Raw genomic sequence first — 72,089 nt, 5'->3', positions numbered from 1 at the left:
TTCTTTTTATTAGACAAGATGTCTTTGAGGAATTTGGCGTATGTAGGCATCTGTGCCAACGCTTCTATGAAAGGAATGTTGATGTGCAACTTCCTTAAGGTGTCCAATACTTTAGAATTCTGTTCTTCCAGCTTTTTGTTGATCAATCGCGTTGGATATGGCACAGGTGGAATATACGGCGATGGTGGCTTATACATCTTTTCTCTTTCCCCTTGATCCTGCTTACTGGTACAAGTTGTCTTCCTGGTTTCTTTTTCACTGGGAACAGCCTGTTCCTGCTCCCCTTCAGCTTCTTTGGACGTTCCTGTGCATTCAGCATTTTCATCAGTCGAATTAATGGGTTGAGTTTGCTTACCTGACCTCAGGGTAATTGCCATGACATCGCCCTTTGGATTTGGCTCTGTGTTGCTCGGCATTATTCCCTTTCCTTTTGACGTAGATGCAGCTAACTGGTGAACCTGTGTTTCCAGATTTTTTATTGATGCTTGTGTCTGTTTCATGAACTGCATCATCATTGTTTTCATATCTGGTTCTACATCTTCCTTTGGTGGCATAGGTTGTTTGTAATGCTGCTGAGGTTGCCTTTGGTAGTGTCCACCTTGCTGTTGTTGATACCTTGGTTGTTCCTGTTGGTTCGGTTGGCCTGTCCATCCAAAATTCGGATGGTTTCTTATGGCAGGATTATACGTGTTAGAGTACGGGTTAGGTGGATTCCTCTGATTATATCATGTGTAATCACATTCTGCCTGTGCGCCCTTTCCCTGCTTAACTCCAGGACAGTTGATGCTGAAATGAAGGCCTCCACAAAAATTGCAAATGTCATTGAATGGTGGTTCGTTGTGAATTGAAGACACATTTATCTTGCCCAGCTGTCTAGCAAGCTGTTCTACCTGACTTGTCAATTTTGACACAACATCTTCATTTCCCATCTTTTTTCCTTCACTTCTGGCGGAGTGCCAGTTGTAACTTGTGCTTACTACCTTCTCAATAAGGTCATACAAAGCATGTGGCTCAAGATCTTCTGGGTTACCGTTGGCAATGGATTCAATCTGGATTTTATAGATGTTTGTTACACCATTATAGAAATTCTGCACTTGCATCCACATAGGGATACCACGATTTGGTACCCTTCTCAACAGCTCTTTGTATCTTTCCCAGGCTTCTGCTAGCGACTCATCCTCTTCTTGCACAAACCGAGACACTTCGTTTCTCAGTTTTATGGCTTGTCGAGGTGGGCAATATTTCATCAGAAAAGCTCGTGCCATTTCTTCCCAACTTGTGATTGTCCCTGGCTGTAAATTTCTTAGCCAGTTTTTTGCTTTATCCCTTAGGGAAAAAGGAAACAGCTTTAGTCTAATTACGTCATCAGAAACGCCTCTATTAGATCTGAATGTGTTGCACAACGTGATGAATTCTTGAATATGCCCATTTGGATCTTCAGATTGAAACCCATTGAATTGTACCGAGGCCTGGATCATCTGTATCATGGACCCCTTCACCTCGAACATGTTGTTCCCCTCGTTGGGCAACACGATACATGATGAATGTCCCTCTGTGGTTGGTCTTGAATAATCTTTGATTCGCATAACAGGAGGGTTGTTATTCTCTCCTTCTTCTTCTTGGTTTGGTGGAACTGGTTGTTTGGGTGGTACCCTTCCAGCCATTCTTCTCTCTCTTTGTCGTGCACGTCGAGCTCCCGCTCTATTTCGTCTACACGTTCTCTCTACTTCGAGATCGATAGGAAAAACAGGAGGTCCAGCTCTGCGCATAAACTGGTAAAAACTTCTTTTTCCTGCACGCCTTAGCAAACAGATTAAAAACACCCTATTTCACAGAAATTTCAGATAAATTTTGTTGCTTTCAATCCCCGGCAACGACGCCAAAAACTTGTTGTCCTGGTATGTGACTCTAGCAAGTGTACTAGATACAAGTAATAAAGTGATAAGTCAAGTATCGTATCCACATGGATTGAGATCCAAATCTATCTAGAAAATCGTTGCTGAACAGTGTGTGTGTGTAAAAGTATCTTCTTAGTGGGGTTGATTGTTTGAGTTTGGTCAGTTAAGACAAAAGAGTGCTACTTCTATGAAAGATATGACAAATAAATGGCAGTTTAAAAAGGTAGAACAGGCTAAGCACTGCCGAACAGGTAGTGCAAGGTCATACAACCATCCAACGAATTAGTGACAATACCAATGAAGTCAAAGTATCAGCTTTAATGCCTACTTAAGTCAACTTTCGTGTGTTCTTAAGTTTCTAAGATTTACTAGAACCAATAGTGTCCTAAAGGAACTTTCTTTCTTGCATTAAGATCAAAGCTGCATTTCTGTTAAGAAAACCTTAGACACAACCATCTAACATGTCTGCTTCGAGGTTGCGAGATTGATAGAGATATCAGTGAAGATGTAAGCAGTGTCCTAACATTCATCTATCACATGCATAAATGCCGAAGCACAGAAATATAAACCCTCATCAACACATCATTGGTAAAATACTACACATTCATTGAAAAAGTTATAAGACTTACATCACCGGTCCGGGCTGGCCGTGCCCATTCAAAATGGATTACTCACTCATATCAAGCAGTGAGTAATCAGAAGTTCTTGTTACATTCAGAAACTCCATCGGAGCTCTCTTCTAACGCCTAAACAGTGACTTTTCTATTCTAAATAATAATCTCCCCCCTCTTCCTTTAGTCTTCCCTTCGTTACCCCTATTTAAAGGAGAAAGACCGGGGACAAAATTGGTACCCGAAAGTATCCTTACAAAAATAATACAGAAATAAGTCAACTCCAACTAAAACTAAACAATCAGAAATGATTATGGATCCTTTTGACCCTTGAACACTCAAGGGTCAAAACTTCTTGTCATCATGCTACTTTAGGTAATGCCACTGAAACACCTTTTCACCTGCTGCCTCTGCCACGCCCACCTCTGTTCTGTCGATGTCCGTCATCAGATTATCCGGCGTTTGACCGCTGGATCATAGAAAGGCTCCACTCCTTTTTGGCAGTTGCGAAACAAGCTGTTTCCAGCATGTTTGGCTTAATCTTTACTTATGTGCAAAAAAAAACATTAATCAGCCCTTCATTCTCGCAATATAATAGAAAAACACCCCAATTCTTGTATAATTATTGTGCTAAACTTAGTCAATTTTATGCCTAACAACTCCCCAAACTACTAAAATCATCAATCAAGCCCTTAATCTATTTAAAAATCAACAATTATCATCCTCTTATCTCATTGTATTAAGAAGGCCTAATACACAAATAACCCCCTAAACTTGTCCAAATATTGCAACTGCCCCCCCCCCCTCCCCGAACTCTCAATTGTAACAACTTATTGTCTCGGTGAGACAAGAGTTGTCTCGCCGAGACAGCATGTGGCCAGGTCACAACTCTCTGAATTCAGCTCCCCATTCGCACGATGGATGCCCGAATGTTCTCTGATGCCCCAAACTGCTCCAAGGAGGTCCAAAAAGTCCCGAAAAACAACTAATCATGCCATAAGGTAAAGAAAACATGAAACTAACCTAAAGCACGAAAATCATAATCGAAAACAGCTAAAAACAACTAAGAACTTAAAAGAAAATACCCCTAAACATCTATAAAATATGGAAATATCAACTTGCAAGAGTTCAGAAATGCGACCTAACCACCAATAATCCCACTACCACAGCAGATATTTGGCATCTCAGGCTGGGTCATGCCTCATTTGATGCTCTCAGCCATATAGAGCCTATTGACATTGTTTGTAGCTCAGCAGATTGTGAAACCTGCCCCAGTGCCAAGATGCACCGATTCTCCTTTCACCATAGTGAGATTAAGACTATAGGCATCTTCCAATTGTTACATGTAGATGTCTGGGGTCCTTATCAGGTGCCTACTCATACTGGTGCTTGTTTTTTTTTCTCATTTTGGTAGACAATTACAGCATGGTTACTTGGATTGTTTTGTTGAAATCCAAAACTGAGGTGTTCAAAGCCCTTGAGACTTTCTTCAAAATTGCAGCTACACAATTTAAAACACCAGTGCAGAAGTTGAGGAGTGACAATGGTGGTGAATTTGTTAATAAGACTGGTGCAGAACTTTTCAGGGCCAATGGCATTTTGCACCAAACCACATGTTCCTATACCCCACAGCAAAATGTCATAGTGGAGAGAAAATATAGGCACTTATTGGAAATCACTCGGGCTCTTATGTTTCATGTTGTATTACCTGTTACTTTTTGGGGAGAGGCTGTTTTGCTAGCTGCTTCTATTATTAATGTCTTACCAAGCCGCATTCCACACTGGGAAACACCACATCACAAATTCTATGGTACGAATTTTGATTACAGTATCTATCACGTTTTTGGTTGCTTGTGTTATTATAAAGTTTTGCCTATGATAGATAAGTTAGCACCAAAAACTTTCAAAGTAATTTTCCTTTGTTTTACCCTAGGCAAGAAGGGCTATAAGATCTATGATCTTGATTCAAAATAGATTATTACCTCTCGAGATGTCATTTTTCATGAACATCTTTTTCCTTTCAAACAAACTTCATCTGCACAATCCCTTGAATCTATATACCCTATCATTTCTCCTCCTTATTCAGACTCAGACCCTGTCATTCTTCTTGATGACCAGCTCGCTACACCCATACTTCCTGACATAGTTTCTACTTCTCTTACTCCAGTTTAGGAACCAGCTCGCAGATCCACTAGAGTGAGCAAAGCTCCCTCTTGGTTCAAAGATTTTGCACTTCATAGTGCTTCACCTTTTCCTATAACCACTTTCTCTCCATCATATAAGGCTTTTGTTTTGCAACTTACAAAACAGAAAGAACCAAAAAATTATCAGGAAGCTGCCTCTAATCCTGCTTGGGTACGGGCTATGAATGAAGAACTAGACGCCCTTGAACAAAATAACATATGGCTCTTAACCTCTTTACCACCGGGAAAGAAGCCATTACCCTCTAAGTGGGTTTTCAGGATCAAATACAAGCAAAATGGTGATGTCGATAGATACAAGGCCAGGCTTGTGGCTAAAGGATTTACTCAGATATACGGAATTGACTTTCATGAATCTTTTAGTCCTGTTGCCCGAACTATGACTGTTCGATTGTATTTGTATATTGCAGCTTGCAGGAATTGGGAGATACATTAAATAGATGTTAACAACGCCTACCTTCACGACACAATTGATGAAGAAATCTATTTGTTGCCTCCTCAAGTACATACAAAAGCTTCTCCTGGCATGGTTTGTAAACTTGTCAAGAGCCTTTATGGCCTTAAACAGGCTGGCAGAGCTTGGCACAAAGAAATTTCTTCAAAATTGCTGTTGTATGGTTTCCATAGATCTGCCAATGACCATTGGCTTTTTTTTTATCAAAGCTAGCGAAGTTGTTTTCCTGGCTCTTATCATCTATATTGATGATATTCTAATTACTGGCAATCATCCTTCTAGCATTACAGCAGTAAAAGAATATCTGCACGATCTCTTCACCATAAAAGATCTTGGTCAAGTCAAGTATTTTTTAGGCATCGAAATAGCCAGATCTTCTGAAGGTCTCCTTTTATCTCAGGTTAAATACATTGTTGATATGCTCAAAGACACAGGCCTCAATGAAGCCCACCCCGCATCTAGCCCTTTTCCATCCGGTGTCGTTCTTACTGATCCAAGCACTTTGCTTCTTGAACCTGACAAATACAGAAAACTGGTTGGCAAACTTCTCTACTTGGGATTCTCCAGGCCTGATGTCGCCTATTCGGTTCAACAATTAAGTCAATTCATGACTTCTTATTGTGAGCATGATTTCAATGCAGGCTTACATGTTTTGCGATACTTGAAGGGAACTTTAAACTATGGTCTACTCTATTCATCCAATGCTTTCAATAAAATTTTAGCCTTTTGTGACTCTGACTGGGGCGGTTGTCGGAAAACTCGTAGATCATTTACTGGCTACTGCATTTTCTATGGCTCATCCATGATTTCCTAGAAGACTAAAAAGCAATTTGTTGCAAGCAAATCTTCAGTAGAGGCTGAATATCGCAGCATTTCCGCCACATATTGTGAATTAAAATGGCTCTCAAATCTTCTAAAGGACTTTCTGGTTGATTTGCAGTTTCCTATCACACTCTCATGGGATAGTCAGTCAGCTATCGCCATTGCTCGCAACCCTATCTTCCATGACAAAGTGAAGCATGTGGAGATTGATTGCCACTTTGCTAGACAATGTGTAGAGGAAGGTTTTATTGATCTTACTCATGTCTCTACTCATGAACAACTCGCAGACATTTTTACAAAACCACTCAGTCACAATCACATGCTTCCTGTTCTTTCCAAGATGGGTCTTGTGCAACTCCCCCAAGCTCCACCTTGGGGGGGGGGGGCTATTAGCAACTATGCCACATCATATACAACCTAGCTCACACCAGATTATTTCCTTTTTCTGTTATGATGTAACAACTTTAGTTTCCTCGTTTTTCTGTATAAATAGCTCCCCAATGAGTCATTCTCTGTAATCTTTTCTGTTATACTAGTTGAAATTAATAAGATTCATTCCACATTTCTACAGGAGAATCGTCCCTTCATGCTTCAAAACATCAACAATTTTTGTATTAGGCAGTTTCTTACATCCAAATCCACTCACTTTGAGTCCATGAAGGATACACTTACAGCCATATGGAGACCTATTAAGGGTGTGACAATTACAGAATCGGACAAGGAAGGCAGGTATCTCTTTCAGTTTTACCATGAGTTGGATATGGCTCGGGTTCTAAACGATGGTCCATGGACCTTCAACCAAAATCTCCTCATCAGAAGGAATTTTTCGTAACAATAGGTGATAACTCTGTTTTTAGATCTAGAAAGTTCTTTCAAAGGCGACGGCTCCCTTCATACTGACAGCACAGCTACGTGCTAGCACTTAATTAGTAGCACTGGCACATAATCGGCTCCTCTGCTCACTTCAATTACAAAGACTTCATCCTTAGGCGCATGTCTCAACAACACAAAACGTTGAAAGGTTCTATACATCTGCCCTTTTTCAACACATTTCTTTAGACAAAATACAATATTTCTTAGAATATGAAGTGTGAATCAATTCCACATTTGAATTGAAGTGCGTCAATTATAGAATATAGAATAAGCATCCAGGGTTGAGGTTAGTGGCGGAGCAAGAAATTTAGATTTGGAGGGGTTAAAGTTGAGGGTAAATTTTCAAGTCCTGGGCAAAATTACCTCTCAAATAGGAGCATGAATCATTAACCATCTCATCTACCTTTAAACATTTAAATAATACTATATAGAGTCAATATATACTAATTTTAGGGTGGGCTACAAGGGACAACTCGACCAGTACACAATGGCGGAGCTGGTGGCCGGGGGGGCTCCAGCCCCCCAAGCCTTGGGTTGGCTCCGCCTTTGGTTGAGGTTAATGATCTTATATTCTGGGTGCAAAGTTTTTTATCTCCCCATTGGCTTCCATACTGAAGTAACATGCCAAGCAATTGGAAATCGCATTGGCCAATTCATCGAATCTGACCTGAAAAACTTTTCAAGGATACATCACAGTTTCTTGCAGATAAAGGTTACAATTGATGTCCGGCTGCCATTACAGAGGGGACAGAAATTGAAAAGGAGTGGTTGGGGTTGGATTTGGGTTTCTTTTCGCAATGAAAGACTACCTTAATTTTGTTTTTATTGTGGGATCATTGGCCATGCAGATAAGTTTGAATAATAAAGATGGCGTTATTTTTAAAAAAATTGAAATTATTTTAACATATATAAGTAAATAAAATTTTATTGAAGATATGAATAGTGTTTTTTATAGGTATTTGGTGTTGAAGATTAGAGATAAACAAAGATAATTAGGTTTAATAATTTGACTCAATTAGGATTTGCATTAAGGTATGTATATATAATGAATTACAAAGATATAGAGTTTAACTAGGATATTTACAAGTATTATAAACAAAGATAAATCCTAGTTATTATTATAATAGGTATGATAAATATCTCTAACTATGTGCAATAATTATCTATTTAGTATTTGAGGATTATTAAGAGATAATTAGTAGTAATTATCTCTAACATCCCCCTCAAACTGATGATGAGACAAAATCAAAAGATGAGAGCGTATAGCGAACCGAGCACTTGCAAGCGGTTTGGTTAAGATATCTGCAACTTGGTCATTTGTTGGAATGAAGCGGACACTAAGAAAATCACACTGAACTTGTTCATGAACAAAATGATAATCAAACTCAATATGCTTTGTTCAAGCATGGAACACCGGATTGGAAGTGAGGTAAATAATCCCAATATTATCACACCAAAGTTGTACAGGTAGAATTGGGAACCCCAAATCTGAAAGTAAAGACTGAAGCCAGAGTAGTTCATCTGTAGTATTAGCAACGACCTTGTACTCAAGGGCGGCTTCAGGGGGAGTTCCCCTATGTGTCTAGGGCTTCATATTCTATGAGGCCTCAAAATTTACTTATCTATCCGTTTTCATGTTATTAAAAAAAAAACTCTTTCCAAATTAACAGCAACCAATGCATCATCTTTCTTTCTTTACAAAATTAAATATGCGCTTCTTGCTTCAATTGAGTAGAATTATTTCCATTCCAGAAATAATTTCAAATGGGTAAGTCTTCAATTCAAGATTAATTAATTTCCATTCAATTATTTAGTACTTTGTGTGGTTCTTGAATTTGTTTCTTCGGAGTGTTTGAAATTTTACTCAATTGAAAAAAAAATTATTCTAAAAAATCGTTAAACTTTATTAATTATTAATATTTTCTCTATGCCAAAGTTAATAAAACTTTATCTTCGAGCAAAGCAACTATGCCACACAAAGGATTGAACGGTTTGACTATATTATTTATTGAAAAGAAAATGCTAGTTGAACTAGATTATGATGATTTAATTAGAAATTTTGAACATACAAAAGAGAAAAGAATATTGTCAACTTTAGGTTTTTATTATTTGATTTTTATTGTTATTGTTGGAAGTAAATGGACTAAAATTGATATTTGGAAGGACTATTTTTTAAAATTTCGGAATATATTATTATTTCATACTCTTATTTTTGATGCATCACTTGCCTTCATTTTTTCTGATATAAAATTAAAATATATAAACCCGTTTCCAGAGGTTACATCACAAATAAAACAAAAGAAATTCAAACCAACCCATATATATCATTTAATTTCTTATCTCTTATCCTTATCTTATTTTTTGACTTTTGAATTTGTTTGCTTCAAATCACATTCACGTGATTGACTTTATTTTTTATTGATTTATTTATTTTTATTATTATTATAACAAATTAAGTTTAATTTTTAACATACCCTCTTAAATTTAATTTTTCGTAACTCCCAATAAAGCTTTCAATTGTCTGAACATATCGTATTTTAACGGTTTCGTAAAAATATCTGCAATCTGATCTTCCGTCTTCACGTACTTCAGTGTCACCTCCTTTTGTTGAACGCATTCTCTAATAAAAATGATACCTCGTATCAATGTGTGTTGCTCTGATCATGAAACACTTGATTTTTTGCTAATGCCAGAGCAGACTTATTATCAAGAAAAATCTTCGTTGGATCTCGTTCTTTCATCTGAAATTCATTTAACAATCTTCGGAGCCATATTGCATGACAGACACATGATGTTGTAGCGACATACTGAGCTTCGCAGGTAGATAACGTCACGATCGGTTGCTTTTTTGAACTCCATATGAATGCCGTGTCATCAAGAAAAAAATACAAAACATGTTGTACTTTTTCGATCATCTTGGTTACCGGCCCAATCGCTATCATTGTACCCAACTAATTTGAAATGATCAGATTTTGAATAAAATAAATCCAAATTAGTTGTACCTTTCATGTAACGAAATATTCGCTTTGATGCGTTCCAGTGTGACACTGTTTGAGCTTCCATATGTCGACTAACCAAACCGACTGCATAAAGGATGTCTGGTCATGTGCATGTCAAATATCTTAGACTTCCGATCAAGCTTCGGAATATCGTTGGATTCACCTTTTCTCCATCTTCATCTTTGGTCAACTTGATTCCCCACTCAGATGGCATATTCACGGAATTGCAATTTTCCATATTGAACATCTCCAAAATTTCCTTTGCGAAGCCAGTTTGACAAATGAAAATTCCATCATCATTTTGATTCACCTCAATGCCAAGATAATAGGACATCACACCAATGACAGTCATCTCAAATTCACGAGTCATTGTCTTCTTGAATTCTTCAAACATTTTAAGACTGTTCCCTGTAAAAATAAGATCATCCACATACAAACAAACAAGTAACACATCTTTATTTTTCACTTTTGCATACAGGGCATATTCATGCGGGCATTTGACAAAACCATTTTCTTGAAAATATTTGTCAATGCAGCTCTTCCAGGCTCATGGTGTTTGCTTGACCTTTCATAAAATACCCAGGTGGTTATTGGATATAAATTTCCTCTTCCAGATATCCATTGAGAAATGCGGATTTCATGTTCATTTGATGGATTCTCCATACGTGTTGTGCAACTACAGAAATTACGAGTCTGGTACTCTCCGTTCTTGTAACAGGAGCAAAAACTGCATTGTAGTCAATTCCAGGTCGTTGGTTGAACCCTTTTGCCACCAATCTTGCTTTATGTTGGAAAATTTCACCGTTTGCATCTTTCTTTGCTTTGAACACCCATTTAACTCCAATGGGTATTTGACCGACCAGAAGTGATGTCAGCTCCCATGTTTTATTTTTCTCGATCGAATGAATCTCCTCTTCCACGACTTTTCTCCATTTTTCATCTTTCATTGCTTCTTCTGGATCTGTTGGTTCATCATTAACAAAATGACAATAAAGAGTTAATTCATCATTGAGATTTCTTATTACATCATAGAGATTTTTAATAGGCATGAGTTTTTTAGGCTTTCCGGGAGGATGTTCATTGGAGCTATCTTCATCACTCGAGGATGAACTCAAAGTCGATCTGGATGAGCTTGCTGATGTCAAACTGGTTGCTGGTGTTGTGGCTGGTTCTTCCTGATCATTGTCTTCATCCATGAAAGGATAAAAACTGTAGTGGTTTTCTTTTTCACCGGTCCAGTCCCAAACTGCTTCTTTGTCAATGGTGACATCTCTGCTGATGATGTTTTAAATAGCCCACAAATAAGTATTTCTTGCTTTTATCATCTAACTTCTTGTGTTCATCATCTGGTACATGGACATGAGCAACACTGCTAAAAACACGCAAATGAGAAATACTGGGCTTTATTTCGCTCCATGCTTCTTATGGAGTTTGATCCCAAACACTAACAGTTGGCGATCTATTCAATAGGTAAACAACACAGTCTACTGCTTCGGTAAATTTTTGCTTTTTAACATGCTCCTCACCATGTTGAGCACCGTTCTGTTCTTTCTTTCGACTATACCATTTTGCTGAGGTGATCTGGGAACTGAAAGGAAATGACAGATTCCATTCTCTTCACAAAATTACTTGAAAGAGATGGATATGTATTCACCGCCTCTATCTGATCTGAATGTCTTAATAAAATAGCCACTTTCAATCTCCACTTCGGCTTTGAATTTTTTAAATGTCTCAAAAACTTCTGATTTTTCCTTCAAAATATACACCCAATTTTTTCTACTATAATCATCAATGAAAAGTAGAAAATATTTATTATTACCTAGGGACTATAGAGTGATCGGTCCATACACATCTGTGTGAACCAGCTCAAGTGGCGCCTTTGCTTTTAACATGGACTCCTTTGGAAAACTAGTTCTGAATTATTTTCCAACAAGACATCCTTCACATAGTTGATGAGGCTGCTCAATGTGAGTCAATCTGTGTACCATCTTCTTCTTTCCAAATAGCTTCAGTCCTCCAAAATTGAGATGCCCGTACCGTAGATGCCAAAGCCAGGGGGACTTTGCACACAAGCTTTTAAACATTTGGTCACGTCTGTATGAATGGTAATTGTGAACATTCCTTTTTTGCTATGGGTACTCGTGCAATCAACTTTTTTTTTCTCATTCAACATGAGTAGTTTCCGGTCCACCATGTGAACTTCATAATTTTTCTCCAGTAACTGTCCCCAAACTCAAAATATTGCTTTTCATGTTAGGAACATAATAAACATTATCAATAAACTGGTGAGCGCCATTTTTTAGCTGAATAAGAATGCTTGTAATAGGAACCTTGGAGGAATCTCCAAACACAACATTACCGCGAACGGATTCATATAGCTCCATAAACATCTTATTGTCACCACACGTATGGTTACTTTTCGCATTGTCAAGATACCATATATTATTCTCGCAATTTTCTTCACCTTTGTAAGTTACTTACGCATCTTAAATATTATTGGTAGTCTCCTCTACCTCCTTAGCATGACTCCAACATTCTACCGCGTAGTGACCATACTTGGATATAACACTGAATATTGGACTTGTCGTGTCCTTCATTTGTCTCTAGTTTCATCTTCCTTGACCGCGTCATCGACCTCTTCCTTTGCCTCTGGTGAATTGAGTGCTTCTATCATAGTTGTTGTTATCGTTTTCATTTCTGCCTTGACTTCTGCCACACCCTCATCCTCTACCATTTTCTCCTCGACCTCTTCCGCGTCCTCTGTCGGGCTGACTACTTTCACCATTTTTAAACACAGTCTTCGTTGCTAAGACTTGTTCTGCGAGATCTTCTCTTCGTTTCTCAAACCGCTCATCGCGTGCTTGTAATGACCCTACAACTTCGTCAACTGACATTTCGCTGATGTCTCTAGACTTCTCCATACTCACCACTACGTAATCAAATTTTGGTAATATTGATCACATAATTTTTTCAACAATTCTAGACTCTTCAATTTTTTCTCCATACTGTCGCATCTGATTTACAACAGATTTTACACGGGATGAGTAATCACTAATGGCCTCCGTCTCTTTCATCTTCATCGTCTCAAATTCTCCTCTTAGCATCTGCAAACGAACTTTTTTAACTTTCACCTCCCCTTGAAGAGAAACTCATATGAGTTCCCATGCTTGTTTGGCGGTGGTAGCTTCGGCTACTTTCTAGAACATTAATTCATCCAAACATTGATGGATGAGAGTAAAAGTCTTTTGATCGCTTTTGCGATTTTTCTGCAGAGTATCTTTTTATGCCAGTGGCAACGTTGTCTCGTTGGCTGGGACTAAGTAGCCTTTTCAACAATGTCCTAAACATCTTGACATCCGAGTAACGCCTTCATTCGAATACACCAACTTGAATAATTGGTTTTGGTGAGTTGAGGGTATTGATAAGGAAGTTTGAGACCGTTTGACATTTTTGTAGGGTCTTTGGAACACAGGGTTTTGAGACAATATAATTATTTTTTACGGAAGACTGACTCCGGTAACGTGGCTCTGATACCACTTTGTTGGAAGTAAAGGGACTAGAATTGATATTTGAAAGGACTACTTTTGAAAATTTCAGAATATCCGTACTCTTATTTCTAATGCATCACTTGCCTTCACTTTTTCTTTTCTGATATAAAATTACAATACATAAACCCTCTTATAGAGATTATAGCACAAATAAAACAAAAGAAATACATAAACCCTCTTATAGAGGTTACAACATAAATTACAATACTTTTTCTTATCTCTTATCCTTATCTTATTTTTCGACTTTTGAATTTGTTTTCTTCAAATCACATTCACGTGATTGACTTCATTTTTTTTATTTTTTTATTATTATAACAAATTAAGTTTAATTTTTAACAGTTATATCAAGACTAATATATGATTTGAATTGGTAGTTAATTTTTTTTTGGTAGGAATAGGAAAGAAAAGACAGAAAACCAAAAAGATTAACCTGGGATTAGCCTAGGGAAGCTAACCCCCACAACATCTTCCAAAAGAAGAGAAGATAAATAATCAGGAGGAGAAGATAAGGTTGTGACGCCCAACATCCGCTCATGCCCATCAGCCGCCAAACGATCCGCTACACGGTTTTGCTCTCTGAAGATATGGCTGAAGCTGATGAAGTCAAAGGAAGAACAAAGCCTTCTAATACCTTTGATTAAGTTTTGGCTATTTAAACAAATAGCTTTTTGATCGGAGATCATATTGATGGCCTCGAGGTTGTCATATTCTACAAGGTGCAAAAATACTCCTAATGTTGACACTTAGGAGCAATTTTACCTTAACATCTAAAATGATATAATTTTACCCCTAATGTTAGCAGTCAAGAGCAATTTTACCCCTAACGTTGGCAAATTTGATCAATTTAAATAATTCATCAAATTGTCTTCTTAATCACAAATTTTATCATCTATATAAGCTTTATATGTGCGTCATTTTATTACATATCAGTATCACAATGATATGAATAGACGTGAAAAAATAAAATAAAAAAATAAAAAAGTATACTGTATTTTGTATGAGTTGGACATAAAAATTTAAATATTTTGTCGAATTTAAAAATATTAATCTTCAATTCTATTAATAAATCACAAAAAAATATGAAAACTTTTTTTAGAACTAACCGATATGTAACTGGTGCAGAATAAGTAGCAAAACATATGTATTTTATAATTATATATGAAATTGATTCAACTTAGCAACATTAGGTGTAAAATTACTCTTAGCTGTCAACATTGGGAGTAAAATTGCACTATTTTAGACGTTAGGGGTAAAATTGCTCATTCTTGTAGTAATTTTCTTATCCATTTTTAAAATAATATTAAATTTGGATATGAGAAAAGGACAAAAAAAAAATTGACTAGGGCCTCTAAAATTCTGAAGATGCACCTCCTTATATTCACTTTCAATACATGATCGAGCAATTATAGGTTGTTTGCGCATCTTCCATAAGGCAATACGTCATTTTTTCTTTCACATGACACAAGATATATGACAAACATTTTTTTTCTTGTGATCACATTATTTTTCGAGATTGTATTTCGATCTCGATAGACAGTTTAACCTTTCATCCAGCTCGAATACTCCCTTTCTCTCTCTCTTTATTTTTTATTCTTCTCTCTCTAAAACAATTTCTTTCCATATCATAACAACACCCCACCACGACAATATTTTCTTATGAAAAAATGAGGGGTATAAAAGTGTGAAAGAATGTAAAGTTTAGGTATCATAGTTATAATTTACCTATATATTTTTTATGGTTAACCAGTTGTAGCAGGTGTAGCAGGTGTAGGTACTATGTTGTGAAAAATGCAGTCTATGTACAGAAGTGTAAAAAAGAGAAAGTTCAGATACTATGGTTGTAATTTCCGGTTGGTTTTGTCAAGTAATATAGTTAAGGTCCATATGTTTGTAATTCTACCAATTAATTGCCAGGATTTGAACCTTCGGTCATTTAGTCTAAGTGGCTCTGATACCATGTCTTGGAACTAATTGAACTAAAAGATTAAGCTGATAGTTAAGGTTTAAGAATAGTTATTATTATTATTATATCTGAGCACACCCCTCACGCAAATGTCGTGTGGGCTTGAAATGTGTACAACACAAGCCCATCTTCCACGTATTGAAATTTAATCATCAAATGAGGTTATCAAGTTCTGAACCTTTGACCACTTAGTCTAAGAGACTCTCGTACCATTCAAGTTCCTTTTTTTTTCAGAGTCTTGATGATACTAACTCTTGCAAGATTCATTTTTTAGCATTATATTTCAACCACCAAACAACAAACACACAATCCATATTAAAATATATTATTTATTGCCACATAAAATAAACATTCAATCTTATTCTATATCACTCGGAATTTTATTCATATTATTCTAGAAATGGTTTATGTGTTTTCCTCTTCACATATATCATCATATGATATTTTAACTAAGGATGTCTCTTTACGTCCAAATTTCAAATTCTGAGCTTCTTCCTTGTTAATGCTGAATGTATTTGTAAGAACCTCCAACGGCAAGCAATTAATGACTGAGTTTCGACCAGAAAGATCAGAGGTGATTGGGTTGGCGGTGGTCTTGAAGGTAACATATTCAAACATCTCACACTTTGCTTGTTCCGCAAACACGTAGTACTTCGGCACTAGGAGGAGTTGTCCTTCCTTTATAATATCGTCGAATACATTGTTTCCATTGTCATCCACTACTTGAATCTGACCTTCACCTTTTATCACGTAAATTATGCTAGAACTATTTTCCCAATGGGGTAATCTCATAACATCCTACAAATCAATATATACAAGTTCATAATCCATTCATCTCTAATAATTAAAGGAAAGAAACATTATAAATCTATGGTCTTTTAATTTTTTTTATTAAGCTATTTATTTTCCACTTTTACGTGTAAAATTCTTGATTAATTTTAGTTGCAAACTATTAGAGATAATAATAAAAACTATTCTTTGATTTTATTTTTCAACTTAAGCATTTATGTCAAATGATTCATTAATATGGTATCAGAACTTCTTACACCAAAAGGTCGAGGATTCAAATCCTCCAAACTCCATTTATTATTTGAGTTTAAACACATAATAATATGTGCATATGTTGTACACACTTCAAGACTAGATGCATTCACGTATTAGCCACACATAGTAATAAAAGACATTCGTAGACTTTACTTACCAACATAAGCTTTTGTGTCAAATTAGTATTTTTTTATATACACATTAAGATAATTACTTCTTGGTAAAATAATGTGACTCATTTTATCCATGAAATTCATTTTTTACTATTTTGAAATGAAATTTTACAATTCTCTTGCATCATAAATATGAAAAAATTATTTTTAAACTGTTAAATATGTAAGTTTAAATATATCGATATTCGATGTTAATTATAGTTAACTCTTTTTTTTTAATATATAGAGACTTAATTTATGCAATCATAATTAATTGATAACTAATCGTATAGAAATAAAAAAAATCATAATATTGATAAATAACTAAAAAACACAAATTTTCAAGTGTTGTATTTTTCACCAACTGGTCCTAAATTATGTACTCAAGTGTCATGCATGAATATTCCTGGACTAGTTTTGACCAAAACGATAGTAGAAATTTTCTTACCTCTAACAGAAGGTTGTAAGAAGCGCTGAGTTGGCTCGACTTAAGAATAGGGAGTTGGTGGACGTCGACGGTTGTGAGATGTCCAACTTGGGGGATGAAAAGGTCCGCGCTTGAAGGATCAGACAGTTTCGCTATCCTCATGTTAATGTTGCATAAAAACTCATCCTTGACATTGTAAGGATAGTTTCGCTCTTGTTGGTCTTGTTTTTGACATGGTTGGGTAGTTGGTGAACTGGACAAATAAAATCCACCATCAATTCTACCCCTATGATCCATATTGTTTCGAAGTTTTGTAGCCAGCTCATTATTGATGTTGAAAGCTTTAGTGATAAACTCCGAAGAAAATCCGCTCAATATATTTTCAGACCCCCCTAATTGGAAGCCCTGTGACACATTAAATACACACAAAAAACACAAAAAAACATATGCATAGTTAGACAAAAATAAAATAAAACATGTTTAAGATTTTTATACATTATTGAACAGAAAAAAAAGTCTATTCTTTTCTGCTTTTAAGAAATATCATATATTTAGATATAATAATTTTTATTTGTAAAGTATAAGATTCTTAAATACATTTGTTAGGATTTAGTAATACTTAGTTAATACTCCTCAACTTTCCATAAAGATGTATTTAATAAGAAATTTGACCAAATTTATTTTTTTTTTAAGCTCAGACTGTTCATTGCTATCTATTCGGATTTTATATCGATAAATTTCATTACCAATTACAACAAACGTTTTTTAGTAGAAAAAATAATTCAAAAAAAAATATAAAGTTATATAACACGATGAGATTCTTTATTTGTATATATTTGTTTTTTTTTTAAATTATTTATCTTAATTATAAATTGTAAATTTTATATATTCTTACACGGCGGGGTTCAGGGCTAGGGAGGCGAGTGATAACAATGGAAATATAAGTCTCATTTCCATCATTATAGAACCAATTAACTTCTCCGGCGCGGAGAACAAACACGTCACCACTCTGAATACGAAGAATCTTTTGACATTCATTTGTCTCACCATCTAATTCTTGAGAGCATCCAGGAATGATCAAACCAAGTATAGCCTTTCCTGTATATATCAAGGTATGTGAAATAATACCAATTTAGTGTTAAGGTTAAGATAGCCATAGCGTTAAATTGAAACTTTTCCAGGAAAAACTTGGAACTATTTTATTAATTTAAGTTACCTTGAAGGACGTAACCCATTTCATCGGCATTGAGGTAGAATGGATTTCCAAGGCGATTGGGTAGAATGGTGTACCGAGTAACCTGTACACCAGCACATTGAAAGTAGTCCGTGTTTGGATCCCAGACTTCGGCATAACCAGTTTGTGTAGGAATAAAGATATCAGGTTCCCTCGCAATGAGACCATCAATCTCTTGGCACTCAGTTTTAGAGCTAATAGCTACGCAGCTGCAGCTATGGAGGAGAAGAAGAACACAGCAGAGAGAAATAGAAAAATAAGCCATGCTTTTCTACATTTATTAACTATATGTTATTGCTATTTATACAAATAAAAACTAGCTTATCTTCTGCATATACTAGTCGTGTCAGTAAAACATTTGTTGACTTTGTAATTACCCCAAACCTTCAGTTGCATAAAGACAATATTATACTCTCAATTTTTATATTTATCATACAATAAGACTTTCCAAATTCAGCTTGACTTGTTTTCTTCCTTTTAAATATCTAGTTACGTACTTAGATATTTTGTAGATATAATATATCAGTTTTAACCTCACCTCACGAAACAATTAAGTGGTTTGAGTGGTTAAAATTCTCAAATTATTTAAGTTAGAGATTTCGAGTTTAACTAAACTAGCATGTGTTGTCTAAAATGCCAACACGAACAAGTGAAATAGTTATAAATAATATAAAGATGAGTCAAATTCTTCATTTTTATTTGTTTTTTCCATTGTACGCCATTTTTGTGTGAAAGGTGAAACAAATTAATTGGGTGATGTGGCATGAAAGTTAGAATAGTTGAGGGAAGTTAGGAAGAAGTTAATAGTGGTTAGTGGAAGTTAAAGAAGTTAATGAGGTATTAGTTTGTGGTGAAAATCTAAGAGACAAATAAAGGGTGGTCGATGAATTATTTACCTCAAATGTCACCACAAAATGATATAAATAGTCCTTCAATCCTTCATTAGTACGGACTCATTCAACATATTAAAACCTCCTGCTTAAAGGTGTCTTCCAATTCTCTCTCCTTGAGTTCTTAGTTCTCTAAGTTCATAGCTTTCTTCTTTTTAAATTCTTAGTTTTAATTCCTTTTTCTAGCTTGTTTTAGCTTCAATTCAAGTTTTTAAGAGTTCATTTTTCAAGTTCTTTCCATTTAATTTAGCATTTCTAAACCTAAAGTTCCCAATTCTTTAGTTAGAATCATTTTCCAAATTAATTTTTCCAGCTTTTGTTACAATTCGTCAAGTTATTTTCCAAATCCGATTTTGGCCGTTTAAAGTCTGTTTTTTCTTTCGATTCCTTCTAAACATTTGTTCCTGACTTCATGAAGTTAAATTTATCTTTTTAATTTGCCCAATTCCGTGTTCACAAACTCCATTTACAAGCAAATCTTTTCTCCTCAAATCTTTTTAGACATTCTGTTTCCAGATTTTAGTATAATATGCCAAATAATTTTCTAAGCTCGTTTTAGACCACTTAAAGTCCATTTTAGCTTTCGATCCCTTCTAAACATTTGTTCTTGACTTACTGAAGTTAAATTTAGCTTTTTTACTTTGCACGACTCTGTGTTCGTAAGCACTCATACGGTCCCTCTGAAGTTCAAGCTCAAATCTGCCTTATACTTGCCTACTACAAATCAAAAATTTGCTAGATCAATTTCGCTCTTGCCAACCGAACGTGGTGCTCCGAGGACCACACCAAGTTCAATGTATAGCCGAAATAGCTATTGCGGCTCCGAGTTTCTCGTAGAACTTTCAATTTATTGTTATTGCATTTCAGCTCATTGTATTGATTTGTTTTTTCCGATTCAATTGATTTATCTATATGTTTAGTATAAAAATATTTCAATTTGTAATCAATTTCATTTTTTACTTTGAACACATGTATTTAAATCTACATTTATATTAATGAATACCCATTTTTCACCAAATCTCGTGTCAATTTCGCACTTTTAATTACTTTTATTTAGCCATCTTATATTTGCTCACATTAGCTTAAATAAAAATAATTTATCTAACAAAGTTTCTATAATAGCACTAGAGATCCAAGAGGGACTTTTTCAATCCTTGCGTCCCTCGTCAATCGCTTCGTTAGATTTCAAGTTTTGGTACACAATTTCATAAACTTAACCGTCCATTTTAATTGAGAAATAATTTCTCTGACACGCTCGTACCCTAAATACACATGACAAGATTGAAAATTAACATATTCGTGAAATATTGCTAACAGAACCAAATAGTGAAAAATAAACCATTATTTTGTACATTTATTAAGTATATACTATTGGTATTTATTAGAAAAAAACAAAAACTTGTTTATCTTCCACATATACTATACGCATCATAAAGCTGTTGATGTGAGTTCTGAACTAGGGTTAAAACATTTGTTGACTTTAAAACTCCTCAAATTTCAAAAGTTTCTAACAGCTGCTATTCTTATTCGAATTTAACAATCACATATTTTTCAATATAATTTATGGGTCGTAGAAAATGGGAGATACGTTCTCCCACTGAACTTTATCCATGAAACACATTCTAGCCATTGAACTTCATTTCTTCTCAGTATAGCTACTGAACTTTACACTTTTTTAACATTGATGGCCACTCAATTTTAACTAACTTCTCAAAATGACCGTCAACGATCGTTAACAACCTCAAAATGAAAATATTCAAGAATTAAAGTTGTTCAGAATGATATTTACCGTGAAACCCACATTTTTTATTTTGGAAAATCACATTTTTTTGAGTTTTCTCTCTCTCCTAACCAAACAACACCCAAATGACCTCAAAACGAAAATTTCCAAGAATTAAAGTTCCTTGGAATATCATTAACGCTTTGGATTTTTTATTTTTAGCCATCAACGGTCGTTTTGAGACGTTAAGTGGCCACCGGTGTTAAAAAGTGTAAAGTTCAGTGACCATACCGGGAAGAAATGAAGTTCAGTAGCCATAAGGTGAAAATGGGAAAAGTTCAGTGGCCATAGATGTAATTTACCCTCATTAGTAAAAATAATAAAATAGAAAATAATTGTAATAAATATAGACTTCTATATATGCATGAAGACAATATTACTACACACTCAATTTTTATATATATTTTGGTTACCTCTCAATTTTTATATTTATCATACACGTAACAAGTAGTTTCCAAATTCAGCTTGACTTGTTTTGTTTCTTTTAAATATCTAGTTATATTCTGTAGATAAAATATATCAGTTTTAATAACTAAATTGACCTAACCAATTGTTTTGTTTCTTTTAAATATCTACTTAGTTATTTAGATATTCTGTAGATATAAGATATCAGTTTTAATAACTAAATTTACCCCAAGAATCAATTAGTTGGTTTGATAAGTATAAAAATTGTTAAGTGTAGGATAAATATAAAAATTGAGAGATAACAAATATATATACCTATATTATATATATAAATTGAGTGTAATATTGTCTTCATGCATATTGAAGGGATTATCCTACAATAATCCGAATATAAGTATGGATTTAAGAATCGGATCAACCATTATTACCGGTTATGAATCACCCATGTATATATTAATTACGAGGTAAAAACGATGAATCCACAAACTAAAACAGACGTATGAGACTAAGGGATGGATTCACATATAAGAAGGAATTTGGGAGCAATTTATTTAACAACTAATCCAATTTTTCATAAAAGCTGAAGCATTTGGAAATTGATTTTCACTTAATCCGGGATAAAGTGGTAAACAATGAACTCAAAGTGTGATAGAGTTATACTTGTGTACGAAGTACTTAGGATAGAGTTATACTTATATCAGAAGTCCTGCTAATATAGAATTGTATTAGTTAGGAAATCTTAGCCACTACGATTGTATAGGGCTGAATATTCTGTGTATAAATACTCCTGTAATTGTGTTGATCAAGATATCGAGAAATATTTTGCCCTCCAATCTTACATGGTATCAGAGCCTCCATCAAAATCTTTGCCTAAATTCATCGCATAAAATCTGCCTCCTTTTGTCTTCCGTCTGCTCCTCCCTAACTTCTGTTCTTCTTTGTCTTCCGTCGGTTTGCGATTCATCCCGTGTTCCAGAAATTCCTTTTATCGATTGAGTCATCTTCCTGAATTAGGGTTCAGTCAAGTAACACCTTCAATTATTGTCTCCCTCAATTTAACACCGAAATATGTCTACTGCCTCAAACAATTCTTCAAATAATTCTTCAAATAATTCCAACTCCTCTGCTGCTCATAATTCTTCAAATACGTCTGAATTGTTCAACAACCCTCTTTCTAATGTTGGAACAATCACACATAGTCTTCATACTAAACTCACCTCAACCAATTTTTTTGTGTGGAAAACACAAATTGAACTTGTTTTAAGGGCAAATCGGATTCAACACCATGTTGAAAACGAACCACCAGTTCGGGATAGCGCTGGTTTTGATAACTGGGAATCAATGCATTTAAAAATCTTGTCTTGGATATACTCCTCTGTCTCTGATGATATGTTGCCACAGTTGATGGGGTCGGCAACAACTAAAGATGTCTGGAACAAGGTTCATGAAATTTTTTCTCAGGGCTCTCGTCCCTTGCTTCGACATGTTCGTCATCAACTGCAGAATCTGAAGAAGGGTTCAGATAATATTACTGTTTTTATGCAAAAGGCTAAAGCCTTGTTTGATCAATTGGCATTGTTGCATAATCCTATGTCTCAAGATGATTTTGTAGATTGTATTCTACAAGGACTCAGATCTGTGTATCGGTCGTTTACTAGAGCACTCCACGCACAGCAAACCTCGATCACCTATAATAATTTATTTGGTCTATTGTTGAATGAGGAGATGCAGCTTAACCAGGATTCGGCTTCATTGGAGATTCTTGCTCCCTCGGCTCACTTTGTGGCTCGTGGTGGAAATTTTCGTGGTAGGGGTCGTGGAAGACAACAAAGAGGAGGTCGACCCTCAAATCCATCCCGGAATAATTTCAATTCACAAAACTCTTGGTCTGGTCAGACACAACTTACTCCAGTGGATCACTCTACATTTATTTGTTATAATTGCAAGGGACGTGGTCATTATGCAAACAAGTGCAGCTCTCCGATTTTCCCCAAGGATCAAAGGAATTCTCGCCCTCAGATAAACATGGCTTCTACATCCAGTGGGCAACAATGGGTCATGGACACAGGAGCTACACATCATCTAACCTCGGATTTGGACAACCTCCAAATTCATTCTGAATATCAGGGTCCTGAGCAAGTCACATTAGGTAATGGTTCTAAAATTCCTATTAAATCTGTCGGATCCTTTGTTTGTCAGCTCAATGGTAAATCACTTGATTTTCGTGATGTTCTTTTTGTTCCGTCTGCCTCTCACAATCTTATATCTGTTCGTTCTTTGACAGCATCTAATCAAATTTCTATTGAATTTTTTGCTGACTCTTTTCTTATTAAGGATTTGGAAACGAAGGTCATACTCCTCAAGGGGCGGAGTAAAGATGGACTTTATTATCTCCTAGTGACCTTATCCTATCCGGTTCAAATTAATTTTGCAGCTCTTTCTACTTGGCATGCTCGTTTGGGGCACACAGCTACACCAGTCATTAAGAAATTAGTTTCTGATAATGTTATTGTTGCTTCGAATAATAAGACTCAAAATCTTTGTGATGCTTGCTGTTTAAGCAAGATTCATAAACTTCCATTTATAAAGTCTTCTTTTATTGCTACTCAACCTTTACAATTAATTTGTTCAGATGTCTGGGTCCAGCTAGAATTTCGTCTCATGATGGTTATAGTTATTATGTCTTGTTTTTTTATCATTACACTAAATACTCTTGGATTTATTTTCTCAAAGTAAATATGAAGTTTTTGATGTTTTTCTGCGGTTCTGTGCTATTGTTGAGAAATTCTTTGGTTTATCTATTAAAGCGTTTCAATCTGATTGGGGTGGGGAATTTCGTGCTCTTACAACATATTTAGCTGATAATGGTATTGTTCAACATTCATCTTGTCCTTATACACCAGAACAAAATGGTTGTGCTGAAAGAAAACACAGAAACATAGTGGAGACCGGGCTAGCTTTATTAAATCATGCAAAGTTACCCGCAACTTTTTAGTCCTATGCCTTTGACACTGCTGTGTATCTTATTAATCGATTACCTTCTTCTGTGATTAATTTTGCTATACCTTACCATGTTTTGTTTGGTACCATGCCTAATTATACACAATTGAGAGTTTTTGGTTGCTTATGTTATCCGTGGTTGCGTCCTTATTCCCCACATAAATTATCTCCCCGTTCTACCAAATGCATTTTCTTAGGGTATAGCAAACTACGCAAAGGGTATAAATGTTATGATCCTGTGTTTGGTAAAAGTTATGTCTCATGTCATGCTTTATTTGATGAACAGGAGTTTCCTTTTTCGGGGTTAATCTTTACAAAAGCTTCCAATGTCCATGACTCATCACCGGCCCTCTTGCCTACACCACAAGTTACTTTTCCGTTGATCTCTCCGAATCCAGTATTTTGGAATCCGCAATCTTGCTCAAAGCAGGTATCCAATAAACAAGCAGTCAAATGTGTTGAAAAAGTTGCATCTTCTGCTCCTGTTATGGAACAAGCGATTGTATCACCAGCTTCCCCACGTATGCCAGAGCTGCTGGATTCTGCAGCTGAAAATGCTGCTCACCTGCCTTGTGCATTATCTCCCATGCATGGAATTGGTTTGTGTGTTGATCCCCCTTCGACATCATCTACGACTCAGGTTTCAGAAAATAGGTCGATTGATGGTGTACCTCCCATTGGATATGCTACTCCGTCAGGTTCTCCGATTTTTGATGCTTTGCGTGATCCTGACAAGAGAATGGTTACACGGTCTCAGGTTGGGACGTTTAAACCTAAATTGCTGATAGCTTCGGTACCTCAAGAACCTACTACCTATCTTCAAGCTACTAAGAGTCCAGAATGGAGACGGGCTATGGTTGATGAATATCATGCCTTACTCAAAAATGGCACCTGGGAACTAGTTAAACTACCTCCTGGTGCAAATCTTATTGACAGTCGTTGGTTATTTAAACTCAAAACCAACGTCGATGGCACTATTGATCGGTACAAAGCTCGATTGGTTGCTAGGGGATTCAATCAACATCCCGGTATTGACTACTCAGAGACATTTAGTCCTGTGGTGAAGCCCACTACTATTCGGTTAATTATCTCTCTTGCTGTTAGCCTTGGATGGAAAATTTTGCAATTGGATGTTTCTAATGCTTTTTTACATGGTGATCTTCATGAAGATGTTTACATGAGCCAACCAGATGGGTTTGTTGATCCTGCTCAACCGTATAGTGTTTGTAAGCTTCGCAAGTCTCTTTACGGTCTCAAACAGTCACCGCATATGTGGCATGAAAAATTGACCTCCAAGCTTGCTCTGTTTGGTTTTCGAGGTTCCAAAACTGATAGTTCCTTGTATTGTTATATACAGGGTACGGTGCGAATCTATTGTCTAATTTATGTTGATGATCTTCTGATTACCGGAAACTCACCGTCTTTGATTCAGAAATTGGTTGGTTTCCTTAAACATAGCTTTGCTATTCGAAATTTGGGTAAGGTGCATTATTTCTTGGGGATCGAGGTGTCTGTACTGCCAGATGGTTTATTGTTGCATCAGTCTAAGTATTGTAAAGCGATCCTTGACAAAGCTCATATGACGAATTCAAAGGCAGTGGCTAGTCCGACTAATCCAGCTGAGAAACTATGTTTGGGTGATGGACCTTTGTTTGATAATCCGACCCTTTATAGGAGTGTTGTGGGTAGTCTTCAATATTTGACGTTTACACGTCCTGACATAGCATTTGCTGTGAATAAAGTATCACAATTCAGCATCAACCAACTGAAGTACATTGGGGAGCTGTGAAACATATTTTACGTTATTTAAATGGCAGTACGGGTTACGGCTTGAGCATTTGTAAAGGTCCTATTGATAGATTACATTGTTTTTCTGATTCCGACTGGGGAGGTGACAAGGATGATCGGAAATCAACTAGTGGATATGCGGTCTTCTTGGGGCACAATCTACTTTCATGGACTTCAAGAAAACAAAAAACGGTGTCTCGCTCCTCTACAGAGGCCGAGTATCGTTCTATTGCTACGACTACTTCAGAAATTGGGTGGTTACAAATGTTACTGAAAGAGACTGAGTTTCCTATCAAGGAACCGCAAATTTTGTGGTGTGACAATCTTAGTGCAGTTTATCTTTCAGCTAATCCAGTCTTCCACAATTCAACAAAACATTTGGAAATTGATTTCTATTTTGTTCGTGATAGGGTTCGTTCCAAACCATTAGTTGTTCGTTATTTCTACTGAAGATCAAACTGTTGATGTGTTCACTAAGCCGTTAGCTCGACGACATTTTCAATTTCTACGGGACAAGCTTACAGTTCGTGACCGAGTTATACTTGTGTACGAGGTACTTAGGATAGAGTTATACTTATATCAGAAGTCCTGCTAATATAGAATTGTATTAGTTAGGAAGTCTTAGCCACTACGATGGTATAGGGCTGAATATTCTGTGTATAAATACTCATGTAATTGTGTTGATCAAGATATCGAGAAATATTTTGCCCTCCAATCTTACAAAGTGTTTTATATTCCAACGTTTAATCAGACAGCTGATATTTTCACCAAATCTTTAGCAAAAGCACAGTTTTCTCACCTTAAGGGACAATTTGAAGGTTGTTCCCACCATCAATTTGAGCCGGGTGATAGGGAGGCCGACCAAGTCAAGAGAACTTAAATATTGAGTTATGATATTATCTTTATTATTAAATAAATATTTGTATTTGAATTAGATTAAATATTCTATTGTAACCACTTATCTTTTTTTTATAGGGATAAGGTACCAAAATAGCGTATAGTTTTCAGTGAAGTATCAATTTAGGCTTCAAGTACAAAATAACACCAATATAGGCTTAACGTTTAGAAAAAGTATCAATTTAGACATCGATAACGGATTGGACACGACATTCGTATTACTCTGTTAAGTTCTGATTTCTCCCTCCACGTACAATTGACAGAACTTAACGGAATAATATCAATAACGTGTCTCATTCCGTTTTCGAGGTCTAAACGGATCCTTTTTTTAAACGTTAAACCTAAATTGATACTTCCTAAAAATCATAGACTACTTATCCTTTTTTATAAGCTTCAATACTCCATTAATGAAAACTCATTTAAAACCTTCACATGTGAAGTCCAAAATTTTACTTATCTTGTACCTATTTCACTTGATGGTGTTTGCATTTTAGGACAACACCAACAAATCGAAATCACTTCATTAACCACTGAAGCCATCTTAATTGATTCATGAGGTGAATTTAGTTATTAAAACTGATAAATTATATCTACATAATCTCTAAATACGTAAGTAGATAGATATTTAAAAGAAACAAAACAAGTCAAGCTGAATTTGGAAAAACTTGTTACGTCTATGATAAATATAAACATTGAGAGTATAACCTTGTCTTCATGTATAGATTGTCTTTATGCTTAGGGGTAATTACAAAGTCAACAAATATTTTACTGAGACGAATAGTATATGTGGAAGATAAACAAGTTTTTGTTTGTATAAATAGCAATAACATATAGTTAATAAATGTAGAAAAGCATGGCTTATTTTTCTATTTCTCTCTGCTGTCTTCTTCTTCTCCTCCATAGCTGCAGCGGCGTAGCTATTAGTTCTAAAACAGAGTGCCAAGAGATTCATAGTCTCATTGCGAGGGAACCTGATAGGTATAGACCTAGTGAAGCTGGTTCTGCCGAAGACTGGAATCCCTTTCAATGTGCTGGTGTCGAGGTTAGTCGGTACACCATTCAACCCAATGGCCTTGTATTACCATTCTACAACAATGAAGATGAAATACTGTATGTCCTTCAAGGTAACTTAAATTAATAAAAGTGCTTCCAAATTTCAATTTAATTCATTTTGTAAATTACCTTATGAATATACAGGCAAGGCTATACTTGGCTTAATCATTCCCGAATGCTCTCAAGAATTAGATGGTGAGACTCGTATTCAGAGTGGTGACGTGTACCCTTTAGGCATTGGAGAAGTGGCTTGGTTCTATAATGATGGAAATGAGACTTACATGTCCATTGTTATGGCTCGCATTTCCAGCTCTGACCCGAACGAGTAAGAATAATAATATAAAACTTACAAACTATAATTAGAATAAATAATTTTAAAAAAACATGTATATAAACAAAGCCTCTCATCGTTTTAGAATAACTTTATATACTTTTTATTATTTTTTAATTTATTTTCTCTATTAAAAAAGTGTTTGTTTTAATTGGTTACGAAGTTATTTGATACATTATGAAATACTACTATAGAAGCATGAATCTAAAATCCATCAATATCATTTATTTTATTTTTATCTAACTATGTATATATCTTTTTGCCTATTGAATATGTCATAGTCATTCAACACATCCGAATCTCGAAATATATTGAGTGGATTTTCTTCGGAGTTCACCACTAAAGGTTTCAACATCAATAATAAGTTGGCTTTGGCTAATAGAGTTCAAAACAAGATGGACCTTAGAGGTAATATAATCTATGTGACTGGTGGTGGACTTGATTTATCCAGTTCACCAATTACCCAACCATGTCCAAAACCGGAACAACAAGAGCGAAAAGATTATTACAATTTCAAGGACAAGTATTTTTGCAACATTAATACGAGGATAGCAAAACTCTCTGATCCCTCAAGGGCGGATCTTTTCATCCCAAATGTTGGACATCTCACAACCATCGACGTCCACCAACTCCCTATTCTTGAATCGATTGAACTCAGTGCTTCTTACAACCTTCTGTTAAAGGTGAGAAAATTTCTACTATGATTTTAGTCCAAACTGGCAATATTTGGGCGTGACACTTGAGTACATACTTTAGGACCCAGTTGGTGAATAAACCAAGACCTAAAAATTCATATTTTTTTATTTACTTAACCAAATTGTGATTTTTTTATGATTAACTATCAGTTAATTATAATTGTATAAATTATGAACAATTGTTCTAAGAAGTACTTATACCATATCAATCAACTATTTAACCTAACCTAAACGTTTCAGTTGATAGGTTAAAATCTAAATATAATTTTCATTATTATCCTAACAATAAACAATTTAAATTAATCAATAACTTCATGTATCAAATTGGAAAATAGAGAGCTTAATTAAAAAAATTAAAAGAACATGATTCATTATGTTTTTTTTCCTTTAATTATTATAGTCGAATAAAGTGTGAAATTGTATATGTTAATTTGCAGGATGTTATGAGATTACCCCATTGGGAAAATAATAATAGCATAATTTATGTGGTGAAAGATGAAGGTCTGATTCAAGTTGTGGATGACAATGGAAATAATGTGTTCGACGATATGGTAAAGGAAGGACAACTCCTCCTAGTGCCGAAGTACTTCGTGCTAGCAGAACAAGCAAAGTGTGAGACATTCGAATATATTACCTTCAAGACCACAGCCAACCCAATCAGCTCTGATCTTTCTGGTCGAAAGTCAGTCCTTAATTGCTTGCCATTGGAGATTCTTACAAATACATTTAGAATTAACAAAGAAGAAGCTAAGAATTTGAAATTTGGACGGAAAGAGACATCCTTAGTTAAAATATCACATGATGATATATGTGAGGAGGAAGGCACATGATCACCTTTTTCTAGAATAATATGAATAATATTGCAAATAATATTTTCTAATATGGATTACGTCTTTGTTGTTTGGTGGTTGAAATATAATGCCAAAAAATAGTCTTGCAAGAGTTAGGCTTTGTTTGATAACCAACTTAATTACTTAAATTAAAATATTAAGTAGTTAATTAATTTAAGTGTGTTTGATAACTGTTATTTCTCCACCACTTAAATTAGTTAATTAAGTTAAAAATCACTTATATTTTGATAAGACATTTTTAATGGTTAACCGGTTGTAATAGGTCAATATAAATATTATATTGTCCAATCATCTTAAGTTCAAGTATTCTGAATATCAAAGTCGATGAAGTCTAAATTTTAAACGGTTATAAATTCCATATCTTTTCGAGGTTGTAATTTTCAATATCAACTTCTTAATCAGTCTTATCAATTTAGAGATATTTTATTGGTACCTTGATTATCTAATCATTTACTTTTTGTTATCGGCTCTAACTCATATTCTCATAAATTCTATTCTTATTATTTTGTTATATAAGGATTTGACATTACGGAGGATTTGCTTTGGAGGCTGGAGTGACAACTGTCTTTCACTACAATAAAAATAGTTAATTAGCGACCAAATATTCTATCGTTAATTTAGTCCCAATTAGTGACCAAGTACAATCAGTCGCTAAATAACAGATTAGCAACATCACTAATCTATTTTTTTTCTAATAGATCATTAAGATTGCGACCTTTTGGGAGGTCGCCATCCTCGGTCACCATGCTTAGTGACCGTTTTTTACAATCATGTGTAATCGCTAATAGGCAACTAAGAGCCATGTGTCGTTTTTACTGACGAATTACAACGGAACTGTTGCCGGTAATTTTTTGGAAACTTTTCGTATCAAATTTACATAGAGACTTGTAATAATATATTATGTCTCGAATTTAGCAAAAATTTGTTATTTCCAAATTTCCTTACATACTATAATTTCTAAATTTTCTTATAGACGTAATCATAAATTCCATTATTGATAATGCAGTGGATAGTTTTTTATTATAATTATAACAATACCAATAGCCCCGAATCATTTCAGGACTAAGACTTTGTTGTTGTTATTGTATAACAATACCAAGAGTAAATCTCGTGGTTAATTATAATTGTACTGTCTTTATTAACTTATAACAATCGTATATACCATCGTGTCCCCTCCTTAAAAGCTTTGTCGTTAAAGGTATCACTATAGAACATAAATGGTCTTTAAGGTTGTCTTATTAGCGACGGTTGCAATTACTAACAGATGCTAAAGTTCATTCGAGTCGGTTGTTTATATTCACCGACTACAATAATGCCTTATTATCGACGGTTAGTGCAATTAACCGTCTCTAGATTTCCTATTTTTCGAACGTGCGTATTTTTTAGGGTCATTGGCGTCAATTGTTTCAAATGACCGACCTCAATCACCCCAATAATTAGGCTCGGTTGATAATTAACCGACGCCAATTAGGTTCATTGGTGTCGGTTCTGCAAGTAACCGACGGTAATGACCCTCTTTAGAGTTATATAACCGACCCGAAAGACCTGATATAAGAAGAAGATTTAACTCATTCTTCTTTCTTCCTTCTTGCGCAAACCCATTTCTAGCACTCTATTCTTCCCTAACCTAGACCAATTTCCCTAAACTATTCGTTCTTCTCCTCCTATTGTGTGAACCCATTCCCCATCTGCATGTGTTGAGTTCCAGTGGGAAGTTTCATTCGTGTGAGAGGGAACTTTGTTTCGTGTTCGAGTTCGAGTAAGAGGTGTTTCGTTTGTGTTTAGAGTGTAACTACAAGAAAAACTGGTTCTAATGACCAAAATTTAATGTGGGTTAAAAATACACTCATCAAAATATGTTCTCAATGCATTTAATGAGTGGAAAAATGCAACCTACTTTTATTGACTAAACTATATATTTTTTTCCATTTCAATGAAATTTTCAGCTCACTATTTCCTATTTTCACCTCTTTTTCACAAATCTTTTTGCGGCCTTCCCTTCCCCCTAATTTTTTCCCAATATTTCAAGGTTACAGATTTAGGCTTTCCCCAAATTTTCACTTTAGGCCAAATTCAGACCCTAGGGTTCTTTCTCCATCGCTTCACCTAATCCAGAAATTCGCACCACCACTAACAGTCCGACCCGCCTCCTCCCCTACAATGGTTGCTGCCATTCAGCACCACAGAGCCACTCCATTTCATTGTTTATATCCTCCCTATTTCTCTCTATCCTACTTTTTTTCTCCTCTGCCTTTTCAGATCTGGCCACCAGAATGGAAGGAGAATCTCCAACTGGATTTTTTTATCCTCTGCCTTGTCTCCTCTGCTACTTCTACAGTGCGGCTCCGTGCACCACCGCTCGTTTAGTTCAGGTATCTTTTAGGTTTTAGTTTTTGTGATGGACTATCCCTTATCAGGTTCTTCATTATAGCCTCTGATACAGATTGAAAGCGATAAATGAAGGTTTTAATCGTAAACCAACAAAGAGGTTCTTCTCTAGCTAAACTAGAAGGAGTGAATCCCAATATAACAAGGTATAAACCTTTGGTTCTCAAAGCGAAAGATTTTAGATTGATAAAAGTTGGCTCATCCTTACAAAATGGGTGTTTATATACATCCTCTAATGATAACAAAGACAAGGACTACCCCTACTAGGGTTACAATAAGGTTATCAACAAAAGGGTAAAATAGATAATACACCCCGACAACCAGTACTAAGGTATAGGTACGGAATGTCAGGGTTGTTGGTGAATTCCTTCGTTAGGAAGTAAACCTGAGGATCCGCCCTCTCGTACGCTCCTTGGATCCGCCCCTCTAGTGCACCCCTAGGATCCTCCCCTGAAGGGATGCTTCCGTTCGTACACTCCTAGGATCCGCCCTCATGGGTACCACCCTGGGTGCACGCGCTATTCGTGTGGTCTATAATATTTGAGGATCCGCCAGGATGCGTTTGGGAGGTGGCTCTAGATAGGATGTCCGCATCATTCTCTCCTTCTTTGAAAGAGCTGGACGCTGATTTGTTCTTGTCAAGCTCCAAAGGGCCATCTGGTTTCCACGGACTAAGGTCACGAACGTTGAAAGCTGGTGACATTTTACCAAACCAATTTGGCAGCGCTATATGATAAGCATTGACATTGACCTTCTTGGTGACTTTATATGGCTCGTATTTCCTGGGTCAAAGCTTATTGCTTGGGGCGCTGGATAGTATTTCTTTGCCCAAATAGACCATAACCTCATCCCCAACTTCAAATTGTAGGTCCCTGCGGTGTTCATCCGCCTTAGCCTTTAACTTCTGGTTTCTCTCCTCAAGAGTTTCTTTCACCTCTTGGTGCATCTGTACATAGTCTTTGGCCAACTGGGTAGCGGTCACATTTCCTTTAGGAAGGTGTGATATATCAAGAGTATGATTTGGAATCTTCGTATATACCACCTCAAATGGGGATTTCCCAGTTCCCGAATGTACCGATCCATTGTAGGCGAACTCAACTTGGGCTAAAACCACGTCCCACATCCTGGGCTTATCCTTACATTTGCTGCGCAGTAAGTTTCCCAATGTTCGGTTGACCACCTCTGTCTGACCGTCTGTTTGAGGGTGGGCGGTGGTACTAAACTTCAGAGACGTATCAAAAAGATCCCACAACGTCCGCCAAAAATGACTTAGGAACTTTGTATCTCGATCTGAGATAATGCTCTTCGGTACGCCATGTAACCTGACTATTTCTTTGAAGAATAGCTTGGCAATCGCAGAGGCATCGTTGGTCTTCCAGCATGGTATGAAATGCGCCATTTTTAAAAACCTGTCAACCACGACAAAGATGGAATCCACGCCTCTTTGAGTTTTGGGTAATCCTAGGATAAAATCCATGGATAGATCCTCCCATATAGTTTCCGGCACAGGCAGGGGTAGATGCAAGCCGGTTTTGTCGGGTGTCCCTTGGCGGTCTGGCAGATATAGCATCGTTCCACTAAGTAGGCAACGTCTCTTCTCATCTTAGGCCAGAAATAATGGGAACTCACTGCTTCATATGTTTTGTCTCGCCCAAAATGTCCTCCCAGACATCCGCCATGCAGATCCCGAACAACCTTCTCACAGATGGAAGTGCATGGTAAGCAAAGTTGGTTGCCCCTCATAAGATACTCGTCCATCAAGTGATATGCCCCATCTCTATGCTGGTGCTGACACTTTTCCTAAATACAGCCAAAATCAGGATCCGCCCTGTATTCTCCTGGGATGTGTTCAAAACACTTGACCTCCAGATTTACTGTCTTTAGTAGTGACACCCTTCGGCTCAGGGCATCCGCCACCTTGTTCTGTTTTCCCGCCTTATGGACAAGTTTATAGGGGAACTTATCTATGAAGGCGGACCACCGGGCGTGCATGGAGCTTCGGATTTGCTTCTGACTTCCCAAGTACTTGAGAGCTTGGTGGTTAGTGTAGAGGATGAATTCTTTCCCCACCAGGTAGTGCTCCCATGTCTTCAACGCCCTGACCATTGCATAGAATTCTTGATCATAGGTAGCCCACTTATGTCTTGCTTCATAGAGCTTCTCACTAAAATATGCAATGGGCCTCTTTTCTTGCATCAAGACGCCACCGATCCCAACTCCACTAGCATCACACTCAACTTCAAACAGTTTATCAAAATCGGGATAGGCCAGTACGGGTGCTGTGCTCAACTTTTCTTTAATCAGGGCAAAGCTGCCCTCCTGAGCATCCGCCCATTTGAACCCTCTTCCCTTCTTTAAACATTCCGTCAACGGGGCTACTATAGAACTAAAGTTTTTAATAAATCATCGATAAAACGTTGCTAGTCCATGAAAACTTCTGATATCCCCCACGTTCCTCGGAGTAGGCCACTCCCGGATAGCTCTTACCTTCTCCCCATCAACTTGGACTCCATCGCCACTGACCACGAACCCAAGGAAAACCAGGCTTTCCATGACAAAATCACACTTCTTAGTGTTGGCGTATAATTGGTGTTTCCTCAACAAGTCAAATACTATCTGCAAATGCTCCACATGTTCCGCCAAGGTCTGGCTATGGATCAGAATTTCATCAAAATATACGACTACAAATCTTCCAATTACCGGGCGAAGCACCTGATTCATCAGCCTCATAAATGTACTAGGGGTGTTAGTCATCCCAAATGGCATCACTAACCACTCATACAATCCATCTCGGGTCTTGAAGGCAGTCTTCCACTCATCCCCATCCCGGATCCGTATCTAGTGATAACCACTCCTGAGATCAATCTTGGAGAAGACCTTGGATCCGCCGAGTTGATCCAGCATATCATCCAACCTTGGAATAGGGAACTTGTACTTGATGGTGATCTTGTTAATAGCTCTACTATCTACACACATCCGCCAAGACCCATCCTTCTTGGGTGTAAGTAAAGCTGGAACGGCGTATGGACTCATACTTTCCCTAACGTACCCCATCTCAACGAGTTCCTCCACCTTCTGTCTCATGATGTCATTCTCCTTTGGACTCATTCAATAATGTGGGAGGCTTGGTAAACTAGCCCTAGGCACAAGATCGATATGATGTTGGATGTCCCTCAAAGGTGGTAACCCACTTGGCAACCTTCAGGGAACAGATCTTGGTACTCGCCAAGTAGGCAGGTCTCTTCATTCGGCATCTCCCTTTTTCCCCCTTGGGGTGCTTTGTGATTTGCCTTAACCATTATGACATACACCATCTGGCTCTCCTCGCATTTGCTAACGAACGATTTGTGTGTGGGGCAGATTATCAAAGTAGACTTCCCATTGACCTTTGGCTCTCTCATCATGGGCGTAAGTACAAACTTCACCCCATCCTTTATAAACCTGTAAGTATTCCTTCGTCCGACATGGATGGCGTCCCTATCAAACTGCCACGATCTTCCTAGCAAGAGGTGGAAAGCGTCCATATCAACGACGTCACAGTAGATCTCATCCCGATAGTCTCCAATCTCAATAGGCACCTTACACCTCTGATCGACTCGGAGCTCACCCACGTTCTTGATCCATCCAACCCCATATGGATCAGGATGCGCCTTCGCCAACAACCCAAATTTCGGAACAGCACTGCTGCTCACAATATTCTCATGGCTGCCACTATCTATTATGACATTGCATCGCCCTCCTTTCACAAGACAGCGAGTCCTGAATAGTTGGTGCCTCTGATCTCCCTCTACCCGGCTGGAGACCAGCAAACACCTTACCACGTACGAGGCGGGTCCCTCTTCATCCGCCTCATTATCACTAGACCTGTTCATGGGTTGGATCGGGCCGGGCTCGGGCCGGGCTCAACCGGGCTTAACATATTAATGTTATGTCCAGGCCCAACCCAGCCCGCACAATTCTAAGTTCGGGCTTGGGTCGGGCTCAGCCCGAGAAAAAAACATAAATCCCAGGCCCAACCCAGCCCGCCCAAACTTTTTTAAAAATAAAATCAGTATTAAAATTTAATTATTAAATATATAATTTTTTTCATAATATATAAAATTATAATATTTTCCCATAAAATACAACCCAATTAACACTCAGGTTTCATTTTTGGAGGCTTCAATAGGGTGGAAAATGAAAAGTTATGAATCCTACCTAGCACACTAAATACATATATATAGCCCCAAGTGTAAGTTGAAAAGGCCCTAATCCAGAATCTTCCAATTCTTGAAACAATAAATGGCATTAATAAATTAACAATAATGAAACTAAATTACTAATATAAAATATAAAATATATCATACATTTGAATACGAATACGAATACGTGAAAGCTGACTAAACTAATATAATTATAACTTTGTATATTGCTGTTTGTAAATATTTTTTCAACTAATACCTAATATTAATTATAACTTATTATTTAACAATTGTAAATATAATTAATATATTAACATTCAAATTTCGGGCCGGGCCGGGCTGTATTGGGATTTTCAGATAAATCTCAGGCCCAACCCATTTTATATTCGGGCTTAGACGGGCTTGGGTCAGGCCGGACCAATTATTAAATATGTATGTCCAAGCCCAACCCATTAGGAGCGGGCTTGGACGGACTGGACGGGCCAACGGGTCGCTGAACAGGTCTAATTGTCACCATCACCCAAGGGCTCACAAAACACTTCATCCCCTTCTTCATAGTCATCTTCATATCTTTCCACCATGTTGGCGCTCTTCCGCCTAGGACATTCGTTGGACCTATGACCCGGCTCATTACTCCTAAAATATTTAAAAGGCGTTGGCCTGGCGTATGGGTTGTTGTTCTTAGGCGGTATAGGTACCTCTTTGTAAGGTCTGGTATCTCCTCCAGATCCTCTTCCAACGTTGCTAAACTTTGCCCCACTGGCACTCACCACCTGTTTGCCTTTGTCATAGGACTTCATATTTCCTCCTCCCCCGGGCGTATGCTCAATAGCGGCGGATCTCCTGGATCTCCCGGTTAGTTGGGATTCGGCCTTGAGAGCTAAATTCCTGGCATCTTGTACCCGAACCACCATTTGTGTGCCAATACGATCCTGGATGTTGTATCTCAACCCTTCTAGATACCTAGAGGTCTTTTGACTTTCGGTTTCCGACAAGTTAGCTCTTGCCGAAAGTCTCAAGAACTCAGAGGTATACTCATGGACACTTCGGGTCCCTTGAGAGCATCCTCGGTATGAACTATAAATATACTGCTCATAATCTAGCGGCAGGAACCGCTCCCTCAACATCGCCTTCATCCGTAGCCAAGATCTAATCGGATCTCTGCCCCCTCTTCTTCTTTCTTCCCTCAACTGGTCCCACCAGACTGATGCGCCACCCTTCAAACGATACGCCACCAGCCTCACGTTCCTTTCATCAGGAATCCCAGCATACTCAAACGCTCAACTTCAGATAACTAGTCTAATAATCCTTCTATATCCAGCTCACCTAAAAAAGATGGTAAGTCTATTTTTAGCTTAAAAGCGGCATCCCTATCAAAGTTTCCTAAACCGGGATCTGCCCTAGCAACATCCACAAGTCGGTTGCCAACGGGACCAACATCCTTCATAGTTCTAAAGGTACCGTCATCCCCAATACCCTCAAAGTCATCACTATCACTATCAGCGTTAGGCACAAGAACATAGTTGGGTCTTCTTGCCTTAGGATCCCTAGGACCCATCTGTGGAGGCGGCACATTTGCCAAGTGCAGCCTGGGTGGGGGCGACTGTGGCGGTGTGGACTGTCTCTGGTGCTGTTGTTCAGGGACTCCTCCCCCCCTCGGGTTTGATCCTCCGGGGGTAAGTCGGATTAGGGCCAGAACCTCCAGTTTGAAGTTTTCTAGGGAGGTGGATAACTCCTTGAACCGTTGGTCGGTTTGCCTCTGCCGCTCAAGGCTGGCTTGAATCTGCTCCGCGAGGTGCTCCCTCAGCTCTTCATACCTCCGGTCACTGGCTTCCATGGGATCTTGCGGTTGTCGAGGTTGAACCATTGCCAATAGAAGTTTCGGGTCAGGAAACGATCGGCTCTGATACCAACTGATACAGATTGAAAGTGATAAATGAAGGTTTTAATCGTAAACCAACAAAGAGGTTCTTCTCTAGCTAAACTAGAAGGAGTGAATCCCAATATAACAAGGTATAAACCATTGGTTCTCAAAGAGAAAGATTTTAGATTGATAAAAGTTGGCTCATCCTTACAAAATGGGTGTTTAAATACATCCCCTAATGATAACAAAAACAAGGACTACCCCTACTAGGGTTACAATAAGGTTATCAACAAAAGGGTAAAATAGATAATACGCCCCGACAACCAGTACTAAGGTACATGTACGGAATGTCAGGGTTGTTGGTGAATTCCTTCGTCAGGAAGTAAACATGAGGATCTGCGAGGATGCGTCTGGGAGGTGGCTCTAGATAGGATGTCCTCATCGGCATAATTTCATGGTTGAAATGATGGTTGTAGTTTTAGTATTAATTTATATAATTTGGTTAAGCAAACTATAATCTATGATCAACTGTAAAGACTTGTTTCGCTTATTTTGCCTCACGAGGCTAGTTACTTTATATACTGGTGAAGTTAAGTGTTATTATTGTCACGGAACCAATTGAACTAAAAGCTCGAGCTGATAGTTAAGGCCCAATCATATATCTTATATTAATCTCCAACACACCCCCACACGCAAATGCCCCTTGGGCCTGCAGCATGCACAACACATGCCCATCCCACATAATAAAGAGGTTACCGGGACTCGAACCCTCGACCGTTTGGTCTAAGCGGCTCTGATACCATGTCATGGAACCAATTGAACTAAAAGCTCGAGCTGATAGTTAAGGCCCAATCATATATCTTATATTAATCTCCAACAATTATGAGACTGCATGAATTGTGATTAATGTTGGCAAATTTTCAAAAACTGCAATTAATTTAGGAAGTGTGTTTCAATTCGATAGTTGTAAATGGAATGAGGATAAATTAGCCTTATACTGAAATGATTCTTGACTATTGCTTATTGTTTATATTAAGGATGTCTAAAAGTTTTCTAGACGTCTAGAGCTTATAACAACAGTATTTACGAATTTTCTGCTCAATTTCTTCTAGTTTTCCATGTACAAGGCGGGCTCTATAAGCATTTCAAGAAATTTCATAAATTTAACCAATCTCAGTGGATCACAATTGAGAGCAATAGAAAACTTATTGAGGATGCAAAACCCAACAGGTGTTCCAGTTTGCTGATAAACATTAGATAGTAGTACCCTACATTCAGCAGTGTGCCCTTTTTATTGTGATGAGTATCATAATGAAGAACATCACTGATTTAGTAATAAAAAAATTTACAGGACAAGTTGCTCTAGGGAGAAGTATGGTTGCACAAGGCCTCATGCCGGTGCCAATTCAGAGAATACATAATTCAGAACGAGGTCATGTTACATGCTGGAGATACCATCAATGAGTTTGTCTGGGATAACAAGCATGTTGACATTAATGTCCTCATTTCCAACGTATATCTAAGTTAAATATCCTAATCAACCCCTTAATTATTGGCTTATGATTAGTTAAAAGTATTTGCTGCTTAATTAGATTTTAATTGATTGTATCGTATAATAATATGATGTTACTTTATATGTGTGGTTGCTTATTAAACCAATTTGTCTTTGTCCTGTTTGTTGAGAAAATTAACTATTAATTTAAAACAATTAAATAAAAAAAAAAAAATTGTTGTGAAGTCCTAATTAATGAGGGACTATTTTTATAATTTGTATTATTGAGGGATTGGTTTTTTGTAATTTGTAATTATGAAAAAAAAAATCAAAGTCAAAATTGGGTGTCTCCATTGTTAAAAAAGAGGCATCCACATTTAATTATTCAACTACTAGGTTGAATAATGGGTTCATTACATGGCTATAAATAACCATGTAATATACTTCTCAAAGGTATCATATAGTGGGAAAAAATAAAAAGAGAGATTGGAGAGTTGAGAAAGATGTAGTGAGAGGAGGCACAATTGTGCCTTGTGAATTTTGAGAGTTTATAATAGAGGGTAGTCTAATTATTTTGGGGAGAGATAAAAGTAGTAAAGATAATTATTTTGGGTATTTTTGGGAAATACTCGAGTGCTACTATTTTTGTTTTATCTCATTGTAACTCTAGAAAGTTTCTAGAGAACACCCTCTTGTAAACCTCATAAATTCAATAAAATTGTATTATCGCTTCCTCTAAATTGTCGCAATCAAGAAATAATTCCCAACACTGTTGTGGGTGCTCCTGCCCCTGATGTCTTGTTGTGACTTTTTTTAGTCTGCAAATTTTATAAAGTGAAAAACCTAGGTGTCTCACATGGTGAGGAGTAAGTGGATAAGTGGGGCATGTTGAGTGGCTCCTACATAATGTTGGACCCAAGCTCCCACGCGCGAGCGAGGTGAGAGCCTTTTGTATAGAGCCTCGTTTTCTAGGTTCAAGGCTCAAGACCCTGAGCCTTGACTGAGACGCGCCTGAGACGTGCCTTTAACAACTATGGCGGATTGAAATAGAAGATTGATTATAAATCAGCCTACTCTGCCTCAAAATAAGAAATTCCTTATTCTTAATTTTGTTAATTTTTTATAGCGTTTTGTTTCTTTTAAATTTTGCTTCAATATTTGTTCGTTTGAGGTGGATATCTTTTTCTTGGGCAATTTAAGTTGGAACTTATTTACACTCTGAAATGTGTCTTTAGATCACGTAACATCTTGTGATATTTTGTGAAGGTAGATAATTCATGATGGAATATAAGTGAGGACAGTGCTTGCAATTGCATGGCTATTTTCTAGCAATTGAAGTGAGGAAATTGCTTTGAATTGCAGAGCTTTTCTTTTAAATAGATATGTAAGGAGAAGCAAAACCATTTTTGTACAGCAATGGTAAATGACAAGGAAGAGTTGGGAAGCATAGTTGGAGTAGAGAGAGGTTTAAGTGAATAAACAAATCTTGAATGTTCCATCTTATTGATAGATCTCAATCTTCCTGCTCCAATTGATGAAGATGATGTTAGCCAAATTGAACTTTCTGTTGTTTCTGATGCAGAATTTGTCAACCACATCAAGAGGTAAGTGTTGAATTCAATTTCATAATCAATCAAAAACAAGGTTTGATCCAAAAGTATATAACTTCGTCTTTACTTTTGTGTTTTTGGGATCTCAAAATCATGCCCAATTCCTTAGTTTCGGTTGAGTTTTTTCTTTTATAATATTTATCTAAAGACTATTTCTCTAACTGTAATTCATTCTCTGTGATTAAACTATACTTCAGTAACAATCTGAATCAATACATGCATAACAACAACAACAAAGCCTTAGTCCCGAAATGATTCGGGGTCGGCTAACATGAACCATCATATAAAACCGTGAAATCAAGTCGTGTCAGCGACACAAATTCTCTCCCTCCACTCTTTCCTATCCACTACCATATTTTCCTCACTCCCTAATACACTCATATCACTCTCGATCACCCTCCTCTAAGTTTGCTTAGGTCTTCCCCTACCCCTCACCACTACATCCCTTTGCCACTCTTCAGTCCTCCTAACCGGTGCATCAAGCGCTCACCACCTTAGTCGGTTTTCCCTCATTTTATTCTCAATAGATGTAAACCCTACTTTTTTCCTAATTATTTCATTACACACCCGATCCTTTCTCGTATGACCACACATCCATCTCAACATACGTATTTCCGCCACTGACATCTTATGAGTGTGACAGTGTTTCACTACCCAACACTCCGTACCATATAACAGTGTTGGCCTGATTGCCGTGCGATAGAATTTTCCCTTCAATCTATTTGGCATGTCGGGGTCACAAAGGAAACCCGTAGCACTCTTCCACTTCGCCCAACCAGATTTAATTCTATGAGCAACATCTCCATCTACTTCTCCATCCATTTGGATAATAGATCCTAAATACCGAAAGCAATCTGATTCCTGAACAACTCTCCCATCTAGGGTGATTGTGCCTGCCTCCCTACTCCTATCGCCGCTAAACTTACAATGCAAATATTCTGTCTTACTTCGGCTCAGCTTAAAGCCTCTAGATTCTAAAGTTTGTCTCCATAATTCCAAATTCCTCTCCACGCCTTCTTTCGTCTCATCAACCAACACAATATCATCTGCAAACAACATGCACTATGGTATACCATCTTGAAGTGAACTCGTTAGTTCATCCATAACGATGGCAAAAAGAAATGGGCTTAGTGCAGAACCTTGATGCACTCCAATCGTAATAGGGAACTCTTCGGTCTTCCCAACACTGGTGCGTACACTCGTGCATGCTCCCTCGTACATGTCCTTTATGATGTCAACATATTTCCGCAAAATGCCTTTCCTTATTAGGGCCCACCAAAGTACTTCCCTTGGTACCTTATCATATGCCTTCTCCAAGTCAATGAAAATCATATGCAAGTCTTTCTTCTTATTTCGATAATGCTCCATTAATTTCGCTACTTCCCTTGTACTATGCTCCATCCACTACACCATAGAATATCTATTGCAATGATATTGATTCGTTACGTTAGACACCCAAAACTGTTGCATTAAGGCCAAAATTGGGTTAAGGCAACGATTTTGGTCAATATATTTTCGTTGGTTAATTCACGGTTGCTTTTGCTCTCAAAGGCAACGAAAATATACTCTAATGCAACAATGAAGAATTGTTGCTTATGTTTTCATCTAGTGCAACGGTCGAAGGATACAATAAAAGGCAACGAAACAAGAACCTTAAAGCAATGATTTTACATTCATTAATCGTTGCCTTAGTAAGTTTTGGCAACACTATTTCAAACTAAAGGCAATGGTTTAATCGTATAGGCAACATTATTTCAGGTCCTAAAGCAACGATATTTTATAGTAGAGGCAACAGTTTTTTAAATAATAGCAACACCTTTTGTTATACAAATGCAACAATTTTATTTGGCAAAGGCAACAATCATTGTTCTAAATCAACATTTTTCGTTAGCAAAAGCAATATAGTTTTTATAAAATAGGCAACGAAATTAATCAATAGAGATAATTTTTCTATTAAATGCAATGCTTTGTAACTTAAGTCAACAATTTTAGTTTACTAAAGCAGCTACAATGTTAAAAAATAAGGCAACGATGTTGTAGAATAAAAGCGACGATCATATTTATAATCCAAAAGGGAACGTCTATTTAAATAAACATCCACAAGCAACAAAATCCAAAAGTACCTAAATATCAACATCCAACAGTACCTAAATAATAAAAATCCCAAATCCTAAAGTATCATCAGAACCATAAATAAGTCTGTCGTCTCGTTCATTCGAACCACCTGTAGAAAAAATACCATCCAGATTTAGATTAAGTGATGGGTTCATAAAGCTCAACTTTTGACCAGAAATTCAAGATGAGCTGATAGTTCATTCTTCACTTCCTCTCTAGTCTCATTCTTCACTTCTTCGTTTCTGATTTCCTATATGATTTCCATTTTGAATTGCTCCATTACATCTTCAGACATTGGGCTCTTACTCGTAGCAGCGGAAGATTCGATCCTATAACATTTTTTTTTCTTCATGGGGGCTGTCCTACCAACTAGCCATACACGACCATGAGATTATGAGCCTCCGAGTATTTCATCAATCTGCTAAATGTTTCCCCCCTGCAGATAACAACTCTTCAATCCTCGATTGTAGAATCAAAACATGAAAACAAACAGAAGACAACCAAATAAACAAAATGCAAACTGAATTAAAGTTAAAAATGACAAATAACATATTAATATAATCAGAGAATCATATTAATGTACCATATAATTCATAAGATAATAAAGCATGTTATGGGCACAAGAAAACAGACGGTAATATCAAACAAGATATAAAATAGTGCAGACAGTTGAACAAAAAAAAATAATTAACTAAAATAGAGTGCGGAAAGAAATGAATGCCTAAGAAATATGTTTAGATCATGAGAATTGATACTAAATAATGAACCTAAGAAGTATGTTTTACATTTCTACCAAGTCATTTTCTCATCATCTCATCATAACATATCAAGAATTGATACTAAGGAATGAATGCCTAAGAAGTATGTTTAGATCATGAGAATTAACGTATGACATCTCTAACATCTGTAATTTCAAAATGTAAATAGTGAAAAATTTTATCCTTACAGAGTCTGAACCATGGACAACTATGGAAAATCGTAAAGAGTTGGATCAAGCAAACGTGAGACTCGTCCTAAGCAAAATCACAAAAAATAAGACAATGAATCTAATAAATGTGCCTTCAATGTCTTTAAGAAACTTAGCTATATGTCACTTTAGGTAATCAATGTCCATGGGAAAGAAAAAGGCTAGAACCTAATACTAAAGTTATTAAGGAAACTCTAAACCTCTATTTCACATTGGTGCATCTGTTGAGACGAACATTCAAGGAAAAATAGAGATATTTCAATTTTAACTCAGTATAATCTGATTAACACAGCTGGAGTAGATACGAGCATGATGAATGCAAAATGATGATGACTAATCATAAACTAGAGTCGATATTACATAATTATATTTTACCAATAACAAACAAGAGATGCACTAATGTGCCTTCTATGTCTTTAAGAAACTTGGAGACTGAAATTGTATTTCAACTTTATAATCCACATCAGTAGCCCAAACATGATCACTTATAATATAACATAATTTTGTAATAAATATTAAAGTATAAAAATGTTAAGCAATGAAAATGGGATATAATGAGATGTAGTAGTAAATAATAATGGCATATACTTAATGAATGGTACCCACTTAACAGACATTACTTCTTCAACATAACCAAAACAATTAACAAAATTAACAATCTAACTCTACACGTTAACATTAATTGAAAATTTGATCACCCACTTTACATTTCATCTGAAATTAACAAGATAAAATTTTAATTAAAGGAATGTCATAATGCATTCTCCCAAGCTATTAGCAAATTATGATAATTGACACGACACGAATAGGATAATGCCACCACTAAATAGACGCAACCCCCCATAATTGACACCACATGAATATGATAATTTTCACCGTTAAATCGACACTAACCCGATAATAGATACGACATGAATGCTTTAAATGCCAAAAAAGATTATTAAAGGGCATTTTAACAGAAAATTAAATCATTAGGACCAAAAGAGTTAGAAAGTGATACCAATTTTATATATAAGCCCCCACATTAAAAGTAATAAGTCTAGAAAGAAAATGATCTAACATGTTTTATTTGATAACAAAAATAATTTTTATGAACCAAAAGAGAAATACTATTTAAGTTGGATCCAATTGCAGGTTGATTAAAGTTAGTGGAATAATAAATGAGAATTTAGGTCTATAAACTACAAATATGTGTAGTGCAGAGGTAAATAAGACAGAAACATGCGTGCCTGACTGACCTACAAAGTTAATATATGCATCCAAGATAAGAACTGGTCATAACCAAGGATATTTGCTCTGAAAATACTTAGATAAAAGGCTATCAGGGTAAGTCCAGTTCTTACAAAAAAAAAATGATACTCAAATATGCTACAACCAGTCAGAAGAACTAAAGGGCTACTGACTGATGAGATCCATCAAAACGTGGGGAGTCTAAAGTAAAAATACATAGCTTCAGATTATATTGGTTCTCAATTACAAGTTAGAGGGCTAATTGAACTTATAGTCAATGTTATTCCCTAACATTAAAAGAAACTATCACTCAAATTCATAATTCGAAATAACATCATAGTTAATTCAATTTCATTGAATGCAATCGATCAAAAATTCCCTATTCTCATGGAACTTCTTATTGTAGAACTGCAAAATGTGCGCGATAATTATGATAGTAGCCCCATAAACAATCTTACCTGCCAACCAATTTCACAACTGATTCCTTCCTAGAACTAGGAGGCTAGTCGGGACTAGAGTCCTGGTTAATCATCGGAGTTTGGTTCAAAATAATTTCTGCACCCCTGTCAAAGAGTGAACGAGAGAAATTCGATCATAATTAATTTTATCATGATATGAAATTCGATCATTTGTAGAAGGATTTAGCAACCAAGAATCTTATATATAAATAAATGATGACAATGCAATCAATAATTATTCTTATTTGTTTTAACTTGACAATCAAAAGATTATTATATAAACAGGTCTTGTTATGATTAAACTAAGTTCATATTACCTTTACTGGGAAATAATGAACAATGAAAGTGGTCCATATTATGTACTGCACTTACCTCATCAAATTTACCTTTGATACTCTCATTCTACCCCATCCAATTTCCCAACTGATTTACAAAGATCCACTAATGATTGTGCTTCACAACCTTTTGTCCATAAAACTATGCTTACTTACCAAGTTACAGCAAATTCTCACAAAATCCCCAAATTCAAAAAGCAATGTTTCCTTCATTCTTTCTGTTCTAACCAATGATCAGCCTTCTTTGTGGCTTAAGCAAGTTATTACCATTATAATTCTAACTAAAACTAGAGAAAATGGATCCCTTTCACTTGCCTCCTGAAGTAGTTAGTCTTATAATTTCAGTAAATACACAGTTCCTGTCTAGGATTCCGTCCTGATTACTCCAAGAAGATAAGATTTAATATTACCATTAAAAGCTGGTAAATTCCACAATCAAAAGAAGATCAAACACCATAAATTAACATATCTAATCAATATTAAATAGAAACCCATATGCATAACACATAAATTAAATATAAACTCTTCCTCCTTAAAAGCTTAGTCTCCGGTTAGTCGCTTTTAGATAGCCAGACTCCAGAGTCAGACTCCCAACCGATTGATTTCTGTGGCTTATCATCTACCATGCATCAATTAAAAATACAAAAGTTGAATAAAGTCTTAAACAGAGAGAAACAAATGGTAGAGAGCAGCATAAGAGGAAAATTTTGAAAGATGACAGAAGAATGAGAGGTTACCTGATTAGAATCTGGCGAGCCTTCAACGTGTGGATGACAATGGCAGAGTTAGATCTTAAGCCTTTTAAAAGGCCTAAAATCGTTTTTTGGTGAGTACTCCAGCATAGAACCCTAGACTCCATGGATTCTCTAATCAGCGATCTAAAAGTGAAGCAGACCTTAAAACTTTTAACTAGCCGCAAAAACTAGGGCCAAGGAGAAATCGTTTTTGTTGAGAAATGGAAAAGGGTATTGTTAAACCCAGCCCCAAATTCCCACCCCTAGCCCCGTGAAAGGACAAAAATACCCTTTCATGGGTTTTGGGAGGAAAAAGCTATTTTTTTTTGCTCTCCCGACACTCGGGCGTGTGCCTATCACGCCTCACCTTGTGGTCGGGCATGATAGCCCCACGCCTCACCGTGTGGTAGGACGTGATCGCTACACGCCCGACCAAACGGTGAGACGTGGGGCTATCACGCCCGACCACAAGGTGAGGCGTGATAGGCACACGCCCGTGTGTCGGGAGAGCAAAAAAAATAGCTAGTCCGCTATTGAATTAAATCCGTAAATACCTGTTACGTAAAAAAATTAGTCCGCTGTTGAATTAAACCCGTAAAAAAATTAGTCCGCTATTGAATTTAACCCGTAAATACCTAAATTAACAAAATAAAAATTTAACTAAAATTAACAAAATAAAGATTTAGTTAAACTAAATTAAACAAAATAAACTGCGCTTGGTAGGGAGGTCTCAGGATCGATCCCCCACAACGGCGATTGGGAGGGGTTTAAATACCGTAATCCTTGGACCCGCCCCGAATCCGGATTAGTCGGCCCAATGTGGTTCGGAGTACCGGATGGTTTAACCAAAAAAAAAAAAAAAAAAAAAAAAATTAAACAAAATAAAATTTACAACAACTAAAATTTACAACATAAAAATTTAGCTAAACTAAATTAAACAAACTAAAAATTACAAAAAATTAATTAAATTAATTAAAACCCCTCGGACGTATGAACATCACGCCCGAACCATAGGTCGGGCGTATGAACATCACGCCCGACCTATGGTGCGGGCGTATGAACATCACGCCCGAACCATAGGTCGGGCGTGATAGCCTCACGCCCGAACCACAGGTCGGGCGTGATATTCATACGCCGGAACCGTAGGTCGGGCGTGATGTTCATACGCCGGACTGCGATTCCGGCGTTTTTAAAAAATCACCCACAGATTCAATTTTTAAGCTTAAATCAAAAAACAAAAACGGTAAATCTTATTATTTTCGCTTTCCCTTTACGATTGTTGTTACACTCCATATTTTGGTTCACAAATTAGTCCGGATTTGATCAAAGAGTGTATAGGGTATTTGAGAGGTTTTGTGTTTTTTCAAATTTTGGGTAAAGGGTAGTTTGGTCTTTTCATGGGGTTAGGGGTGGGAATTCATGGCTGGGTTTAGTAATCCACAATGGAAAATCACAGAAAATGGGGCAAAGGAGAACTCGGTTTTCTTGAGAGAAAGGGAAAGTGAAAATCGCACAAGTGTGAGAGAGAAAGGGAAAAGACGGTATTCTAAGTGAGTTTACAGTGAGAGAGGGAAAAGTGTCTAGTTCAAAATTAATGGAGGGAAGTGAAAATTAATGGGGGGAATTGAAAACTTTTGTTGAAAATAATAGTGACAAATAGAAATATTAATTTGATAGGATTGTTTAGTGGGAAGTATATATATTATTTTTTATTAATTCTTAATTAATTTGATCAAATTCAAAATATACTAAATTGATCAAATTCTTAATATATTAATTAATCGGAATATAATTTAAAATAAAGTATAAAAAAGTAACCATAACGTTTAAAATTGTGCAATTTTACTCTTAACGTTGGAAAGTTGGGTCAATTTTAAAAATAATTCATCAACATGCCTGTCTTCTCGGTCATGAATCTTGTCATCTACACTTCGCATACGAGTCATTTTATCACTCATTAGAGACATGTCATAAACATATGATTAGACGTGAAAAAAATAAAAAAAAATATTGTCTATTTTACGAGTTGGACAATAAAATTCAAAATATTTGGCCGAATTAATAAATATTAAACTCTAATTCTATTATTAAATCACAAAAATATGAAATCTTTTTTGAAACAAATTGATATGCAATTTATGTAGAATAAGAAACAAAATATTTGTGTTTTACTGACCAAACTTGTCAATGTTAGGGGTAAAATTGCTCTTATCTGCCAACGTTAGGAGTAAAATTGCATCATTTTAAACGTTATGTGTAAAATTGCTCCTGGCTATAAACGTTATGATATTTTTTGCATCTTATCCCTAGTTTTTTTTCTATTACTACCTAAGAAATATTATTATACTACTTTACACTGTTTTTAGTCAATACATGTTATTATTTACAAACTATATATTGAATCCTTAATTAACAATTGTTGAAATTAAATTTATCAAATTAAATTAGGTATACTGATTGTATTTTTACTAAATGCAACGATGGAATAGTATTTTTACATGGTACATCGTTGCTTTATCTAATTATCAAGTTAATCAAGGCAACGGTATGTCGTAAATGTCATATTATCGTTGCCTTAGTTCAATTAAACAATTACAAATACATCAAAGGCAACACTTCGTTGATAATCGTTGCATTTGACTTAGACAAATATGAGCAATAGAAAGAAATTTGATAATGCTAGTTAATGCAACGATTTACGGTAACGATTTTTGAAAATTGGTTGCTATAGGCAATCTATGGTGTAGTGATCTTAGTCCATATCGAATCTATATCTAAATCCATATTACATGTCCAGATATCTTTTTTGGCCATCTCATCCACAAATTTTTGTTGATTCTCCCCTTGCAGTTTCCACCACTTAATCTTAGTCTCCACTTGTGGTGTTCGTTTTCTCATACATCTCCTACTTCGAAAATCAAGCACCACTACTCTATGTTGGGTTGTCGTACTCTCACCAAGGATCACCTTACAATCAATATAACTCTTTCTCCAAGCACTCCTTACTAGGAAGAAATCAATTTGGCTCGCATTACCGCCACTCTGATAAGTCACTAAGTGGGATGTTCTTTTCATAAACCATGTGTTCATGATACTCAAGTCATAGGCTGATGCGAATTCCAAGATATCATTTCCTGCTTCATTTTTATCTCCAAAACCATACCCTCCATGAACACTCTCAAGCCCATCTCGCCTAGAACTTACGTGTCCATTGAAATCACCACCTAGTACCATCTTTTCATCGCTAGGAACCTGTTGCACCAGTTCCTCCAAGTCCTCCCAAAAAGCTTGTCTTATAGAGACATCTAATCCTATTTGTGGCGCATATGCACTTATTGAAGGAAATTAGGGCTAAGGTATAGCAGCGAAAATATAAAAATTTTAGCCTATTTCCTTTTAACCATATGATCCGTTAATCGTTATTTCATATAAAGAGGGATAAGAAGGAATACCTTTCGATGAACAATCTACCGTTGTTAAAGAAGCGCCCACAATTCTTCTCCGAGATTCCAACCACAAAGTTTAACACGGAGAGGTTAAGATGAAATCAACCCTTATGAGATGCAACCAAAATAGATTGCCTCTAATTAACCAACACAAGATCAAAGAGAAAGAGGGATGAATAAGATTAATCAATCGATGGAATGCCGTATGAATTCTTGTCCACGAACTAGGGGATGGGAATTCTTTTTCTCTCTCTAATTAGTAATTTCGAAAATCACTATAGGGGGAGGTTTTAGGCTTGGTCGAAATTCACATGGGAGGGGGTATATATAGTTGCTTGAATCTAAACCCTAGTTAGATAGGAATAGGTTACTTAATAGGAATCTAATTCGGAAAAGGATTCCTAATTATTATCTCACTATATATCTAATATATTTAGGATAATAATAAATAACCTAATTGGATAATAATAGGAGTATATTAATCCAATTAAAACTCCTAATTTAATTATCTCTTAATTAATTTAATTCATAATCCTAATCAAATTAGGATTAATGGAATAAAATCAATTCCTTATCTCTATATACAAATTTCGCCCCCCTCCATATATTTGGGCCTTACTGGGCTCAATTGGGCTTCCATCTATTAATCATATCCATCTTTCTTTTGGTTCCAAGTCTTATGTGTGATCCATTAGGTTCTTACTACTTCTAGCCGTATGCAACTATTAAATTAATTTCTTCAAGAATTATATTTAATCCTTGCATAACGGAATGATGTACTGAGTATGTTATTGGCAAGTCTGTAATCATTCCCCTAGAGTCCGTTAAGAAGACAGGTTGATTCTGTCGTTAACCCTTCCGTATTAGTTACGGTATAATACGATCCTTTATCAACTACATTCTTGAACTGAATCTTATGACTATGGGTAATGTCAAGTCACATATAGCGAGACGTTCGTTTTACTTGTTCTTGGCCGAGTCAACTCAAAAAGATAGGTTAAGTGAAATCTGTATTTCTACTCTTAAGTTATCACCTTGTAAGGGTTTAGAGTCGAGTCTTCCACAAGCGATCTTTGGATGTATCTCCCATTAATCGGGAGTGATAAATGCTCAATCCAATGTATAACTACCCTGACATTACTTCCTGTGACACCCAACCTTTGCGGTTCACACCCCAGAGTCATCTCTGTTAAGGATCGTGGGACTGCAGGATCAAAGTCTCACATTCAGTAATTCAGGATGACCAATTAACATTCTTTTGAGTCTGAGGATTAGTTATACCTAGTAATACCAATGAGATGAACAGTTGACAAGGATGAATCTACCCATCCTGTTATCTCAAATCGGATCCCCAATCCTAATGAACAACGTTTCACCGGATCTATGTAACTGTCCAGATATCTATATATATGAAGCTTGTGAGATCAGCTTTCTGTCGGACATAAGACATTGTTACATACAAGTCTCAACCGTGATATATCAATCCTAAACATATCACTTGACTTGGGGTGGTTTTAAGTTTATTAGTTTATTATAAAGTTTTGTCTCACTTCATGCTTGTATGAACACTTTATAATCACTTTAAACAAACTTACGGATTTCCTTTTATTAGACTTTATTCAGTGCTTAAAAAGGATTGCCTTTATATAGTTATAAAACATATATCTCATTAAAACAAATGATATAAAGAACAATTCATTTACAATAAGTTTGTATCCCGCAACAATTGACTATAGGACACTAAACCCCAACATACTCCCACTTGGACTAAAGCCAATTGTTTCTAAAACTTATCCCAGTAGAAGTTAAATGACGATCATGTACTTTTTGGGTTAAAGGTTTTGTCAACGGATCTGCAACGTTGTCCTCTGTAGGTACTCTTTCTATTCTCACATCTCCTCTAGCCACAATCTCTCTTATGATGTGGTATCGCTTTAGGTAGTGCTTGGATGCATTATGAGACCGTGGTTCCTTTGCTTGCGCAATGGCTCCATTGTTATCACAACACAGAGTAATGGGATTGACAATGTCAGGCACTACACCTAGTTCTGTAATGAACTTTCTAATCCAAACTGCTTCCTTTGCCGCTTCCGCAGCAGCGATGTACTCTGACTCGGTCGTAGAGAAAGCTACGCTTCCCTGCTTGGAACTTTTCCAACTGACCGCGCCCCCATTTAGGATAAACTGGTATCCTGATTGGGATTTAAAATCATTCTCATCTGTGAGATGACTAGCGTCTGAAAATCCTTGTATTTTCAGATCTCCTTCTCCGTACACTAGGAACATATCTTTAGTCCTTCTCAAGTACTTAAGAATGTTCTTGACGGCAATCCAATGCTCGTCTCCCGGATTCCTTTGGTAACGACTCGTTACAGATAACGCGAACGCTACGTCAGGTCTAGTGCATAGCATAGCATACATAATCGAACCGATCGCGCTGGCGTACGGGACTACAGCCATGCGTCGTTTGTCATCATCAGTTTTAGGACATTGATGATTGTTTAACTTTACTCCATGTACCATGGGTAAGTTACCTCGTTTCGATTCAAGCATGCTAAACCGATTTAGCACCTTTTCAATGTATGTAGCCTGTGAAAGACCAAGCAGTCTACGCGATCTATCTCTGTAGATCTTTATACCAAGTATATAGGCTGCTTCACCAAGGTCTTTCATTGAGAAGTTACCAGATAACCAACTTTCACCGATTGTAATAGAGGAATGTCATTTCCCATTAACAGTATATCGTCCACATATAGTATGAGAAATGCTATAGACCTCCCACTTGCTTTCTTGTAAATGCAAGCTTCTTCGCAATTTTGTTCGAAACCAAATTGTTTTATGGTTTCGTCAAAACGCTTGTTCTAGCTTCTAGATGCTTGCTTGAGTCCATAAATGGATCTCTGAAGTTTGCAAACTTTATTTGCATCCTTTGATATGAAACCTTCAGGCTGCATCATGTATACATCCTCAAGCAGATTTCCATTTAGGAAAGCTGTTTTCACATCCATTTGCCAAATCTCATAATCAAAATGAGCGGCAATTGCAAGCATGATTCTGATTGATTTGGACATAACAACAGGAGAGAAGGTTTCGTCATAATCAACACCTTATTTCTGACGATATCCCTTCGCTACCAACCTAGCCTTGTAGGTGCTAACCTTTCCATCCATGTCAGTCTTCTTTTTGAAGATCCACCTGCACCCAATGGGTTTTATCCCTTCGGGTGGATCAACCAAAGTCCAAACTTGGTTAGTATACATGGAATCCATTTCAGAATCCATGGCCTCAAGCCATGCTTTAGAATCTGGACTAGTAAGAGCCTCTTCGTAGTTTTCGGGTTCGTCGTCTAACACGGGAACCTCGTCATCATCTCCCACTAGAAAACCATATCTAACTGGGAGTTCACGAACTCTTTGTGATCTACGAATAGGTGCCACTGGAGTCTCATCTAATGGGACGTCTTCGGGTACCTCAATCGCTTCTGTTGTTTCAATCGTTGTTTCTTCCTCTTGAACTTCGTCGAGTTCAATCACGCTTCCCTTTTGTGTTTCTTCGAGAAACTCTTTCTCTAAGAAGGTTGCGTGTTTGGATACTATTACTTTCTGATCATCTGGATGATAGAAGTAATACTCTATGGTTTTCCTGGGATATCCAATGAAGAAACATTTATCAGATTTAGAATCTAATTTGTCGGACGCAACGCGTTTGACATATGCTGAACAACCCCATACTCTCATGAACGAGAACACGGGTTTCTTACCAATGAACAATTCATATGGTGTGGAAACAGCGGATTTAGTTGGTACTCGGTTCAGGGTGAAGAGGGCAGTTTCTAAGGCATAGCCCCAGAACGTCTTTGGAAGTAAGGCCATGCTCATCATAGATCGTACCATATCTAATAGGGTACGGTTTCTCCTCTCGGATACACCATTGTGTTGTGGTGTATATGGAGGTGTCCATTGTGAGAATATCCCACATTCAGTTAGATAATTCAGAAAATCATCAGAAAGATATTCTCCACCTCGATCAGATCAAATTTTTTTTATTTTCTTTCCTAATTGATTTTCCACTTCATTCTTGAAGCATTTGAACTTGTCAAAGGCTTCTGATTTGTGCCTCATCAAGTAGATATAACCATAGCGAGTATGATCATCTATGAAGCTAATGAAGTATCTGAATCCTCCTCTTGCTTGGACTAACATAGGACCACATACATCTGAATGAATGAGTCCTAGAGTGTCTGATACACGCTCACCTTTATTGCTAAAGGGTGTCTTTGTCATTTTACCTTTTAAACATGATTCGCATGTTTCCAATGATTCAGAATCGATTGGATCTATAAGCCCATCTGAATGTAGCTTTAGCATGCGTCTCTTGTTTATATGGCCTAAACGACAATGCCACAAGTAAGTTGAATTATCTAGCTTATGTCTTTTGGTATCAATTGCAAAAACAGGAGTTTTATCATCTAACACATAAATCCCATTTTGTGATATTCCTGAAAAATAAAAGATCGAATCTTTATAAAAATTGTAACTATTGTTCTTTATTGAAATATGAAAACCGTCGTCAACGAGACGGCTAATAGAAATAATGTTACGAGACATCTCAGGAACGTATAAACAATTCCTTAATTCTATTACAAGCCCAGAGGGCAAAAGTAAAACATAATCTCCAATTGCGAGGGCGGCAACTCTTGCTCCATTTCCCACTCGCAAGTTTATGCTTCCTTTCTTTAGTTCCTTAGTCTGTTTTAGCTCCTGCATATTTGTACAAATATGAGATTCACATCCGGTATCAAGTACCCAAGATTCAGACAATGAAACCGTATTTATTTCAATATAGAACATACCAGACGTAGAAGCACCGCCTTTTCCCTTCTTGAGGGTGGCTAGATACTCCTTGCAGTTTCTCTTCCAATGCCCGTTTTTACCACAGAAGTGGCATTCTCCTTTGGGCTTCTTCACTTCCTTTCCCTTGGACACATCTCTCTTACCTTTTTTGGGATGTTTAGGATTGGGAAAATTCCCTTTCCTTTTCTTCGATCCCTCGATTACAAGAGCCGGTATGGCCTTGTCTTTCTTCATATTGGGCTCAACTGATTTGAGCATGTTTGCAAGCTCTTCAAGAGAGGTTTGCAAGTCATTCATTTGGTAGTTCATGATGAACTGTGAATAACTCTCTGGGAGGGACTGAAGAACCAAGTCGGTACTTAATTCGTTGTCCATCACAAATCCAATACTAGAAAGTTTGGTAATATAGCCTATCATCTTGACACAATGTGTCATGACAGATGTGCCCTCTTGCATCCTGCAACGATATAACAATTTTGATATCTCGTAGCGTTCGCACCTGGTTTGTTTCCCAAACAATTCCTTTAGGTGCATGATGATGGAATAGGCATTCATCTCGTCATGTTGCCTTTGTAATTTCGATGTCATCGATGCAAGTATGATGCAAGCGGCATGATCATCATCAGCCTGGTGCTTCTGATAAGCATCAATTTCCTCGATGGGAGCATCATCTTCAGGGACAGGGGGTATCGATGTATCAAGTACATACCCAATTTTCTCGAACTTCAAAACAATTTTGAGGTTACGAAACCAGTCGGTGAAGTTTGAACCATTCAATTTGTTATCGGTAAATGTATTTTGCAGATTGGTGTTAGTCATGATTTTAAGAGTGTTTAATTAAACTGAGAGTGAGAAAGAGTAAACGTATGTTATTCATTTGCTTTAAAGTATATCAATCTAAAATTATAGGCCTTTTAATTTATTTCAGATTGCTCCCACTATTTTGCCAAATTAATAGCCCTCCATATTAATTCGAAGAATTTCACAAATCCTTTAGTGAGCTAGGATCCTAACTCCTGAGATTTCTCCTTGAGTTTGCTCAACAAGCTAGTCTCATTTGTTAGATAGATTCATGTAATCAATCACATCTTGAATGTGACTCCTAGGTTATTGGGTTACTAACCACATTAGTAACTAATATGATATTCACATTAATCCCAACCATATTGCCCATTAGTTTATGACAACATGAGTTTGCTCATCCAATTATCATAATCTAATTTAAGTATTACCCCATATTCATGAAAGAATGACTTTCGATAATTCAGGTGTTACCATAAGACCCCGAGCTTGAGTTTGCTCAACAACCCAAAGGCCCCCAGTACTGCCGGCTGAATTATAATATTAGGGAGGGGCAACCGATTTTAATAACTTGCTTATTTACTTAACTTTTTAACGAGGGATTTTATTTAAGTCTCATAATCTAACTTAGTCTTGATTTGCTTTAGCATACATCAGACATACATACATTCACATACATTGGCGTTATGGACATATCATCTAAATTATTCCGTCGAGCCAGAGACGGAATAAAAGGCCAAACCTAAGGAAATACTAACTATTACATATTTCTCTTCAGGTCCTCCGTCTTCTCCATGGCGCCTTGAAATTACATATTAATTTCTATACTACTATAAGAAAACTTCAATTGAATTGAAGGGAATCAGATGAGAGGAGAAATTACAATAGATAGTAGAAAGGCAGGACGCGCAGGCCCTATTTCAAAAATACCAAAAGACTAAAAGAGGGTCCAAATATGTCCATAACTCCAAACATGCATAGACACAATTAAATAAATTTAATTGGTTGATTACATAACCGGCTTATGTAATATTTAGGTTAATCACATTAACTCGTCAAATTAACTTTCATCCAATTTTACTTCTAATCGTTTTGTATCTTTATATTAATCCTTAGATTAATATAACCATATAAAACGTTGATTATGCACGTCCCAATTATTTTGATTTCAATTCATTTAACACTTTGATTTACATATTGGTAAAAACAAACATTTAAACGAATTTTTCATTCGATAATCAAAACAGAAAACTATTAATTTCTGAAACATATATATACATTTAATACAAAACGATTTTAAACCATTTAAAATCAAGTGGGTATCGGGCCGGGCCCGAGGGCGGGCTGCTGCCGATTGGCAGCAGCCCTTAGGGCACGCAGCAGCCGCGCGACAGCGGCCAGTCGCGCCGTGAGGCGCGACTCGGGCTGCTGTCGTCATATATTTTTTTTTATTAAATATATATATATATATATATATATATATATATATATGTATATATATCAGTTCTAAAACAATTTTAAAACGATTTTCAGAAATAGGAAAAACTACAATAGATTTCCGTTTTATCATTTAGAATTAATAAAACTAATTTTATCAACCTAACTATAAAACTAATAGATTTTGTTATAATGATTATCAACCGAAAAATTAGAAACATAAGCATAATCAGTTTTAATTAACAATTAATCAAAACTTTATTTATCTTTAGAATTAATTAATCAAAACTATTTGTCAATTAATCCTAACCATAAATATTTATTCAATCCTATTGAAAACTTCTATATTTTCATATATGAAATAACGGATTTAACGATGGCTCTGATACCACTGAAGGAAATTAGGGCTAAGGTATAGCAGCGGAAATATAAAAATTTTAGCCTATTTCCTCTTAACCATAGGATCCGTTAATCGTTATTTCATATAAAGAGGGATAAGAAGGAATACCTTTCGATGAACAATCTATCGTTGTTAAAGAAGCGCCCACAATTCTTCTCCGAGATTCCAACCACAAAGTTTAACACGGAGAGGTTAAGATGAAATCAACCCTTATGAGATGCAACCAAAATAGATTGCCTCTAATTAACCAACACAAGATCAAAGAGAAAGAGGGATGAATAAGATTAATCAATCGGTGGAATGCCGTATGAATTCTTGTCCACGAACTAGGGGATGGGAATTCTTTTTCTCTCTCTAATTAGTAATTTCGAAAATCGCTATAGGGGGAGGTTTTAGGCTTGGTCGAAATTCACATGGGAGGGGGTATATATAGTTGCTTGAATTTAAACCCTAGTTAGATAGGAATAGGTTACTTAATAGGAATCCAATTCGGAAAAGGATTCCTAATTATTATCTCACTATATATCTAATATATTTAGGATAATAATAAATAACCTAATTGGATAATAATAGGAGTATATTAATCCAATTAAAACTCCTAATTTAATTATCTCTTAATTAATTTAATTCATAATCCTAATCAAATTAGGATTAATGGAATAAAATCAATTCCTTATCTCTATATACAAATTTCGCCCCCCTCCATATATTTGGGCCTTACTGGGCTCAATTGGGCTTCCATCTATTAATCATATCCATCTCTCTTTTGGTTCCAAGTCTTATGTGTGATCCATTAGGTTCTTACTACTTCTGGCCGTATGCAACTATTAAATTAATGTCTTCAAGAATTATATTTAATCCTTGCATAACGGAATGATGTACTGAGTATGTTATTGGCAAGTCTGTAATCATTCCCCTAGAGTCCGTTAAGAAGACAGGTTGATTCTGTCGTTAACCCTTCCGTATTAGTTACGGTATAATACGATCCTTTATCAACTACATCCTTGAACTGAATCTTATGACTATGGGTAATGTCAAGTCACATATAGCGAGACGTTCGTTTTACTTGTTCTTGGCCGAGTCAACTCAAAAAGATAGGTTAAGTGAAATATGTATTTCTACTCTTAAGCTATCACCTTGCAAGGGTTTAGAGTCGAGTCTTCCACAAGCGATCCTTGGATGTATCTCCCATTAATTGGGAGTGATAAATGCTCAATCCAATGTATAACTACCCTGACATTACTTCCTATGACACCCAACCTTTGCAGTTCACACCCCAGAGTCATCTCTGTTAAGGATCGTGGGACCGCAGGATCAAAGTCTCACATTCAGTAATTCAGGATGACCAATTAACATTCTTTTGAGTCTGAGGATTAGTTATACCTAGTAATACCAATGAGATGAACAGTTGACAAGGATGAATCTACCCATCCTGTTATCTCAAATCGGATCCCCAATCCTAATGAACAACATTTCACCGGATCTATGTAACTGTCCAGATATCTATATATATGAAGCTTGTGAGATCAGCTTTCTGTCGGACAGAAGACACTGTTACATACAAGTCTCAACCGTGATATATCAATCCTAAACATATCACTTGACTTGGGGTGGTTTTAAGTTTATTAGTTTATTATAAAGTTTTGTCTCACTTCATGCTTGTATGAACACTTTATAATCACTTTAAACAAACTTACGGATTTCCTTTTATTAGACTTTATTCAGTGCTTAAAAGGGATTGCCTTTATATAGTTATAAAACATATATCTCATTAAAACAAATGATATAAAGAACAATTCATTTACAATAAGTTTGTATCCCGCAACAATTGACTATAGGACACTAAACCCCAACACTTATGACATTCACAACCTCATCTCCTATCACAAGCTTAACACTCATAATCCTATCGCTCTTCCTAGACACCGCTACTACATCATCAATATACTTCCTATCAATAAGAATACCTACTCCATTTCTACCTTTATCTTTTCCCGAGTACCACAGTTTATAACCCCAATGAGCTATCTCTCTAGCCTTGGCTCCAACCCACTTGGTTTCTTGTAGGCACATTATATTTATTCTCCTCCTCTTCATAACATCTACAATTTCAGCTAATTTTCCTATTAAAGAGCATATGTTCCATGTCCCAAAGTGTAACCTATTACCCCTACCCCTACTATTACCATGGGAATAGAAATAACAGAAGAGATGATTAGCAGTATGAGTGTCAAAAAGCTGCTGATGCTGTATTGTTGCCTGCTCGCCTACGCATGCCCCTCGTAATGCCCTTTACTTTTTCTTTTCTTTTTCCATATTTAATAGCATAAGTAAGACGAAGTGGGAGTGGATTCAGGAATGGTCGTTAGAATTGAACAGATAATATTTCCAATAACTTCCTAGGTAGCATGACAAACAAGGTTCATATGGCACATTTATGTGTTAGTAACCAAAGATTTTAATACTTGATATAATACAAACAAGAAGTTTCATGGAACATTGTTATTGTATATAATTCATGTTATATTGGAATCATTTTTATGAGCTAATAACATCTTGTCAGGTTTTCAACATTATTGTTACAGTTGTGGCTTAATAGGTGTAGGACAAATGAAAATGGGAAGAATGATTCCGATATGCTACATATTTAAGGTATGCATGATTGCCACGTATCAATTCTGATCTTTGTAGCTTGTGTACATTTTGAACTTGTTTGTATATATATAGGATCTCTATTCTGATGTTCTAGTGCATTTTTTGTTAATACAAATTTTATTTTATTTAACCAGGTGTAATAAAATTATACTTCCTAATGGGTAAAATCACAAGTTCATGTCTATTGATGGAAATTGGGCATTTTGAAATGTGAAGTTTCTGCCTAATGAGAGCATACTTTATCCATTGAACAAGTTACTCCTATATTATATGCTCCTAGGATTGAAACTTGTCATTGCCATATGACTGACAATTACTTTTGGAAAGGTTGTTCTTTTGCATTCAAGATTTACCAACCATGATCCTGCAATTCTATCAACACCTCATGTAATATTTTTCTTCTTTTAATACTTGTAGAATTGTTTATTGATTGCATATTAAATCATTTTATGTTCTCCCTTATTTCTTCTGCAGATTTTGACATGTTTGATGCCCAATAAGGACATGCTTTGTCCATTGAACAACTTGCCCCTAGATTAGCTACTCTTAGGATTGAACTTTGTCATTGGTATATGGCTGACAATTATTTTTAGAGAGTTTATTTTATTCTTTTGCACTCAAGACTTAGCAAACATGATACAGAAATGCTTTCAACATCTCAAATAATATTTTTCTTCTTTTAATACTTGTAGTATTGCATTGTTGCGTTATGGTATATTTGTCTATCTTCTAACTTGTTACTGTTAAATTTAATGCTTTAGTAACTGCTATCTTATCCTGTATTTTTTATCTGTATGATTTTAGTCAGTTGCAGTGGTTATTAAATCATTGATTTGTAGGAAGTGGTTATTGCACAGTTATTCTATAACTGTGTTTCTTCTGTATTTAAACTGAGTATCATATCAATAGTAAATATACTTTCCACAGCAAATTGTGTTGTTATAAAATCATCTCATTCATTTTCCAACAAATGGTATCAGAGCTCTCTTCTTGAGGGACTTGTGAATTAGTTATTATTTCTTTTTTCTCTTCTTCTTTATGGATTTGTCACAAACTCCATTTACTGCATTAGCACCACCTGTTTTCAATGGTGAAGGCTATCATATTTGGGCAGCAAGGATGGAAGCACATCTGGAGGCTAATGATCTCTGGGAAGCTGTTGAAGAGGACTACGAAGTTCCTCCATTGTCCGAGAATCCAACTATGGCGTAGATAAAAAAATCACAAGGAGAAGAAATCAAGAAAGTTGAAGGTCAGGGCTACGTTATTTGTGTTGCAGTCTCATCTGATATCTTTATCAGAATCATGACAATGAAATCAGCTTTTGAAGTCTGGAATTTCTTGAAGAAGGAATTTGAAGGAGATGAGAAGATCAAAGGAATGAAGGCTCTTAACTTGATCAGAGAATTTGAATTTTAAAAGATGAAGGATTCAGAAACTGTCAAAGAGTATTCAGACAAATTGCTTAGCATTGCTAACAAAGTAAGATTACTCGGTACTGAATTTCATGATTCTAGATTAGTTCAAAAGCTTCTTGTCACTGTTCCTGAAAGGTTTGAAGCAACCATTTCTTCTCTGGAAAATACTAAGGATCTGTCAAAAATTAGTGTGGCAGAGTTGTTGAACGCTTTGCAGGCACAAGAGTAGAGGAGACTTTTGAGGTCTGAGAATTTTGTTGAAGGTGCATTATTTGCAAAGGGTCAATCTAGCCAGGGAGAAAAAGGGATGAAGTACAAGAAGAATAAATCTGACTTTCCTCCTTCTCATCATTGTGGGAAGAAAGGTCATCCACCTTTTAAATGTTGGAGACGACCAGATCAACAATGTGAGAAGTGCCAAAAGATGGGACATCATCAAAAGATTTGCAAAAGCAACACTCAACAAAATTCAGAAACCCATGAGAAAAATGTTGCTCAAGTTGTTGATCACGAAGAAGATGAAGATGAGTATCTTTTTGTGGCTTCATGTTTTTCTCCTAGAAATTCAAGTGATAATTGGCTTGTAGATAGCGGATGTACGAACCATATGACTTATGATCGTGCTTTGTTCAAAGAGCTAGATACATCAGCAGTTTCCAAAGTTAAAATTGGAAATGGAGAGTACATTCCAGTGAAGGGAAAAGGTGTAGTGGCTATTAAGAGCACTTCAGATACAAAAATAATCAAAGATGTATTATTTGTGCCTAACATAAATCAGAATTTGTTAAGTGTTGGCCAACTTCTTGAGAAGGGTTTGAAAGTTTTATTTGAAACAAATCACTGCATTATAAAGGATTCAGCGGATAAAGATGTCTTCAAAGTGAAGATGAAAGGCAAGATCTTTGCATTGAATCCATTGAAGGAGGAGCAAAAAGTGTTTACTGGAACACAAATTAATTCAGAAGTCTGTGAAAAGATGATCTCATCAGGTTTGAGTTCAAAAAATTTGAAAGAGGCGTTGATTCAGCAGAAGGAAATTCAAGAGGAGGCTGAGGAGAAAAATCCTACTTGTACTACTGCCTTTGTTTTAGCCGAAGAAGAAAATACCAACGATCAAAAAGAAGATGAAGAAGGGGACTTTCACGATTTTAATAGTTTCTCTGAGACTCAAACTCAGTTTGGTGATTATGATGAGATTGATGAGCATGAGGAGAAATTACTTGAGTCATTTTTGTCCAAAGACTCATGTCCACAGCGCACACTTTGCAGATCTCACTATTAAAAAAAAACAAACAGGACACAAATGTTTCTTTAGAGTTCCTTAAAAAAAACTTAGAGTTTGCAGTAACCAAAGCAATGAGGAGTGTTAAATTTAATGCTTTAGTAACTGCTATCTTATCCTGTATTTTTTATCTGTATGATTTTAGTCAGTTGCAGTGGTTATTAAATCACTGATTTGTAGGAAGTATTTATTGCACAGTTATTCTGTAACTGTGTTTCTTCTGTATTTAAACTGAGTATCGGATCAATAGTAAATATACTTTCCACAGCAAATTGTGTTGTTATAAAATAATCTCATTCATTTTCCAACAGTTACATCTTTTTAACCATGTTTTTTTAAATTATTTAAGATATTTTTATCTAATTTAAGAGTTGAATATACTGAATTTAAAGTAGCTCCCTTCAATCCAAATCATTCTAAATATTTAAAATAAGAGATTTTTAATTATTTTAAATAATTTTTAATGAGTGGATTTTTAATAATTGTAAATACTTCTAATGACCGGATTTGTAATCATTATAAATATGTGTAATAAGTGTATTTGTAGTCATTATACATAATTTTTAATAAGAGTAAATGTCCACCCATTGTATGTTAATAATGAGTGGAAGTATTCCGCTCATTAAAAACCTTTAATGAGTGGAATCAGAAATTTAATGGTTGTATTTCCTATCATTAAAACCCTCTAGAGGCAACCGAAAATTGGTAAGTGATTAATGTGGGTGCCAATTATTCGTTCGTTTTCTGCAATTTGGGTTTGGTTTGATTTTGAGTGCTCTTAAATTTTGAGTGTTTGCCTATTTAGTAACTGAATTTACACTTGCTTGCCAATTATTTGTTCGATTATTCTGCGAGTAGGGTTCCGTTTGAGTTTGAGTTTAAGTTTAAGTGTTGATTTTGAGTGCTCTTTGATTTTTATTGTTTGCCTATTTAGTGAACTCGCACAGTTAGTAAAGTTGAGACACTGATGCAGTCCCTGAACTATTCAACTTTTATTGTATTGAGCCTTTAAACTTCTATTCAATTTTATTAAGTACTTGGAATGTTATTTCAAGTTGTTGAGCTCTCAAATCGTCATTTAATTTAAGTCAGGTTAAAGACCCCCTAACAATGCTAAGTTGTTGAGCTCTCAAATTTCAATTTTATATCACATTCAGGACTTTTTCGATAGCATTGTTAGGGGGTCTTTAACCTGACTTAAATTAAATGACGATTTGAGGGCTCCTTGTGACAAAAGAAGTCTGCTAGCTTAATGTGTAATGTGACTAGATCATTAAAAACAGAAGTTGGAGGACTTCATCATAGAATAGAACAGAACACAACAAAAGTTTGCGGGTGTAATAGAACAAAACCAAGTGGCTGTGGGGTACTGATAATGGGAGCATAGTGAAATGCGAGCCGAGGCGATAAGGGTAGGCGAGGCGACGGCCTCTCGCACTTGAGGCGACAAAAAAAAATTAGAAAACACAAAAAATAAAATCATAACTCAAATTGACTAGTTTAACTTCTAAAGTTGTAAAACACAAAATAATAACTAATACTCATGATCAAGGATCCGTTTTTATAATGGGTTTGACCTCTTGCCCATACTTCCAACAAGGATCCGTTCTTTTTGTAGCTTCAGATGTAAATACTCATTATCAAAAGCATGCAAGATTTAAGCAATAACACTTTGAATTAATAACTAATAATAAACTTTCATAAACTTAACAAAACTAATAAAACAACTTGCACAATATAACAACTAATAATAAACTTGTACAAACTTCACAAACTTTCATAAAAATTTGGGCAGCATAACACTTATAACCGAGAAGAGTAAGAGAGGAAGAAAAGATGGAATAAGAAATAGAAGTTAGAACAGAGAAAAGAGAGACAGAGTATGATACAGATTGAAAGCGATAAGTGGAGGTTTTAATCGTAAACCAACAAAGATCTTCTTCTCTAGCTAGACTAGAAGGAGTGAATCCCGATAAACAAGGTATAAACCCTAGTTCTCAATGAGAAATGATATTTGATTGATTAAAATTGTCATATCCTTACAAAATGAGGGTTTAAATACAACCTCTAAAAGATAAGCAAAGGACAGGGATTACCCCTACTAGGGTTACAATACAGTTAATAATAAGAGGGTAAGATAGGTAATGCGCCCAGACAACAGGTACAGAGGTGCAGGTACGGAGCGTCAGAGGTTGTTGGTGAATTCCTTCGGCAGGAAGTAAACTTGAGATCCGCCCAGTGTAGTTGTTGGTACGCCTCATGGCGTACGCCTAGATCCGCCCCGCTCGCGTGTTCAGGGGATCCGCCCTTTTAGATACAACCTCTGTGGGAACGCCGAGAGGAGATCCGCCAAGGTGCGTGTGATTGTTGATCCCAGTTAGGATGTCCGCATCATTCTCTCCTTCTTTTAAAGAATTCGGCACTGGCTGGTCTGTGTTGTTCTCCAAAGGGCTATCTGACTTCCACGGGCTAAGGTCACGAACATTGAACGCCGGTGAGACTTTACCAAGCCAGTTTGGCAAAGCTATATGATAGGCATTGGCATTGACCTTCTTGGTGATCTTATATGGCCCGTACTTTCTCGGTCGAAGCTTGCTGCTTGTGGCGTTGGCGAGTCTCTCTTTTCCCAAGTGAACCATAACCTCATCTCCCACTTCGAACTGTAGGTCCCTGCGGTGCTCATCCGCCTTGGCTTTTAGTTTCTGGTTTCTCTCCTCAAGAGTCTCCTTCACCTCTTGGTGCATCTGGACATAGTCTTTGGCTAGCTGGTTTGCAGTCACATTTCCTTTGGGAAGATGGGCTATATCAAGGACGTGATTCGGGGTCTTAGTGTATACCACCTCAAAGGGTGACTTCCCAGTTCCCGAGTGTACAGATCCATTGTAGGCGAACTCAGCTTGTGCCAAGACCACGTCCCACATCCTGGGCTTATCCTTGCATTTGCTACGCAGTAAGTTTCCCAGAGTCCGATTGACCACTTCTGTCTGTCCGTCTGTCTGAGGGTGGGCGGTGGTACTGAACTTCAGAGAAGTATCAAAAAGAGCCTACAAGGTCCACCAGAAGTGACTCAGGAACTTTGTGTCACGGTCTGAGACAATGCTCTTTGGTACACCATGCAGTCTTACAACCTCTTTGAAGAATAGCTTGGCAGTCGCTGAGGCGTCGTTAGTCTTACGGCATGGTATGAAGTGTGCCATTTTCGAAAACCGGTCAACAACCACGAAGATGGAATCCATGCCTCTCTGAGTTCTGGGTAACCCTAGGACAAAATCCATGGACAGATCCTCCCATATGGTTTCTGGTACAGGCAAGGGTAGCTGTAAGCCAGCATTTGTAGCGTGTCCCTTGGCGGTCTAGCAGATATAGCATCGTTCTACCAGGTACGCCACATCTCTTCTTATTTTGGGCCAGAAATAACGGGAACTCACTGCTGCATATGTCTTGTCTCGCCCAAAATGTCCCCCCAGGGATCCGCCATGTAGATCTCGGACCACCTTCTCGCGGATAGAAGTGCAGGGTAAACACAGTTGGTTGCCCCTCATTAGATACTCATCCATCAAGTAATACACCCCATCCCCAGGTTGGCGCTGGCACTTCTCCCAGATACTTCCAAAGTCAGGATCCGCCAGGTACTCTCATCTGATGTGTTCGAAACAATCGGTCTCCAGGTTGACTGTTTTTATTAGGGCAACCCTACGACTCAAGGCGTCCGCCACTATGTTCTGTTTTCCCGCCTTATGGATAAGCTTATAGGGGAACTTATCTATGAAGGCAGACCACCGGGCGTGCATGGCGCTTCAAAGTTGCTTCTGACTTCCCAGGTATTTGAGAGCTTGATGGTCAGTGTAGAGGATGAACTCTTTTCCCACCAAGTAATGTTCCCATACTTTCAATGCCCTCACTACAGCATAAAACTCTTGATCATACGTTGCCCACCTTTGCCGTGCCTCACAAAGATTCTCACTGAAGTAGGCAATGGGCCTCTTTTCTTGCATCAAGACACCACCAATCCCAGTTCCACTGGCATCACACTCAACTTCAAACAATTTGTCAAAATCAGGATACGCCAGCACTGGCGCTGTACTCAGCTTTTCCTTGATCAAGGCGAAGCTCTCTTCTTGGGCGTCCGCCCACTCGAACCCCTTTCCTTTCTTCAAACATTCTGTCAACGGGGCCACTATGGAACTGAAGTTCTTAATGAATCGACGATAGAACGTTGCTAGCCCATGAAAACTCCTGATATCCCCCACGTTCCTCAGGGTAGGCCATTCTCGGATGGCTCTTACCTTCTCCCCATCAACTTGGATTCCATTCCCGCTGACCACGAATCCAAGGAAAACTAAGCTCTCCATGACAAAGTCACACTTCTTGGTGTTGGCGTATAGTTGGTGTTTCCTTAACAGGTCAAACACGGTCTGCAAGTGCTCTTCATGTTCCGCCAAGGTCTGGCTGTGGATCAAAATGTCGTCGAAATACACAACTACGAACTTCCCAATTACTGGGCAAAGCACCTGATTCATCAGTCTCATAAAAGTACTAGGTGCGTTGGTCATCCCAAAGGGCATAACTAACCATTCATACAACCCATCTCTTGTCTTGAAGGCAGTCTTCCACTCATCCCCAGATCGGATTCGTATCTGATGATACCCACTCCTGAGATCAATCTTGGAGAAGACTCGGGATCCGCCAAGTTGGTCCAACATATCATCCAACCTTGGAATCGGGAACTTGTACTTGATGGTGATCTTGTTAATAGCCCTACTGTCAACACACATCCGCCAAGACCCATGCTTCTTCGGTGTAAGTAAAGCTGGAACGACGCAAGGACTCATACTCTTCCTAACGTATCCCATCTCGATGAGTTCCTCCACTTTCTGTCTCATGATGTCATTCTCCTTTGGGCTCATTCGATAGTGTGGGAGGCTTGGTAAACTAGCCCCGGGCACAAGATCGATATGATGTTGGATATCCCTCAAAGGTGGTAACCCACTTGGCAGTTCGTTAGGGAACAGATCCTGATATTCGCCAAGTAGGTGGGTCACTTCACTCGGCATCTCCCTTTCGTCCCTTTGGGCGGGTTCGTGATTCGCCTTAACCATTACCACATATACCATTTGGCTCTCTTCACATTCGCTGACAAACGATTTGTGTGTAGGACAGACTACCATGGTAGACTTCTCGTCGGCTTTTGGCTCTCTCACCATTGGTGTAAGGACAAACTTCACCCCATTCTTCACAAATCTGTAAGTGTTCTCTCTTCCGGCGTGGGTGGCGTTGTTATCAAATTGCCAGGGTCGGCCCAACAATAGGTGGCATGCGTCCATGTCGACCACATCACAACAGACTTCATCATGATAGTTACCAATCTCAATCGGTACCTTGCATCTCTGGGTCACCCTCAACTCGCCCACGTTCTTGATCCATCCCACCCTGTAGGGATCAGGGTGCGCCTCTACCAACAACCCAAACTTCTGAACGGCGCTGCTACTCACAATGTTCTCTTGGCTCCCACTATCTATTATCACATTACATCGCCCGCCCTTCACAAGACAGCGGGTCCTGAATAGTCGGTGCCTCTGATCGCCCTCTATCCGGCTGGAGACTAACAAACGCCGTACCACATGAATGGCGTACCTCTCTTCACCCGCCACCTCATCATCTTCTCCTAAGGGTTCACAAAATACTTCATCCTCTTCGTCATAGTCATCTTCATACCTCTCCACCATGTTGGCGCTCTTCCTTCTAGGACACTCGTTGGATCTATGTCCTGGCTCATTGCACCGAAAACATTTGAAAGGTGCTGGCCTTGCATACGGATTGTTGCTCTTGGGTGGTATAGGTGCTTCTTTGTATGGTCTAGTATCTCCAACGGATCCCCTTCCCACACTGTTAACCTTGGCCCCACTGGCACTCGCCACCTGCTTGCCTTTGTCGTAAGACTTCATGTTATCTCTTCCTCCAGGCGTATACTCAGTAGTGGCGGATCTCCTGGATCTCCCAGTCAGTTGGGATTCAGCCTTGAGGGCTAAATTCCTAGCATCTTGTACTCGAACCACCATCTGTGTGCCAATACGATCCTAGATGTTGTATCTCAACCCTTCTAGATACCTAGAGGTCTTTTGGCTCTCAGTTTCAGACAAGTTGGCCCTTGCTGATAGCCTCAAGAACTCTGAGGTGTACTCGTGAACACTTCGGGTCCCTTGAGAACATCCCCTGTAGGAGCTGTAAATATACTGTTCATAATCCGGTGGTAGGAACCGCTCCCTCAACATCGCCTTCATCCGTAGCCAAGATCTAATCGGATCTCTGCCCCCTCTTCTTCATTCCTCCCTCATCTGATCCCACCAAACTGATGCGCCACCCTTCAGGCGATACGCCACCAGTCTAACTTTCCTCTCATCAGGAATACCAGCATACTCAAAGAAACGCTCAACTTCCGATAACCAATCTAAGAATCCCTCTATATCCAGCTCGCCACCAAAATATGGCAAGTCTATTTTTAGCTTAAAGGCATCATCTCTGTCAAATTTTCCTAGGTCTGGTTCTGCCCTAGCCATACCCACATGCCGGTTATCATTCGGGCCACCATTCCTCACAGTTCTAAAGGCACCATTGTCCCCAATATCCTCAAAATCATCACTATCACTATCAGCGTTATGTACGAGGACAAAGTTGGGTCTTCTTACCTCAGGATCCCTAGGACCCATTTGTGGAAGTTGGACATTTGTCAACGGCAGTCGAGGTGGCGTGGGTTGCCTTTGGGGTCGTGGTTCAAGGACTCCTTCCCTCCTCTGGTCGGACTCCCCGGCGGCTGGTCTGACCACTGCACGGATCTCCAATCTGAGGTTTTCCAGGGAAGCGGTTAGCTCCTGGAACCGCTGGTCGTTTTGTTTCTGCCGCTCAAGGCTGGCCTGGATTTGTTCCGCGAGGTGCTCTCTCAGCTCCTCATATCTCTGGTCACTGGTTTCCATGGAATCTTGCGGTTGTCGGGGTTGAACCATTGCCAAAAGAAGTTTCGGGTCAGGAAACGATTGGCTCTGATACCAACTGATACAGATTGAAAGCGATAAGTGGAGGTTTTAATCGTAAACCAACAAAGATCTTGTTCTCTAGCTAGACTAGAAGGAGTGAATCCCGATAAACAAGGTATAAACCCTAGTTCTCAATGAGAAATGATATTTGATTGATTAAAATTGCCATATCCTTACAAAATGAGGGTTTAAATACAACCTCTAAAAGATAAGCAAAGGACAGGGATTACCCCTACTAGGGTTACAATACAGTTAATAATAAGAGGGTAAGATAGGTAATGCGCCCAGACAACAGGTACAGAGGTGCAGGTACGGAGCATCAGAGGTTGTTGGTGAATTCCTTCGGCAGGAAGTAAACTTGAGATCCGCCCAGTGTAGTTGTTGGTACGCCTCATGGCGTACGCCTAGATCCGCCTCGCTCGCGTGTTCAGGGGATCCGCCCTTTTAGATACAACCTCTGTGGGAACGCCGAGAGGAGATCCGCCAAGGTGCGTGTGATTGTTGATCCCAGTTAGGATGTCCGCATCATAGTACATACCTGTTAGATAGGAAGAGAAGAGGAATGTTGCTCTGTTGTGATCGGCGGTGCTATTGGAGGAGATGAAGTCTTCGAAGTGGACGTGCGATGGAGGAGAAATCTCCTAAGTGGACGTGCGATGGAGGAGATGAAGTCTTTGAAGTGAACAGAAAGAAGCCTTTCTATCACGAAACTGTTTGTTTCTTCTCTAATTTCTAACCTAAATTTCACTAATCTTTTTTTTTATAACAAGTAAACTAGAATTTTTCACCAAAGTATTAAAGGCGACCGCCTCTCGCCTGGAACTCCCTCTCGCCTGCGGCGGAAAGGCGGTCACCTTTGGAATTTCGCCTGCCTTCCACTATAGAAGGCGGAGGCTTGATCGCCTCGGTCGCCTTTCACAACTATGAATGGGAGAATTCTGGTTGTATTTCTCTTCTCTTCTGTTATAGATATTTAGGCTGCAACTGAGAACTTCTACAGTGGACCGGGTGCAATGGACCCAATCAATGGAAAAAAGACAATCATGCTACCTCATTGGGAGATGATTGGTGTAAGGAAAAAAAAAGTGCACAATTGTCACGTTTCTATTGGTAAGGTCCAGTAGATCGGGACTATAGTAGAATTTCTCACTGCCAACTGCAATATCTAACTGATCTGCAACCTCCTCCTATGCTTTATTGTCGTAGTTTTACATGTTTACCAAAGTATCGCAGTTTCTTTCTCCGTAAGAGCATTAAACTGGTGCATAGTATTTGCAATCAAAGTGAACAAAATAGTTTTTATAGGTAACTAAACATTGTCCTTGTCCCGGGTGCTATTTTTCCATAAGTAGCTGAGAATATTTATTTCAGTTGAAACAAAGACATTTATTGAATGTATATGTTTTGCAGGACATAATCTTGATGAGCATATTCTTATAGACTCCTTTAGGTGTTGCACTGTGGCAAAATGCATAA

The 72,089-nt window shown here is 37.3% G+C and overlaps 1 protein-coding gene and 1 long non-coding RNA gene across 3 annotated transcripts; both read right to left on the bottom strand.

Moving 5' to 3' along the window:
* Positions 1–15,712: 15,712 nt before the first annotated feature.
* LOC136229713 (prunin 1 Pru du 6.0101-like) lies at positions 15,713–18,491 on the bottom strand. Its single transcript, XM_066018618.1, has 4 exons — positions 18,209–18,491; positions 17,888–18,090; positions 17,014–17,397; positions 15,713–16,167 (listed from the first exon to the last, which is right to left on the bottom strand). The coding sequence occupies exons 1-4, from the start codon at positions 18,489–18,491 to the stop codon at positions 15,775–15,777; spliced, it is 1,263 nt and encodes a 420-aa protein (XP_065874690.1). The 3' UTR covers positions 15,713–15,774.
* Positions 18,492–43,561: 25,070 nt separating this feature from the next.
* LOC136231117 (uncharacterized) lies at positions 43,562–47,484 on the bottom strand. Of its 2 annotated transcripts, none has more exons than XR_010689685.1 (3): positions 47,294–47,484; positions 46,222–47,175; positions 43,562–44,002 (listed from the first exon to the last, which is right to left on the bottom strand). It is a non-coding gene; the product is annotated as an uncharacterized lncRNA (long non-coding RNA). The 2 variants fall into 2 exon arrangements; XR_010689686.1 differs by having other exon boundaries at positions 46,222–46,326.
* Between the last annotated feature and the right edge of the window lie 24,605 nt (positions 47,485–72,089).

This window comes from Euphorbia lathyris, chromosome 5, assembly GCF_963576675.1.
Source record: "Euphorbia lathyris chromosome 5, ddEupLath1.1, whole genome shotgun sequence".
Classification (NCBI taxonomy): Eukaryota; Viridiplantae; Streptophyta; class Magnoliopsida; order Malpighiales; family Euphorbiaceae; genus Euphorbia; species Euphorbia lathyris.
This window is presented reverse-complemented; position numbering and strand designations above follow the sequence as displayed.

Excerpts from the sequence above, each read along its gene's own strand:
- LOC136229713 (XM_066018618.1), bottom strand. The coding sequence starts at position 18,491 with ATGGCTTATTTTTCTATTTCTCTCTGCTGTGTTCTTCTTCTCCTCCAT. Across the intron at positions 18,091-18,208 it reads AATGGGTTACGTCCTTCAAG|GAAAGGCTATACTTGGTTTG; the intron begins GTAACTTAAATT and ends TGATATATACAG. Across the intron at positions 17,398-17,887 it reads CTAGCCCTGAACCCCGCCGT|GGCTTCCAATTAGGGGGGTC; the intron begins GTAAGAATATAT and ends AATGTGTCACAG.